At 49.6% G+C, this 60,948-nt stretch overlaps 1 protein-coding gene across 1 annotated transcript; it reads left to right on the top strand.

Annotated features, from left to right (window-relative positions):
- Positions 1–256: 256 nt before the first annotated feature.
- On the top strand, positions 257–58,040 carry LOC144259202 (alpha-2-macroglobulin-like). The gene is made up of 36 exons (XM_077807387.1): positions 257–345; positions 6,797–6,980; positions 8,036–8,192; positions 8,492–8,544; positions 13,887–13,907; positions 17,182–17,350; positions 19,604–19,688; positions 20,725–20,848; positions 21,819–21,933; positions 22,114–22,223; positions 22,699–22,860; positions 23,246–23,473; positions 23,854–23,917; positions 24,898–25,040; positions 25,521–25,670; positions 26,860–27,030; positions 27,999–28,095; positions 29,628–29,748; positions 30,432–30,660; positions 31,827–31,953; positions 32,628–32,749; positions 37,737–37,788; positions 38,389–38,472; positions 39,169–39,345; positions 41,751–41,835; positions 43,073–43,229; positions 43,556–43,630; positions 44,467–44,632; positions 48,806–49,029; positions 50,026–50,244; positions 50,548–50,675; positions 53,446–53,536; positions 55,101–55,169; positions 55,590–55,692; positions 56,612–56,653; positions 58,015–58,040. The coding sequence occupies exons 1-36, from the start codon at positions 257–259 to the stop codon at positions 58,038–58,040; spliced, it is 4,419 nt and encodes a 1,472-aa protein (XP_077663513.1).
- The last annotated feature ends 2,908 nt before the right edge of the window (positions 58,041–60,948 follow it).

The following is a 60,948-nucleotide window of genomic DNA, read 5'->3' as shown; positions in this document are numbered from 1 at the left end:
ACTGTAACCAGAGTGATCAGTTTCTCAGGGTCTGGCCAGGGATATTTTCTGTGCCATGAGTTAAGATTGGCTCTGGCTCCTCCTCACGTACCTCTCTCCATTGCCCAAATGGTCCTGGTCCCCTGCCCTTGTCTCGCCCCTCCCGGGGGCTGTTTGCAGAGAGAGGTATAAAGGGGCGGACCCAGCGGACAGCCAGGGTGCAGGGAGCCAGCGGACAAGGCTGTGTCTGCCTCACTCACCATCCTCGCTCTGCACCATGGGCAAGGACAGGCTGCCCGGAGGCCCGAACATCTTCCTCCTGCTCCTCTTCCTCCTCCCTGGAGACACGTCGCCCACCACTGAACCGTAAGCTGCACACGCAGAGGGGGCTCGTGCTGTCTTCTCTTTTCTTTCCTTCATCCCCCTCACAGCGCTGCCAATGCCACTCAGACCTGCCCTGCAGCCCCCCTGCCATTCCAGTCCTGGGCTCCCCACACAGCTCTGCCAATGCCCCTCAGTCCTGCCCTGCAGCCCCCCTGTTATTCCAGTTTCCTTGCCTGTGAGGGAGAGCTCAGAAAAGTGTTGATCTTTTCTCCTCTTCTTTTAAGCCAGTTTGCTTCCCTTGGCAGCCACAGGCTGTGCTTGTTCCCAAAGAGAGTCAGTGACCTAGATTCCTGTCTGTCAGCACAGACCCTGGCTGTGGCACATTCTGCTGGAATATCCACCTGGGGCACTGCAAACTAGCAACTTGGCTGCAACCTCGCCTCCATTGAGGGGCTGAAGAGGGCGCGTGGCCAAGCTAAGCCAGGAGCTGGGCAGACTCAGGGTATCCCTTTGGCAGTGTCGACTGGCAGAGACTTCCCCTGGAGCCCAGCATAGATTAGAACATTTGCCCTCCAGTGGGCACTGCCCTGTCCTGGGGGCAGCACCCCTCCTCGCTGGTGTACATGAGCAGGTACAATTTACAATGCCCTGATTCAGCAGGCGATGGATCTAGGGTTGATAACTTTCTATTTGCACAAAACTGAACACCCTTGCCCTGACCTCTGCCCTTCCCCCTCCTCCAAGGCCCCGACCATGTCCCGCCCCCTGCTCACTCCATCCCCCCTCCCTTTCTCGTTCGCTCTCCCCACCCTCACTCACTTGCTCATTTTCACCAGGCTGGCTCACGGGACTGGGGTGCAGGAGGGGGTGACGGCTGCAGCTGGGGGTGCAGGCTCTGGGGTGGGGCCAGAAATTAGGGGTTCAGGGTGCGGGAAGGGACTCCAGGCCTGGGTAGGGGTTGGGGTGTGGGGGGGTGAGGGCTTCGGCTGGGGGTGAGGGCTCTGATGTGGGGCTGGAGATGAGGGATTTGGGGTGCAGGAAGGGGCTCCGGGCTGAGGGGTTCAGAGTGCAGGAGGGGACTCTGGGCTGGGGTTGAGGCATGCGGGGTAAGGCTCTGGGTGGGGCTGGGCATGAGGGGTTTTGGGGTGCAGGAGGGTGCTCCGGGCTGGGACTGAGTTTTGGAGTTTGGAGAGTGGGAGGGGTTTGGAGAGCGGGAGGGCTGGGTCAGGAGTTTGGGGAATGTGGCGGGAAGTGAGGGCTTCAGCTGGGGGTGCGGACTCTGGGGTGGGGCTGAGGATGATGGGGTGGGGTGAAGGATGGTGCTCCGGGCTGGGATTGAGGGGTTCAGAGGGCAGGAGGAGGATCGAGTCTGGGGCGGGGGTTGGGAGTGCAGGCTCCGGGCAGCGCTTATCTCAAGTAGCTTCTGGAAGCAGCAGCATGTCCCCCCTCCGGCTCCTACGCAGAGGCTCGGCCAGGCAGCTCTGAGCACTACCCCATCTGCAGGCACCGCCCCTGCCGTTCCCATTGGCCATGGTTCCTGGCCCATGGAAGCTCTGGGGGCGGTGCTTGGGGCGGAGGCAGCGTGCAGAGCCCCGTGGCTGCACTTACACGTAGGAGCCGGAGGGGGGACATGCTGGCTGCTCCCTGGGAGCCGTGTGGAGTGGAGGTTAGCATGGAGCCTGCCAGCACCGCTGCGTCGCGCCGCCAACCAGACAGTCAGCAGCCCGGTCAGCAGTGCTGACCGGAGCCACCAGTATGCCTTTTCGACCGGGTGTTCCGGTCACCTGGTCACTCTAGATAGATCTAGTCCCATAACTCCAATGTCAGATCTCTTAATCCAATTCACTCCATATTGTTTTGAATTGCCACCCTGCCAGAAATTCTGACATTTCAAAAATTGGTTTCATTGCAAATTGGAACACACAGTCCAAATTTTGCATGGAATGGAAATCCCAGAAAAATTTTATTCAGAAAATCTAAACACTTACCTTTTGATAATGTCAAAACATTGTACTGTAATATAAAATGAAAAGGAGTACTTGTGGCACCTTAGAGACTTGAGCATAAGCTTTCGTGAGCTACAGCTCACAGTGAGCTGTAGCTCACGAAAGCTTATGCTCAAATAAATTGGTTAGTCTCTAAGGTGCCACAAGTCCTCCTTTTCTTTTTGCGAATACAGACTAACACGGCTGCTACTCTGAAACCTGTAATATAAAATGTTGCACATCATAATGTATTATATTTAATATTCTATAACATTCATATTATAATATAAAAGTCAAAACATTTTTACGTTATTTAAATAAGAATGTCAAAACAATTCATTTAGACATTTTCCCATTCAAAATGTTGTCAAAATTGACACGCTCCTGCAAATTGTCTCCATTATGATGAAACTGCATTTTCTGACAGAAAATGGTTCCCTCTGAATTCTTTTGCCTCGCTCTGTTCCACTCTGAGCATGTAGTTTCATCTGGTCAGACTTGTCTGCGTCTTGCACCTTTAAATGGAGAGAAGACCCCCCTCTGTGCTGCAGAAGCAGCTGCCATTTTGTGTTCAGTTGCATCCTACAGGAGAGGCCCCGCTCTTCTCTCTCCATCTGTCTTACCAAGACCTGCCTTTTGTCCTATCTCATTCTCTTAGTCTAGACGAAAATTTGTTCTTGCTGAAAGGGCAGAGGAAGAACACAACATGAGGCACTGTCACCAAGTCTATTCTGCTCTGTGTGAAGCATTTTATGCACATTTTAATGAAATAATTTGCATATTTGTGAATACTTTGCATATGAGCATAAATTTAAGCTCATGGTCGACAAACACTGCCCCAAGCAGAGGGGAGGAGGGCTGGCCAAGGAGCTCAACAACACATGGCCGCTATGGAAGGTCCGTGCTGAAAGGTCTCTGGGGGCAGAGCTGCTGGAGTGGTAAGGCTGCTGGGGCTGGAACTCCTGCAACGCATTGGGCTGTACAGATTGATGGGGGCTGAGGGGTTGTACAGGGGGGTGGTGGCGGCCAATATCAGACCCCTCACATTTAGGGTTACCATACGTCCATATTTTCCCGGATATGTCCGGCTTTTTGGTTCTTAAATCGGCATCCGGGAGGAATTTTTAAATTTTAAAAATTCCTCCTGGGAAAATATGGACCTATTTAAATATCTAAAAACATCTGGGAGGGCAGCTGCAACAGCGAAGGTTACCCCGCCACCCTGTGGACTGTCCTCTTTTTTGAATGTTCAAATATGGTAACCCTATTCACATTGTGCTTTTGCCCCAGCCGGCTTCTGCAGCCTCTGTTAGAGAGCTTATTCCTTCACTCTCCCACTTGGTCCTTCTCGCATGAACAGAGAGCAACAATACCCGAAGTCCGAAGGTGCAAACAATTCGATGTTTATTGGGGTGAACTTCCAGCAAGCTTAAATACAAGTTCCTTTTTCCTTATTTTCGAATCCCAACTTACTTCCTGTTTGCCCCTAATTTATATAGTAATATTCTTAGCTATACCTTAACCAATCATTCTACTGAAATTTAACTAACCAATCCTAACGTATTGTAACATGATTAGCTAACCAATTATATCCCACCACCTTAATTAGTTTACACCCAGCAAAATTAATTATACAGCAAACAGAAACAATCACAGAACCAGACAGAGATTATACAGACAAACAATAGCAAAGTGGGAACTATAATGACAAAACAATACAGAAACGAGGATTTCACATCCCAGCTATTGATAAGTGAGTTCTTGCCAGACAGGATGCTATCAAACTAAGTTTCCTTCTACATCTTCTAGGCACTTCCCTTTCTCTGGAGGTGATAGGAATACAATCCTGTCCTGATAGTGCCTAACAGCCCAATAGCACCTTATTTCAATGTGACTAGGTTGGAATGTGAGGATGTGACTGTTCCCTCCCTAGCTTATGGCTGCCTCTGTTGCTTAGCCAAAGGCCTTAGCCTAAGAACAGGGCCTCAAACTGTCACAGTAAGAGAAGGCCCTTACGCCAGCAGACAGTGATTTTGATTCTTTCTTTTATACCTCTAGAACTAGCCAAGTAATAAGAATACCCCTAAATTCTTAAAGTACAGGCCTTTGCAGACAGGCCTGAATATCTATATCCTAACAGCCTCTGCCATCACCTCCAGGCCGCTTGCTCTGATCCAGCAGGGAGAGAGGAGGCACCTGGCTACCTGCTCAGCAAATGCCACAGCTGCCTCTAGCAGCCATAAGGTGCAACTGCAGGAAACTGCCTGCTGCCTTCTTACGGCTCAGCCGTTGGTCTCTATTCTATGTAGGTTCTCATAGCGTGCTAATCACTGCAGTACCAGCGAGCCTGCCACTAGAGTGTTAAGCCAGACGACTGTCACATGTTGTTCCTTCTGTCATCCTCACCCCAGAGGGAGAAGTGTGTGCCATGCAGTGTCTGGCAGAGTGGGTGTCAAATGCTACCAGAGCAGAAGGGCTGATTTCAGGCCCCCTTTGCACTCACTCTGCCCCAGATGCCAGGCAGGGAAGAATCAGCTCCCAGCCTTTATTGGCTGAGATTGAAGATAGAGAGAAAATCACACAGGGCTTGATTCAAAGCCCAGTGAGGTGAATGGAAAGAGTCCTATTGACTTCCATGGGCTTTGGCTCAGGCCTAATAAAGGGCGAAGAGGAATTTAATCAGAGCCAGGTTAAGGCTACTCCTACCTGACTTTGTCATTTTGAAATCTTGGCTAAGCAAGATGAACAGCCCCCCGGCAGAAAGCTGGGTGTCCCAGGGGGCTTCATGCTGCTGCATGTCCAGCCTCCCAGCAGTGACGCTCTGCCAGCATCTCTGCTCTGAGTCAGCAGGCTGCAGCCTTCTGTAGTAGGGTTGCCAGGCATCCAGTTTTTGACCAGAATGCCTGCTTGAAAAGGGACCCTGGCGGCTCTGGTCAGCACTGCTGACTGGGCCATTAAAAGTCTGGTTGGCCACCTGCAGCAAGGCAGGCAGGGTGCCTGCCTGGCTTTGCTAAGCTCCCAGAAAGCTGCCGGCATCTCCATCTGGCTCCTAGGCTTAGAGGTGGCCAGGGGAGCTCTGCACGCTGCTTCCCTCCCTCCTCCCAGCGCTGGGTCCGCTTTGGGTCCCATTGGTCAGGAATTGCGGCCAATGGAAACTATGGAGTGGCACCTGCATGCAGGGGCAGCATGGAGACTGCAGAGCCACTTGGCTGTACCTCTGCCTAGGAGCCAGACAGGCTGGCAGCTTTCTGGGAGCCTCCTGAGGTAAGCACCGCCCAGAGCCTGCATCCCAAACCCCCTCCCACACACCAGCCCCCTGCCCCAGCCCTGAGCCCCCTCCTGCACCCCAAACCCCTCATCCCCACCCCAAAGCCCACACCCCCAGCTGGAGCCCTCACTCCCTCCCACACCCCAATCCCCTGCCCCAGCCCAGAGTCCCCTCCTGCACTCTGAACCCCTCAACTCTGTCTCCACCCCTGAGCCCACACCCCAACCACCTGCCCCAGACTGGTGAAAATGAGTGAGGGTGGGGGAGAGCAAGCAATGGAGGGAGGGGGGATGGAGTGAGCAGCGGTGGGGCCTCGGAGAAGGGGCGGGGTAGGGGGTATGGCAAGGGTGTTAGGTTTTCTGCCAAATAGAAAGTTGGCAACCCTATTCTGTAGCCCAAATTACTCTGTGGTTGTCATTGCTGGTGAGGGGCGAGCCAACCTGGGTAAAGTCCTCATTAACATTTGAACTTGTAAGCTAGCACTTTTCATCCAGAGATCTACATGTACATTAAAGGGGGGCATAAGCAGCATCTTCAGGATCCCCATATGAGAAATGGGGAAACTGAGGCACAGAGAAGTGAAGCCCAGTAGCACACAGCAGATCACTGACAGACCCAGCAATAGCAATGAGTTTTCTGGCGAAATCCCTGTACAGTAGGTCACTCTGCCCCTTTAGCAGAATGGCCATTCCCTACATTCAGATGTCATCGCACACAGCCATCCCTACATTTGTAACTCTCCATTACTGAGGGCAGCTGGTGACACCTAGATCCACAGACAGCTAGAGAGGGGGTTAGATTAAAAGCCCTGATCCACACTCCTCTGTAACTGCCTGCCAGTCTCCATGGAGGTACAACAAGCATTTCATCTGAGCTCCCTCCCCGCTGTTCAGATAATACAGCGAGGGGCTGTGGGATACACAAACATCAGTTAACAGCCTGGAACTTTTCAAGCCATCTCCACGCCCTGCTGGGAGCCTGAACAAACAGCCCTTGGACAGCAATCGCTGCTAGCACAGAATAGTTCCTTCGCTCCAGGTGGTGTCCTAGGTTCCTGGCTGACTGAGCAGACCAGCTAGTATGTTACAAAAACAAAATGAAATTCACCATCCTGTATGTACAAATTACACTGTGGATGGATGGTTGGGGATTCGGCTGTCACACTTGTCCATGCCCTTTCATCAGTACCTTCTCCATTCCCCATCCCCGCCTCTCTGACCTGTGCCCTTCCCCTTCCCAGGCAGTACATCGTGCTAGTGCCCTTTCTGATCCACACCAACGTTCCTGAAAAGGTCTGTATCCAGCTGACCCACCTGAACGAGTCTGTGACGCTGAGCACCACGCTGGAATACGCAGGGGCGAACAGGAGCCTGATCGCAGACGTGGTGTCAGAGGAGGACGTGTTCAAGTGCATCCCGTTCACGGTGAGTCTCTGACCCCCCACAGACTCCCACCTGAGTCTGTAAGATAGTGACAGCCTGGGACCAACCCCTGCAAGGCCTGACACCATCAGAAATCACAAACGGAGACAGGCTCAGGAAGGAGACATTCAAGGAAAACCACAGTTCCTGCTGGCAGTGTTGTGGGTGACTCAGAGGAGTGATTTTCAGTCGGTGCTGAGCTCAGTGCCCGGCACAATGCTGGGAGAGGTTCTGCTACAGGCTGTGGTGTGGCTGGCTTTGTTGGGTGGTTTTCTCTCTGAGTCAGTGCTAACCTTATGGCTGCAGCTGGCCTCCCATTTCTCAGGGGGCTCCACAAGCCTCTGAATGAGACTGGAAAGAAAGCCATGGAAGGAGGAGGTTACAGAACTTCCTCCAGACCATCGACGTCCTTGAGCTCATCTGGTGCCTCTCCCGGGGGCCAGTCCAGGATTTCTCCCTGCAGCTCTCAAGGCTGGCTGCGGGGACAGTAGAAGAAAATGGACCCAGCACAGAAGTAATGAATCAGATGTAGCTTCCCATTTTCCTCCATCACTGGGATCCACAGCTGGGGGGACACAATCACAGTCCATCAATCCCTTTGAGGAAGGAGCATAATGAGGGAAGAGAAATGACCCCCAATCTTGGCAAGAGGCAGCACAAGGGGTGATGGGCAGAAGGAAAAGCTGAGACTAAGACACTGGGGGAAGTTCTTAAGATATGAGCTACTGGGGTGGAGGAGTCAGAGACTCCTGGTTGGGAGGGGATGGCAGTGGGTGGCAGGCACCGTCTCCTCTGGAGGAGATGGTGGAGGCCCCATCACTGCAAAGATTCTGGCAGCATAAAGGAGACATTAGTGGGGATGGAGGAGAAGAGTCCTGCAAAACCAGGGTGAGGTGAGACTGGCAGAGCCTGGCTTTCTTTCCCCAGACCCCACAATCCCTGATTCTGGTAGGTATGTGGTGACCTTTTTGGTTGGGTTTCATGTACAACTCCAGCCTCCAAAGGCTCAGTGCAGAAGGGGGAGCCTCTAAGGCAGCGGCTCTTTTGCTGTTCTCCAGGTTCCAAAGTCCAGCAGCTCATCAGCAGCGTTTCTCACGGTGCTGGTGAAGGGGCCGACGCTGGAGTTCAGGAGCCGGAAATCGGTGCTGGTCAAGAACTCAGAGAGCCTGGTCTTTGTCCAGACGGACAAACCCATCTACAAACCGGGACAAACAGGTACAAGGAGTTGGGTGGGGAATTATATACAAGGCAGGAAATCCTCCCTGCCTCCCCAGAGACCCCACAACTCATCACCAAGTTAGTACGGCTGGCAGTAAACCTGCCTTCCCACCGCCTCCCCGCTAGTCACAGAGGGGAGTGTGGTGCATGCGTCCAACCTTGCCATGTGTCCATGGATCATTGTATCTGGGCCAGGCATGCACACAGCAGCTGCCTCAATGACTGATGGTCCCTGTGTGAGTGGCTGCAGGTGTAACAGTGAAAATCTCTTCCTCTCTCAATCATGCCCTCTGCAGTTCTGTTTCGGATCGTCTCTCTGGACGAAGACTTCCGTCCTCTGAATGTGAAGGTAGGTCAGATCACTGATCAGTTTCCATGGCTGACTTGGTGAGCGCTGATGATGACCCCGTTAAAGTCCTTTGTGAGTCCTGAGGAACTTATTTCTATAAACATCCTTCTAGAGCCGTAAAAGCAACTCGGTAAATCAAATAATCCCATCTGACTCCCCACATCTTCTATGTGGGGATCAGTTTCTGCCATGATTTACACTCCATTCTCCTTCTTTGACAGCGTGTACAGGACAGAATATGTCCCTTTATGGCACAATATGAATTATTATATTATATTACAAGACTATAAAGCTGGCTAGTGTGTAAATGCACCACTGCCCTCTACTGGTTGGAATCTGAAATGCACAATTGTGTGTCATAAGGCTACTACTTTGTTGCCACAGTGGTCACAGAAATTGTGAATTTCAATAAAATCCATGAAATCTTGGATATGGCTGTAAAAACTCATTTGATTAGCCCCCAAACCAAGTGGTGTTGTGACCTGGCACATAGGAATGCAGCCCCACTCAGGTTGGGCCCGTCTGACCCTCCTTCTCCATCTGTGGAGGCGTGGACGGGCCAAACCTGAGTGGAACTCTGACCCCATGCACCAGGTCCCAATGCCCAAAATGGGGAGTCGGGCTAAGTACTGCAGGACAGGAGCTGCCGCTGCAGGGTGAGCACAGCATGCCCCCCATCACCACCCTGGGCCTCCCCTTTCAGCACCCTCACTATACTCTTTTCATGTTGATGTAGTGCAAACTACATTATTTGGTAACCTTGCCATAACTTACTGTTTTTTCTCCCACACCGCTGTTGTGAAATTTACTAAAAATTTCTGTGCTGAAATCGTAGCCTTAGCCATAGGCCTTATGTTGCGAACAGCTAACATAGATTCTTCTTTGGATGCCATGGTTGAGGCCTGGGCAAATGGATCAGAGTTCTGTGCCTTCTGCTGTTGCCATGAGTTTTGAAAGGCCATGGTGTATGGTAGAGTGACAGTCATGACATCAGAGATGGTCACAAAGTTGCTATAATGTGGAACCCCACAATGTTTTTCCAGAGTGACTGTTCAGAGACTAAATCCCTCTGAAGTGGATTTATGGACATCTACTAAAATAGCCAGTAATCCTGGCTCCCAAATGGGATCCTCTCCACAAGCAGCCCAGCTAAAGAGGAGATTATGGGGTTGCTTCCTGTCTGCTTCCTGCCTCTTGGAAATACCCCAAGAGGAAGTAGGGTTAAAGAAATGTTTAGATGGGATGATCCTTGCTCTGAGATGCTGGGCCACATTCTGATCTCATTTGTACCACTGTCAATCTGGAACAACTCCACTGACTTCATGGGAATTGGAGTTGATGTGAGAGCCTAAATTGTGCATTATAGTGCATTAGTAATGCCTTAGACTAAGACCAGTTACTGGGAGCAAAATTTGGCCAGTGAGGCTAAGCTGATTCTGAGATTGTCTTGGCAAAGATCTTGGGGAGGATGTTCATCTTTCCCCTGGAGCAGGGAATGGAAATTGTCCTGTTAGGATCATGTTGCCAGAAGTAAGTAAATTGGAAAAAGTCCAGAGGAGAGCAAAAAATAATAAGATGTTTCAAAAACCTGATCTATAAGGAAAGGTTGAAAGAATTGGGCCTGTTTAGTGTAGAGAAGAGACAGCTGAGGGGGGACCTGACAATAATAATCAGATATGTAAAACATTGTTATAAAGGAGACAGTGATCAGTTGTTCTCCATGTCCAAGAAGTAATTGATTTTGTTGGCAACAAGAGAGATTTAGACTATAAAGTAGGAAAACCTTTCTAACTCTAAGGATAGTTATGCACTGGAACAGGTTACTAAGGGAGGTTGTGGAATCCCCATCATTGGAGGTTTGTAAGAACAGGTTGGACAAACAACTCTCAGGGATGGTCTAGGTTAACTTGGTCCTGCCACAGCGCAGGGAATGGACTAGATGATCTCTGGAGGTCCCTTCTGGCCCTACATTTCTGTGATTCTACAATTCTGTCCTACATGATAAATTGCTCACAGTTGGTGGAGCTAAGAACCTCCCTCTATCTTCTGTGTTACATCTTAAAAATCATAATCCTCTGTTTGTGGCATCCTTATGGGCCCTCTGACTATAGGGAACAGGAATTCGGGGCAGAGGGAATGAGCAGCAGGGAAGACGAATCTCCAGAGGCAAAAGATTATCATTATTCTGAAGGTGAAGGAGCATGCTAGTGTAACAAGGAGATTCTGATCACTTCATCTGATCACAAGGAAACATAAAACTCTACCGGAGAAGTTAGTTCTTTGAACAGAATTGTAAAGAATAACTGTCAAAGAAGAAACCATTGGTCTTAACATGCAGAGCAAGATTGGAATAACTGGTTTCTCCAGTGCTTAATTTGTAAAGGTGCTGGGGGCTCAAACAATTTTTTTTTTACGTGACGCGGCAAGCGTAGAGATGCCGGGGCTATTTACTGCCAAGCTAGAGGTGCGGGGCTATGAACTGCCAAGCCTGGAGATACTGGGGCTCAGCCCTGGCACAAATTAAGCACTGGGCTTCTCCATTTGATCAAATCAGAGACTTTCAGTGGTGGCTTTAGGAACATCCTAAGGGCCTGATTCCCCAGTGCCGTGCACCTTGCGGCATCATTAACACCAGAGCAAAGTGGGCATAAAACGTCAAATGAGGCTTGTTCTGTGTGCCTCACTTTGCACTGGTGTGAGTGACAGCACCAGGGGTGGGCCAGCAGTGAGTCAGGCCCTGAGGAGATCACTTCTGTCTTGTGGGAAGGCATGTGACTGGGCCTCAAGACCCCTATACCTGGCTCTGTCACACCTTTCTGCACATCGTACACTGTGACCTAGCTGACCCGCCTCCACAACCTCACTGCAAGTTTGCATGTGCAGGAGCAGGGGTCCCTCAGGAGACATCCCAGCAGCAGGCCCCGCCTGATGCTGCAGAGCAGGACACAGAGAATTGAGTTGCCACCTGAAAGCCCTGAAAACCAGCAACTTTCCAAAGGGCCTCAGTGACTAAGTTCCCTCCCCACTCTGAACTCTGGGGTACAGATGTGGGGACCCACATGAAAGACCCCCTAAATTAATATTCCACCAACTTAGATTAAAAGTTTCCCCAAGGCACAAATTCCTTGTCTTTGGACGGTATCGCTGCCACCACCAAGTGGGTTAGACAAAGTTTCAGGAAAAGGACTACTTGGAGTTCCTGTTTCCCCAAAATATCCCCCCCAAACCCCTTCACCCCCTTTCCTGGGGAGGCTTGAGAATAATATAGCAACCAAATAGGTAAACAAGGTGAACGCAGACCAGACCCTTGGGTTTTTAGGACACTAAAAACCCAATCAGATTCTTAAAAGCAGAACTTTATTATAAAGAAAAAAGTAGAAGAAGCACCTCTGTAAAATCAGGATGGAAGGTAATTTTACAGGATAATAAGATTTAAAAACACAGAGGATTCCCCTCTAGGCAAAACTTCAAAGTTACCAAAAAAAAAAAAAAAAAAAAGGAATAAACCTCTCTTAGCACAGGGAAAATTCACAAGCTAAAACAAAAGATACTCTAATACATTTCCTTGCTATTACTTACAATTTCTGTAATTTTAGATTATCATTTCAGTAGAAGCTGGATTACTTGCTTGATCTCTCTCTTTGTCTCGGAGAGAACAACAAAAAGCACAAACAACCCCCCGCCCGCAATTTGAAAGTATCTTCTTTCCCCATTGGTCCTTCTGGTCAGGTGCCAACTAGGTTAATGGAACTGATTAATCCCTTACAGGTAAAGGAGGGATTTTATGCTACCCTTAGCTGTATGTTTATGACAGGGCCAGATTGCCAAAGGGATTTAGATGCCTAAAGATGCAGATAGGCACATAGTGGATTTTCAGAAGCACGTAGGCAATTAGGAGCCTAACTCCCATTGGCTGTGGTGGGAACTAGGTACCTCAGCTCTTGGAAACTCCTCTAGGTACCTGTCTGCATTGTTAGGCACCTAAACACTTTTACAGATCTGCCCCCAAGTCTCACTGAAAGTCAGTGGCTCTTTGGCTCCTAAGCCACAGAACTTGAAAGGTACATAGGTGCCTGACTCCCATTGAAATCAACGGGAGGTAGATACACAAGTCCATTTGTGGATCTGGCCTAAAGTGCCTAAATCACTTTTGAAAAAGGCTCCTATGATAAATGAAGCGGGGGGAGGGGAGTAGCTCCCTTTTATGGACACCCAGCCAGCCAGTTAGGTACAAAATCCGTTAGTAGCTGTTCTCTACTTGCTTTACCTGTAAAGGGTTAAAAAAACCCATAAATAAAAGGAAGGGAGTGGGCACCTGAGCAAAAGAGCCAATGGGAAAGCTAGAACTTCTTAAAATTGGGAAAAAACTTTCCCTTTGTCTGTCTGTTGTTGTTCTCCGGAGAGAGCAGACACAGAGCAGCAATGCTGTAAGAAGCTTTAAACCCATTATGAAAAATCATCAAATCATACTTGAAACTACTTATCTGAAAACCCAGATATGTAAGTAGATCAGGGAATGTCTAGGATTAGGTTTATTTCTTTATGGCTTGTGGACTCCTCTGTGCTAACCCCAGGTGCTTTTGTTTTGCTTGTAACCTTTAAGCAGCACCTCAAGAAAACCAATCTTGATGCTTATTATTATATTTGCTCTTTTTAAAATCTAGCCATAGCCTATGTTCCAGATGTATTTTCTTTCTTTTCGTTTTTTAATAAAATTTACCTTTTTTAAGAACAGGATTGGGTTTTTGTGTCCTAAGAGGTTTGTGCATATATTGTTTAAATAGCTGGTGGCAACTACTGATTTCCTTTGTTTTCCTTCTCAGCTCTTCCCTGGACAGGGGCGGAGGTGAAAGGGCTTGAGGGTCCCCGATAGGGAGGAATTCCCAAGTGTGCCTTCCTGGGTTCAAAGGCATTTTTTGCATTTGGGTCATGGCAACATCTACCCATCCAAGGTCACAGAGAAGCTATAACCTTGGGAGTTTAATACCAGCCTGGAGTGGCCAGTATTAATTTTTGCAATCCTTGCAGGCCCTCACCTTCTGCACTCAAAGTGCCAGAGTGGTGAATCAACCTTGACAGCTCCTAAGTCACTTGGGTGGGTTTGACATTTTTATCCTGAATCCTCTAAATGCAAAACAAAGTGTTTAATTTCACAGCTGTGTTAAACTGACCAGTTCAGGCTCTAAAACATTAAAAGGCCCCGCTGGAGTTTCTCATTGAGTAACAGAGAGCAAGGGGCAGAGGGAAATGCAGAGACACAGAAGTCCCCTGAACAGGGTAGATGAGCTCAGTGCATGTCTGACCTGTATTTCTAACTCTGCTTTTCCCTGTTTTCCCCACAGTTTCCACTGGTCTTCATCAAGGTAAGTGGCACGTTGATTTTTACTGTCACGGCCGCTAGCTGAAACCTGGGGCTGCTGTGGGGCCGGGGAGACTCCCGTGCTCCACAGCAAAGGGGGTGTGTAGTGCGGTGTTCATTGTGAATGGGTAGTGCGGCCACTAGGGGGCTCAGAGCAAGGAAGTAAGGGTGAGTCTGTGGGAACAGGAAATAAGAGTCCTGCATTCACCCCACCCACCCTGGGTGATCATTGGATCATCTCAGCATTGGATCACCCTAGAGATTTTAGTCCTCAGCTGCAGTGCAGCATTGGAACGTGACCTGCAAAGGGGGAAAATGGGCCCGTGACCTTTTCTGCTTCTTTAGGTTGCTTAAAGGAGCCTGAAAAGGGTCTTTTGTGAAAGTGAGCCCTGGTCTGCACACAGATTTCATTCCAGTTTAACTGTGTCAGTCAGGGGTGGGATTTTATACCAAAATAGTTAAACCAGTGCAGCCACTAGCATGGGCTAAGTTATACCAACATAGAGGTGCCTTATACTGGCATAGCTCATTCCCTTTCTCATACAGAAATAAGTTATAGTGGTCAAAGGCACCTTTATCCTGGTATAACTGTGTCCACACTAGGGGATTGAACTGGTGTCATTACACCAGTATAGCTCAAGCAGTACAACTTTTATATGTAGATGGGCCCTATGTTTGTTATTTCTGCCTCTTTTTCCATTAGAAGTTCAGATCTTGTCCACCCTGGAAGTCTCTGCGGGCACAAGAGAACTAGAGAGTTGATGATATGATACGAGTCCGTGGCAGGAAAACTGAACCCCTCAGATGGGAAGGGATCTTTAGGACTCTAATATTATTTAGGGTTGTTTGTTTTGTTTTTGTGGCCAGCTGTTTAATTCCAATGATTAAAAAACTGTTGGGATAAAGGCTGTCTCTGTTGAGACAGTGTGACCTAGATTGACAACTGTGGTGGGACTCAGGAGACCTGGGTTCTATTGGTAACTCTCCCACCCTTCTACTGGTGACTTTAAGAAGTAAGCTCACTTCTCTCTACCTCAGTTTCCCCAGATGTGAAACAGGGATAATGATTCTGACCTCCTTTGTAAAGCGGGTTGAGGTCTATGGATGCAAAGTGCTAGGTATTTTTTTTATTGTTATAATTGTTTCCAACTCCCACCCCTTCAGTTAAGATGTGGCCGCTCACAATAAATACATCTGAGATCTGGTGAGAAACCAGGGGAGATCAGACGTGGCATTCCTGCTATTTCTGAAGTTAAAACAATAAGCAGGGGGGCGAAAAAACACTTTTTTTTTCATGTGGAAAAAGCTTTCAGGCCTTCTGTCTATATCCATCATAAAGATGGCAAAGGCAGCACAAGCCCAATGATAAACCTTCTTTCCCAGCCTCCTCTGAGTCACATAGTCATTTCATCTCCAGATCCGCCTCACACTGGGCTACCCGCTTTTGACTTGACTTAAGTGTGGGGCCAACTCTCAATAACTGCGACAGCACAGTGGGACTTGTCAGCTGAAGGTCCTTTCACCCACTCTGCCTTCGGTGTCACCTAGTGGGGTCTCTTGGAAACAGGGCCTGCTCTCTCCCCGTCAGCCATGAGAGGTCACTCCCCTCTGCCATGTACATTGGCCAAACTGGACAGTCTCTACGTAAAAGAATAAATTGACACAAATCAGACGTCAAGAATTATAACATTCAAAAACCAGTTGGAGAACACTTCAATCTCTCTGGTCACTCGATTACAGACCTAAAAGTGGCAATACTTCAACAAAAAAACGTCAAAACCAGACTCCAGCGAGAGACTGCTGAATTGGAATTAATTTGCAAACTGGATACAATTAACTTAGGCTTGAATAGAGACTGGGAGTGGATGGGTCATTACACAAAGTAAAACTATTTCCCCATGTTTATCCCCCCCACCCCCCACTGTTCCTCAGACGTTCTTGTCAACTGCTGGAAATGGTCCACCTTAAATATCACTGCAAAATGTTCCCCCTTCCCCGCCCCCCGCCCCCGCTCTCCTGCTGGTAATAGCTCACCTTAAGTGATCACTCTAGTTACAGTGTGTATGGTAACACCCACTGTTTCATGTTCTCTGTGTATATAAAATTCCCCACTGTATTTTCCACTACATGCATCCGATGAAGTGAGCTGTAGCTCACAAAAGCTTATGCTCAAATAAATTTTTTAGTCTCTAAGGTGCCACAAGTACTCCTTTTCTTTTCACATCCCCCGTTACTTGGCTCAGGGATAAAGTGGGAATGAAATAAATCCTCTCCAGTCAGTCAGTCACCTGGGGCTATCTGAAGTAAATAGACTTTTGATGGTAGCCAAGATACAGAGGAGAAAACAGATAGAAAATGAAAGAGTGTGAAGATTAAACATGTTCCTGAGCAGTCTGGAAAGAGCACATCAAACTATATATTGCTTTTAGTTTAATCTCTTTGATGGTTTCTACTAGAGTTGGGCCTGAGCTGCAGAATTCAGAACCAGGTTAGGATCTAGTCACGTCAGACCTGGTTTGATCCATTGCTTTGGCCTGTTAATAATCAATTTGTAATTAATAATACTCAGCTTTTACAGAGATGAAGTTTCAGATCCAGCCTCTGGACCTGCCTTCAAACTTGCCCAAAACCATACTCAGGACCTTGTCTAATTTATTCAGATTGGCTTCCCACATTCCCCACCCCCCATACATATTGTGCATTGAGTAGCAGTCCAAAACAACATATTTAAGTCCAGATTAGTATTTCCATGGCCCATTTTCTTCCACATACCTGCATGGGGAGGGTTTTCTCAGCCCCATAGGTAACCTGAATATTTCAATCCTCAGCCAGACCAGTTGCCAGTTCTCGAACTGCAAATATAACATTAAAGCTTCCAGGCTTTAGAAACTCATCACATCCTGCTGTCTGTGCACTGGTCTCTTAGCCTTGCTCTCTCCCACCCTCCTTGCCCACTCCATATGGATGTGGGCATGTTGATCAGGTGGGCAGACAATGGAATAGATTCGGTGCTGGTATCTGGCTGTTTAATTACACACTGTTTGCACAGGATTTGACTGGTTAATCCTCACAGGCTACTGGGAAAGTACAGAGCTGGCCACCAGGTGCCCTAACCTCAGCTATAGGAGAGGGAGATAATCGTATATATCCTGTATCTCTGCCAAACATTGGACTGCAACTGCCCTGCTCTGCAGCCTCATGCTGTGTAGACACCCTGCCTGTAAATGAAAGGTTAAGAGTCATCCTGTCTTATGACCTTATGCTCTTCTCACCTCTAGGACCCGCAGAGGAACCGCGTGTACCAGTGGCGAGAGGTGGAGTTAAATGGGGGCCTCACCCAGCTCTCCTTCCCCCTCACCTCCGAGCCCATTCAAGGCACCTACAACGTGGTGGTACAAAAAGAGACGGGGACCAATCTAGAACACTCCTTTACTGTGGAGGAATACGGTAAGGAAGGGTCCCACTCGTGCTGGGGCGAGGGGTGTTGGAAGCAGAAGCAACTGTCTGGGATTCATCCATTCCAGGCACAAAAATCCAGTTCAGGATTGTCTGGGGTATAGATGTGTGAAGAGTGATCTGAGGAATGGGCCAGGAAAACACTGGATACTTTAAGGGATCAGGATCTGAGCCCACATCCAGTGGTGTGTAGCTTTCTCTTCAGCACCTGAACTGTCAGGGTCACTGTTCACTGTAAGCCTGGGCGTATCTGGGTCTGAATACAAAAGCCCATCCCTTGGGCCTACTGGATTTGGGCTGTGATTCCAGTCTCAGTACAATGCAGCTTTATATTTGTGTAGGGTCTTTCCTACCAGTTGTGTGTAGTATATGGTACGGATGCAGAACAAACTATGTGAATGCTATATTACAGTAGCACAGTTTGCTTCCCCTGTGCTCTGCCAATGAAACTGGCTTAACTCACCTCTCCTTTCTCCCCTTCTCCCACTCTGGTCTTCACACCTTTGTCCTTGCAGCCCCTGGCACCCAGAACATCTTCAAACGTTCAAAATAAATAAATAAAGACACTTTGGCTGGAGATCAAGCCTGGAAAACATCAGCCTCAAAGGGCAAACTTTTGGAAGGTTTATGAGAAAAGGAAAATGAGGCCAGCAGGAGTGGTAGATTCTCAGAGAACCCATTTTGCAACCTTAAATACAGTGGTTGCCACGAATCACCCAAGGAGAGAGAGAAAGTACAGCTCTGTCTAGTCTAGGGAAATGTACCACTCCAGCCCCCACCCCAACCACTTGTGAATTGTCGCACAGAAATGCTCCAGCCACTTACATGCATTCCAAGAGCTTACTCTCAGCAAGCCTAAGAGCCAGCTCATTCTGAACGGCTTAGTAACAGTGGCTCCACAAGGCCTCTCGTTGCTGTCCAACGGGACATTCTGAAACTTCCCTGAATCCACTGCTTCTGGGGTCTGTGCTGGGAACTACAGGATAGGTACCACAGGGCGTTGCAACTGAAGGGCTTTAAAGCAGTGCTCTTATAGGCAAACCCGTAGAGCTCCGAACACCAGTCAGCATGGCAGTGCGGGCACTGTGACCAGCCTGTGCTCCAGCTGGGCCGATCTCACTGGTTCCAGTGTGACCTGGCTCTGGACAGTCTGCCACCTCCTTGCTTGGGGTGCCTCTGCGTGTGCCACTCCAAGCCAAGCTGGCTTTTGCCTGAGCCTTATACCTTCAGCAGCTCTTATTGCAGGGGTTCTCAAACTTGGGGGTCGGGACCCCTCAGGGGGTTACAAGGTTATTACATGGGGGGTCGCAAGCTGTCAGCCTCCACCCCAAACCCCACTTTGCCTCCAGCATTTATAATGGTGTTAAATATATTTCAAAGGGTTTTTAATTTATAAGGGGGGGGGGTCGCACTCAGAGGTTTGCTATGTGAAGGGTCATCAGTACAAAAGTTTGAGAACCATTGTTTTATGGAGTTTGCTCTCCACTCCCCTCCACACACCCCCAGTCAGTGTCTCTCTTCCATTATTACCCCCTCATTCAGTTAGTTCAGAACTCCTGAGAAAATTCACTTTGGGGCTGAAACTTGACATTGAAGTGCCCAGCCAGAAGGGGAATGCAGTCTGTGAACTCAGCCAGCAGGAAACAATATTTGCTTTTACCGTGTTATGAAACAGCTTTTATCCAACTCTTTTCATGCAGGGATAAGTTTAAAATGGCTGAACTTTCAGGGTCACATTCACTGGTGCAGTCCGTCTGCTTTGTACCACTCCAGCAGAGATGCAAAGTAAGCGGGCTTATGGCTGCTTTGCTTCACCGGAGCAGCACAAGAGCCAGAGCACACAGTGAATGTGGCCCTTTAAATCTGATGAGTGATGATGGTGCACTGGGGAGTCGGGCCCTCACTAGGTATCACTTGCGTTGCATAGTTTGGAATACAGTCTATGAAGCAACGACAGCCCGGCGGGCAGGGTTGGGCAAGGAGAGCGAAGGGGAGGGGAGCAGGGGTTACGGTGTCTTTCTCTTCAGTTCCACAGTCCCTGGCCAGATCCTCAGCTGGTGTAAACTGACTCAGCTGCACTGAGGGGCATGGAGCTGTGGTGATTTATAGCAGGCTGAGGATCTGGCACCATGCGTTGCGGGGGGGAGGGGGAGAGGCTGTGTCTGTCACTCAATGGGGTAGTGACAGTGATATACACGTGTTCCCTCTGCTCTGCTCAATGTCTGGCCTGTCTCTCTCCCTCAGTGCTGCCCAAGTACGAGGTATCTGTAAAGCTGCCCAAGAAAATCACCATCCAGGATGAGGAGCTGAAAGTGGCCGTCTGTGGTCTGTGAGTTTCAGGGTTTGAGTCACCGTTTTTTGTGCTCATCCACCGTTGCCTTCCTGCTGCTACCCCCAGAAACCAGAGCTGGAGAAGGCCCCTTGGGTCACTTTCTCTCCATCCCCAAGGGCTCTGGGCAGGATTGTTCCCTACTGTCTAGTCTGCATCTAGCCCAAGTTTTAAACATCCCAAGCAATGGGGCTCCTCCCCTGCCCCGGGAAACGATGTCTCAGCCCCGTATAGCTCCCTCTCAGAAAGGTTTTCTCCATTATTCAACCCAAATTTCCCCTTTCTTGACATCATTCCATCCTTCCTAATCAGACCCCCAAGTGCCTCCGTAAATTATCCCGGCCCCCCTTGGTGATGCCTCCTTCAGACACTTGTAGGTAGAAATTACGTCCCTTCTTAGACATCCCGTAACCAGACTTGCCAGATTTAACTCTTCCTTCCCTCCTCATAAATCCCTCCCTCCAGCTCCCTGCTCGTATTTCTTGCTCTTCTCTGAACTCCCTCCAATTTGTCAATGGCTTTTGGGTAAAGAGGTGTCCGGAGCTGAAAACAGTGCTCCAGAGGTGTCGTGTAGCGTTGACGGGAGATGATAATCCCTCTTTATACAGCCTTAAAGTGCGACCCCACCTGGAAGACAGTGTTCAGCTCTGGGCCCCACAGCTCTGAGGAGACTGCACCTGGAATACTGTCTGCAAGTCTGGGCTCTTCCGTACCAGAAAGGTGTGGCCAAATGGGAGGGAGCTGGGAGAAGGGAAACACAACTGATTTAAGGGGCAGAAGAGCCTGACTATCGGGCAACATTTCCTAATGGGGAGGCCTGCTGGGTAATGGAATAATCTCCCCCGGGAAATGGCTGGAACCCCGTCACCTGAGTCATTGGAAAACAGGACTAGATGAAGCTCTGGAGAATAGACATTAGGAAACCAGCAACAGAGTCCTCAGGGGTAATGGTGTAAAGGGCCCCAAAAGGCCTCTTCTGCCTGACTGTCTCCCAGTCTAAGCACCTTGTGTCTCTTTAACACCTCTCTGGTTACAGATACACCTATGGGACCCCTGTCCCCGGCCTGGTGAATGTCCGTGTGTGCCGGAGATTCTCCCAGTCCAGGTCACACTGCTATGGAAGAGAGGCGGAGGCTGTGTGTGAGGAATTCACCAGACAAGTAAGTCCAAGGCCCATCCCATAGGCAGGAGGTGACTGTCTTGAGGAGGGTGATCTGTGTCTGTCAAAGGGGATTGTTAGACCTCAGCTGGGATTCTGTGTTCTGGGTTGGGCTCTGTCTCACAGGAGGGAGGTATTGGTTAGGAGGTGAGGCCAGGGCTGGGGGATATAAATTATGAAGAAAAACCCCTCGGGTGAAATCCTGGCCCCATTGAACTCAATGGCAAAACTCCCATTGACATCTGTCAGGTCAGGATTCACCCCTGGATGGATGTTTCTTCTAACTGGGAAAGAAAAGACCCTGAGAGGTTTTTGTGTCTGTGAATGGGATTGAGATGGGGAGGGGAGCAGAGCAGAGGAGAAAGCAAGAGGGAACTTTAAGATCTGGGAGAGAGAGAGAACTCAAGAGGAAGAAGAAAGAGAGAGACAGGGCAAGGAGGTAGAGAGAATAGGGGTAGAGCAATAAAGAGAGAGAGGGAGACTATGAAGGAGAAGAAAGTAAGAGAGAGAAAATAGAAGTAGGTTAGACAGAGATAGGAGGAGGAGAAGAATGAGAGCAAGAACAAGAGAAGGAAGAAGAGAGCAAGATTGTGCATAGAGAACGAGAGAGGATTCCAAGGGTGGATAAAAGACACAAGGAGATTTATCACACTGATGGGAAGTTGCAGTTCTAGGGGGTGTGATCTGAACAATCAGGGAACCAGGCTTGTAACTAGGAGAATTTGTGGTGAAATGCATCAGAGAGGGCTGCATATTGGATAAGTCACTGAGATGAGAGACGCCTTGATTGGTTTGTTGAGGAAGAAGGGAAGAGAGGGAGTCAGGCCGGATCAAGCCAGTAAGAGGATGGGATTAAGGCAAACTAAGCAGCAGGCAAATGTCTTGGGTACTGGGGTCTCTGTTCCTGTTCCACACAGACCTGAATTGTACAGGGATTTCCATGGTAATTTCCTCTTTGGGCTTTGGCTCAGGCGGACGTTCGAGGCTGTGTCTCCAATGTGGTGAAGACTAAAATATTCCAGCTCAAGCGAAAGGGTTATGAGATGAAAATTGAGGTGCAAGGCAAGATCACGGAAGAGGGTACAGGTATGCATCATGCTGACCTGGTGGAGCTGTGGGGCCGCACTGCGATAGCAGTGGGTGTTGCAAGCCAGCACTGAAGGGCACTGGCAGAGCTGGACAACGTGGGGGGCAGCATTGGAGCATCTAGAGGAGCTGCAGGTCAGTGCATTAGTTCAAACCCCTCTTTGCCGTGTTTTTTTGCAGGGGTGGAGTTAACTGGGACAGGCTCCAGTGAGATCACAGGCACCATGAGCAAAATCAGCTTTGAGCAGGTGGACTCTCATTACATACCAGGGATCCCCTTCTCTGGGCAGGTAGGGAACCTCTGAGAGCCCAGGAAATTACCTGACACGAGTGTGCTTGTCTGTGGAGAATGAAAACGTGCAAATGGAAAAGGGAAAATGTGGGACGATCACAAACCACGGGAACAGGAGCCATCTCCCTCTGCCTCTACACATGCTGTGGTATCCTTGCCATTAGTGGGAATTGCAGCACCTTCCTCTGACCCCCTGGTGCTGTCAGAGACGGGATACAGAGGAGAAGGCCCATTGGTGTGGCTGGCACAGTCCTTCCCATGTTCCCAATCACACACTCTCGGAGGACAAGCCACCTCCTCAGGTGGTTCAGACTCACCCAGCATGTTCACATATACCTGCCCCGTGGTCAGCTCTGTAGGAAACACCCTCTGGAGCTGCCTCAGGGGAATAATGTGGGCAAAGTGTCATTAGGACTGTGGGGACTGCTTTCCCTGCCTGGTATAAGCAGCGGAGATTGGATTTGTTCCTTTAGGTGAAGCTGGTGGACGGGACCGATGCTCCAATCACCAATGAAACAATCCGGATTTCCATAAGGGGAAACAAATACAAAGCCAACTACACAACAAATGAAGAGGGCCGAATCTGGTTTTCCATAGACACTGTCAACTTCACAGACACCTCCATTCACATCACCGTGAGTAGCTGAATCCAGGGAGCTAGGGGATGGGAGGTGTCACTGGCTGAGCTCCAGAGGAGATGTCCGTGGGTTTACTGATCTCTCTGCCCATCGGGAGATAAAACAAAGAGTTTGTTGGCTGGGAATTTCAGTCTCCTCCTCTCTGTCTTGCTCTCTTTCTCTCTGTCCCTTGTTCTCTGTGTCTTTCACACACACTGTCGCTCTCCCTCTGATTCTCCATCTCTCTCTCGCCACACGAGCATGGAAAATGCAGATCAATGCACTGTGCACTGAAAAATCTGCCAAGAACATGTTTTTAAAATTACCCACTTTTTCCTTCTGAAATGCTAGTAGACTTGTTACTCACTTTTTGATCTGATATAAAAATGTTCTTCTTTATCAGGCAAACCATAAATCTGAACTGAACTGTTATGACACAGACTGGGTCACCCCTGTGTATGGTAACGTCGTTCACAGAGCAACACGCTTTTACTCCCTGAGTAAGAGCTTTCTCAAAATTGAGCCCATGTCTCAGACTTTAAGCTGTGGATCCAATGTGGTGGTCCGGGTGCACTACATCCTGAAGCCAGAGGCCGTGGGGGAGCAGAAGGAAATCGTCTTTTACTATTTGGTAAGCCCTCATGACCTCTACTTCCGTACACATGACACAGCACTGGAGGCCAGACACCCATATATGTCCCAGGCCACCAAACTGCCGCGAGGCCAGGTTCACTTGACCTTGACATTTACATGTAAAAGCCAGTGAAGGAAATGCAGAATTGGCCGGCGAGTGGATGGTTTCTGCTGGGAGAGAGAATTTCTGACTTGGTCGAGGTCCCAGTAAACTCCAGTCTGGGTCTGGGACGCTCTGTATGGCTCTGCGGGATTTTCTGCTCCTTCCCCACAGGAAGGCATCGGTATAGACACCCCCCCACCCCCAGCATTCCCCCGTGAGTATCCCGCACCTCCCACCAGGACCTCTGTAACAGGTGGGTTTCTTCTTCCTGGCAGGTGATGGCCAAGGGAGGCATTGTGAGGGCAAGCACCGAGGCGCATCCTGTGCGGGATGGAGAACGTGAGTAGAGCTGTGTGAATAACTGATTTCGCGGTTTGCTGGCCAAACCAGAAACCTCAAAAAACAATTGTTTGGGAGCAGCTGAACCATTTCACTTTTGAGCTGCTTTCATCTTTTTTAAATAGAATTGAAGGGAAATTGTAAATGAGGAGTTGTTTTGAATTGAAAAATGGAACCATTCATTGAGGAAATGTCGAAACAAAACTTTCTGATTTGTTGCCAATTTTTTTTCTGAACAAAACCATTTGGTGAATTTCACACAAATTTGTAAAATGTTTTTTGGTTTATTCAAGTCTACATTTTTCAACAACAAAAAATCATCTGAAAAATTTCGGCCCATTCTCATTGTGAGCTCTCCCCACGCCTTTCTCTGTCTGTCCTGGGAGACTGACCTGCTGTGTCTGAAGGAGGTGACGAGAACAGCACCCTTCTCTCCTCTTCACTTTCTCTCTCTCCTCCTTGTCTCACTAGTCATGGTCTCTCTCTCCCTTTGACACACACACAGTTCCCCTGACCGATTTCATTTCATTAATGGCAGTCTCAAGGGATTCCCAGTTTGACTGATTCAGGCTGGCTGGGCAAATTCCACCTTGAGGAGCAGGAGTGTGGAATCCCACCCCCTCTGCAGCCCTGTGCGCACAACCCTCCGCACAGAGCCATTGTACAACACGCACTTCTTTCCTCGCCTTCATTATTGCATGGGCAGGGGCATCCTGCACTGATGGAGGACAGTGCTAGACTCTAGCTGACATGAATTTAGAGGACATGCTGAGATCCACCAAACCCATCTCACCTGAATATCTCACACCAAGTGTCTGCAGTAAGAGTCAAAAGCCTCAACTATGTGCCAGAACTCTTACCCTTGGGTAGCGCATTTTTCAGGGTGGCTGATATTGCAGCCATCATGAGGGAGCCTAAGGAAATGTGTGGCCCTGGAGCTGCTTCTCAATAGCTTAGCCACCCCCATCTCTGTTTCCCAGTTATCCAAGTATTTGAGCTGAGGCTCCCCGTGAGGCCTGATATTGCCCCCCTGGCCCGGGTACTCGTATACACCACTTTACCCAGCGGGGAAGTTATCGCCAATTCCGAAGATTTCAAGATTGAAAACTGCTTTGCCAATAAGGTGAGCATCCGGTTTCTATAACTCGCATTCACCCCATGGACAATGGCCCACCTGTGGAACCTGGAATGGCAAATTTCAGGGGAGACTCAGGAAATGTTCAATGGCTTCATGACCCATCAGGCACTGACCATAGATCAGCAATTGAATATGAGAGAAGAGTGCACATCAGGACTAATTTGCATAGGCAGAATTATGGAGGGTAGAAACAGAACTGACATATAGGGGGCACTGCTGATCATGTTTGAATTGCACTGGTCAGGGCTGAGGGGCTTTGGCAGAGCTGTGTGGGACCCCAGCATTGTAATAGCAGGGGGGCTGCAGGGCAGGACAGAGGGGCATTGGCAAGGCTGTGGGGGGAGCTCAGGGCTGGAATAGCAGGGGGGTTGTAGGGCAGGACTGATGGGCATTGGCAGAGCTGTGGGGCAGCATGTGAAGGTATCTGGAGAAGTAGCTCCTCTAACACCTTTCCTGGGGTTGCAGGTTGACTTGCATTTCTCACTGGCTGAGGGCCTCCCCGCCTCCAACACTCACCTTCAGGTCGAAGCCTCCCCGGGCTCCCTGTGCGCCATCCGTGCTGTGGACAAGAGCGTCCTCCTCATGAAGCCTGAAGCTGAGCTCTCACCCAGCTCTGTAAGTGCCAGCCTGGCCTGGTGATGAACAGGCACAAGAGATGATCTTGTCTGGAAAGTGCAGAGAATCACTCGTGGGAGCTAGGGCAGAGCAGTCTGCCTGTTATTGTAGGGTCCCAAGTCAGCACAAGGTCTGCGCCCACTGCTTGATCTATGTAGGGCGCTATTGAAAACTGTTGCTGCACCCAGTGATTTATAGTTCTGGGGCCGCTTGTGAGGACACAACCACACATACTGATTTATTACTGGAGGGCCGCTGGTGAGTACTGGTCAGCACACACTGGGTTATTATTATTCTGCAGAAAAGGACCTAGGGGTTACAGTGGACAAGAAGCTGGATCTGAGTCAACAGTGTGCCCTTGTTGCCAAGAAGGCCAATGGCGTTTTGGGCTGTATAAGTAGGGGCATTGCCAGCAGATGGAGGGACGTGATCGTTCTCCTCTATTCGACATTGGTGAGGCCTCATCTGGAGTACTATGTCCAGTTTTGGGCCCCACACTACAAGAAGGATGTGGAAAAATTGGAAAACGTCCAGCAGAGGGCAACAAAAATTATTAGGAGACTGGAACACATGACTTATGAGGGGACGCTGAGGGAACTGGGATTGTTTAGACTGTGGAAGAGAAGAATGAGGGGGATTTGATAGCTGTTTTCAACTACCTGAAAGGGGGTTCCAAAGAGGATGGATCTAGACTGTTCTCAGCGGTAGCAGATGATAGAACAAGGAGTAATGGTCTCAAGTTGCAGTGGGGGAGGTTTAGGCTGGATATTAGGAAAAACTTTTTCACTAGGAGAGTGGTGAAACACTGGAATGCGTTACCTAGGGAGCTGGTGGAATCTCCTTCCTTCGAAGTTTTTAAGGTCAGGCTTGACAAAGCTCTGGCTGGGATGATTTAGTTGGGGATTGGTCCTGCTTTGAGCAGGGGGTTGGATTAGATGACCTCTTGAGGTCCCTTCCAACCCTGATATTCTATGATCCTATGATTATTGAAAAGTCAGTGCTGAGCCGTGGAGTCAGACATTCTGCTCTGTTACTGTAGGGTTTTGTTATTGTAGGATCACCCTTGGTCACTGGGATTGCATGCACAGATGTGTTAGCTTAAAGTTGTCTGTGATCACTAGGGTGGCACACGCTGGTTTATTATTATTGGGCCTGTGGTCACTGACATCGAGACATGTCATACCCGCAGGTGTATGATTTGCTCCCGGTGAAGGAGATCAGGGGTTATAATTACCGGGAGCACCATTTGGAGGAAGAAGACGATAACCCTTGTGTGACACTCAAGAACGTCATTTTAAATGGATTCATCTACGGACCCATTTCTCCTGACGGTGAAGGGGATGCCTACAACGTTCTCAAGGTGAGGGCCACGTCTCCCTTTAGTGTGTGAAATCACTGTTAGTTCAGAAGATTTCCCCACCGTGTTCTTGGCGGAGCAAACTCCTGTCATATCCCATAGGTGCTGTCTGAGCACACTTAGTTGGGTGCTTGTTAGCTAGCTCATTCAAGGTAATAATTAAACCTGGCCCAGAAAACCCCAGATGGGAATCCCCCAGCATTGAGGACTGAATGCCTCTCTCAACCACTGAACTCTAGAGGTTTCCCATCACTAATTTAAACATGACAAGGAGACGTCCTAATAGCTGGGGCAAAGAAATAGAGCGCAGAAATGAGCGACTCAGCCTCTGCAGCCATTTTGTCAAAGAGATCCTGTCCCACACGCTCTCTCTCCTGTCTACGTAGGTCTCTGTGAAGTGCCAGTCCCCATTTTATCCACACACGCACGCACATACACACATGTGCAGAGAGCTGCTCTGAGCCAGCACCCAGGGTAATTACCCAGCCCCAGCTGGTGAGGGTTTGGTGTCCTGCAGGATCTCAGGTTTGTTGCCAGTGGGACTCACTCCCAAATCACCCAATCCCCAGCACATCTGACAATGACTTGTTAGGCATCTCAGCAGAGAGGCAGGGGATGGACTGGGCCAGAGAGGCTGATCTCCCTCCAGGGCAGGGCTGAGGCAAGCCGGCAGGGGCTGAGTGCATGGCGGAAGCTTGCATGGCTGATGCCTCTGATGAACCTGCTCTGAGGACACACAGGACGTCCGTCTCCAGCCGCTGGTCCGGCACCTTTCACTGACATAGACCTTGCCCTTGGCTTCCCACCAGCCACACAGGCATTGACCCCTCAGGCCTTAGTATCTGCTCTTGCAATGACCCATCCCTGCACTGTGATAAGCCCGTCACATCCCGGTCTAGTCCAGATGGCACATTTATCTCCCGACTTATGGTTTACTTTACCACATGCCTGTCTGGGTTATCTTTTTACAGGAGATGGGTTTAAAAGTCTTCACCAGCACCAAGGTCCATAAGCCCAAACTCTGCATAGAGAGAATGTACGGTGCACCTGAAGCATATGGTGTTGCTGGTAAATGAGCCTGCTTTGTTTTGCCCTGCTGATACCCCCCTGTTAGGTGCTTTTCCTGCTCCCCTCCCTTTCACCCTCTCCTCTGCATGGAAACTAGACCACTAGGAACAGACTCTGTTCTCAGCTATGCTGGCCAAAATCCAAGAAAGTCAGGCCTGAAATAGGAATCTGGTCCATTTCCACCTGCTTGCTCACCAGCTAAGGAAATGTGCACTGTTGTAACTACACTGATGCAGTGGCACCTTGCACCCCCCCCCGCCAAAATGTAGATGTGCTGCACTGGCACAAACTGGCTGCTAAATCTTGTTGAATTTGGTTACAGCTCTCTCAACCTGGAACAGGATAATTTCCACTCCCTTGTTTTCACCTTTCAGCAAGTGCTAGAGAAAAAACTATGCAGAAAGAGAGCCAGGTTCAATGGGGAGGGAGTGTGAACCCATGGGGAGAGTTTAGGACTGGGAATCAGGAAATCTGTACTCCATTCTTAGCTCTCCCATCAACTTGAACTTGGGTGAATCATTTCAATTCTTTGTGCCTTAATATTCCTATCTGTAAAAGGGGATTAATTATACTTACACAGCCTTGTGAAGAGCTCTGAGATTAGATGGCTAAATATTCATGTTAATTATGCTCTCAGTTATACCAGTGGAAATGAAAAGTAACCAGATCAGATCACTGACCCTCTAATCCAATGTCCCTGTTCCTACTGTAGAACATCAGACTACTGGTCTATATATGGCATGTCCTGCCTCCTGACCATATTGGATCAACACTGTCGTCTTTTTAGTGCAGGATCCCTCTTCAGACAGTGGTCAATGGTGGCTGCCTCAGAGTAAGGTGGAAAACCTTGGTAATACACCTCACGGTGCAGTACTGTGGGGTAAATTTCTTCCTGGCCTATGGGCTTCTTATCAGCTTGTTTCCTGATGCACGAGAACTGATACCCGTGATCATTTGAATCCTAGCTGGTGTCACTAGTGTTGCTGCTACTCTTCGTCATATACAGATACAATTTTTTTCCTGTGACTCTGACTCCGCTACTGCATCTATAATGTCTTGGGGCAGTGAGTTCCACAGGATAATTCCACATTGATATGGATATAGGCAGGGCTTTAGGGGCTGCTTCAACACAGTCATTACAGCTGGGCTTCCCATACACTCTGGGATTGGAGGTGTGGGAATAAATATGTCCATCCATCCCGCCCCTGTAAGGGGTGCTGAAGTCTTTAGAAAGCAGACAGTTTGATATCACAATCGGGCAATACAGATATTTTTTCAGGGGCTTTGAAAGAGGTCTAAAAAGATGATGACGCTGGGAGAGTGGGGTGGGGAAAAGAATGACTGGTTGCAAGCAGAGATAGTCTAAGTTTGGGTCTGAACATGGCTGAAGTTTGTGAGGAAGGGTTATTAGATCTAGAGTTTAGGATCAAGCCTATCACTAACTGGAAACAAAATGCCATGGTTTAGAATAAGGTCTAACATATTATGTCCTCTCTGCCCTCGCCATACCCTGTACCCCTAATGTCTGAAAGAAGCTCTTACATCTGCGCGGATGTCTTCATCCCTTTTGGATTACATCATCGATCATGGCCCAGTGGAGACCATCCGGAAGTATTTCCCTGAGACGTGGATTTGGGATTTAGTTCCAGTGAAGTAAGTGATGTTTATGGGATGTGGTGAATGGGGTCAACTGGATTACACAGACACTCAGAAGAAGTTGCTCAGACACCATGAGATGTGCTTATATCCTTCTGTCATAGATGCAGTACCTGTTGTAGATAGACTAGAGAGAGACAAGCATGAGGGATGGATAGGCAGGTAGAGGAAAGGCAGGAAGTAAGTTAACTAGTTCTACTAAAACACCACAGCCACTCCTTCTCCTCTCAGTAACTGGGAGACAATTAATTGTGTGGATCACAATGGACAATCCCCTGTTAAGTGATCCAGCACGAGGTGACCTGCCTGGGAAGTGTGTGTGTGTGTCGGAGGGAGGTGTAATTTCTTTTTGGTCCCAGCTCTGGTGCAGAAGTCACTATTAGCTATGCATCTCATCCTTTTCTATAGCCGTGTGTCTGAGGGATTTTCTGTTCACCATGGAACCCCACCCCTTGTTTTGTTACTTGAATGATTCTTCTGTGGAGCTGGATGTAGGATGGGATGGGAGGAAGTGCTCTGCAGTGAGCCTACAATAACCAACCAGCATGCACACCCCAGTGCTCCCAAAGGACCCTGCAGTTACAAATGGGGGGTGGGGGTTCATTCAGGATGCTGTGCGGGGCACGGTTGTTTCCCGCAAAGGTAGGAAAGCTCCCCCCATCTCCTTGTTTGGTCACCAGGTCTGACGGAAGTGCTGATTTGGCTGTGACCATCCCCGACACCATCACAGAATGGAAAGCCAATGCGTTCTGCACTTCAAGTGATACTGGCTTTGGCCTGTCCCCGACCGTGTCCCTCAGAGCCTTCCAGCCCTTCTTCGTGGAGCTCACTCTGCCCTACTCTGTAGTGCGCGGCGAGGCCTTCACACTAAAGGCCACTGTCTTCAACTACCTGACCCGCTGCATCAGAGTAAGGGACATTTGCAGCTTTCCTCAGCAGGGGGCAGGGAGGAGACCACATGGGCCAGTTGCAACATGGTTTCCCATCCAGGGGAGGCAGCTGATTGGCCTCTAGCAAATTGTCTTATTACAGTGGTAAGAAATGGGTGATGGAAAGGAGGAATCTGATTGGCTCCTAGGTGTGTGTTACTACTGGGGTACAGAGTGGGCATTAGGAAAGAAGGAATCTGTTCGGCTGACAAAGGTTTGCGAGCTGCAGATATACCTGAGACCAACTTCCTGTGTGGGTGAAGGCACCTGACCTTAGACCTCCTGTGCCTATCTCATGACCCCATGGCAAGCAAGGTACCTGGGGTGACCACACACTGTGCATCACCCCTTACTCTAGCGGAGACTCCCGGCTTCCTGGAATGGACACCATCCATTATGTGCTTGGCCTTTAGCCTCATGCCACACAAGCCCCCCAGCTGCACTACAGCTGCTGGGAAACTCACTGGCCTGTTGCATCCATGGAAACGGCACTGACTCTCTAGCCCCACTGGCCTGCGGTGTATTCCTGCTCCAGCACAAGGGTCTGGAGGGGACTCAGGAAGGGAGTCCCTGCAAAATTGTGGTGACTTTTCACTCAGCTTTTATTTAAATGGGTTTCATTCTAGATAAAGTGAAGCGGGAACAAGCTCTATGGTGTTAAGAGCCCCCAAGGCACTCTCATCCTCTTCCCCATCCCTTTCCTGCCCTTCGCTACGCTCACTGATGGTCCCCAATTCTGTTCTCTCTCAGCTACTCCCAGATAGCCCCCCGCCCCCCACAGCCAGCACTTCACCTCCTCCCCTAACAAGACATCAGAGGGGTCTCAGACTCATGCCAAGGTGGTAAATTTGAGGTCACCATTTTGTCTTTATTCCCACAACTGGTCCTGAGTCCCTCAGGCCCTGCAATCTCCTGTTTCTTCAGAGCCATGCGCCCAACTCTCTGCCCCTCCTCAGTCTCCTGCACCTCCCCAAACCACGGTACCCCTCAGCTTTCCCCACCTCAATCCCTGCCCCACCAAATCCCTGTGGCCCCCAAACTCCCTGCCCCCTCTCCTCCCCTGCCTTGTCTCATCTCCATTTACCCACAACCCCCTTGAACCCTTCTCTCTCCCTGCCTGATGGCACCTTTCTGTACAATGGACAGGTCAGCATCTCACTGGTTTCATCTAATGACTTCCGGGCTACCCCTGTGGAGAAGGAAGAAGAATCTTATTGTCTCTGTGTGAACGGACGGAAAACAGTGTCTTGGGCTGTGACCCCAAAATCTCTGGGTAAGGGACCTGGCAACTTCAAAATCTCAGAATCAGGGACTAATGGATGGGTCCAAAACCTCTTTGAAAGGGACCAAATGGCACCGAAATTTCTGGATAAGATTTCTGGCGTTTCCAACCTCTCTGGAAGGGACTGATCTGCTGTGAAAGGAGGAAGGCTGGCCTTATGGCTGAGGCACCTGACTGGACTCAGGAGACCTAGACTCAGTGCCCAGCGCTTGGGAAAGTCAATGTCCCGGTGCCTCAGTTTCCCCATCTGTAAAATTGGAATAATACATTCATCCATGTATGGGAGGTGCAGTACACGACTGCGATGAGGGCCATATAAATACCTGGACTGACAGACTGGTTGGGTCTGAAATTTCTGGAAAAGAAAGATGATGGCTCTGACACCATGCAGGGGTCTGAGTGTCAGAATCTGAAGGCCTGCCCCTGCACTCCCCTCCTCTCCATCTTGCCCAGCCCCATTCAGCGTAGCTGTTGGAGCCGAGGGGTTGGAACTAAGGCTTCTGCAGAGCTGTGCTATAGTGCTAACTACATGTGACTTGAGCTCTGCCCTCTTTAGAGAGGTTTCCATGTAATCCGTGGTGCTGCAAAGCACAACATCAAGCGAATGACTCTGACACCCCTGTAGCTGCAGTGCCTGGCAGAACACTTATCCTTCTTTGTTCCAGGTACTGTGAATTTCTCAGTGAGCGCTGAGGCCCTGAAGACAGATCTGCCCTGCGGGAACGAGGTAGTGGAGTCCCTGGACAAAGGGCGGAGGGACACGGTGATCAAACAGCTGTTAGTGGAGGTAGGTGGGCTGTTTAGTCCCTGTGGAATAGAGAAGCCATGATAACTTACTGCTGTGTAGTGACAACTGATATAATGCTGCAGGTCTTCTTGGTTTTATTGGGAAATGTAAGGGGACTGTTGCCCCCTTACTAACATTCAGTGGGGGTGTTTTGGTTGGCTAGCTCCCAGTACTAAAAGGGGGAAGGGTCGATGGGGAATCAGGACCCTGATACTGACAGCCTCCAGGTACAATGGAGAGAGGCCAGTGCTCCAGGTCAGCCTGAATGACAGGGTGAGCAGGCTAATCAAAGAGTCAGGAGGCCAGGGAGGTCCCATCCTCCGTGTGAGCTGGATTTGCCTGGGTCAGACAGAGTGGGGCCAAGCTAAGGAGAAAGCAGGGGTCCAAGCTGAGCTGTGCTAGATCCAGAGAGAGCAGACCCTGTCCTGGGAGCAGAGCTGCAGCCCCAAAGCCAGAGGCACAGCCCAGAGAGAGCAGACTTGCCCTGGGAGCAGAGCTGCAGCAACCAGAGGCAGAGGGGCCAAAGAAGCAGCCCAGGGAGCTGGAGGCAGCAGCAGTGCAGAGACCGAGTGGTGCTGCTGGGGCTGGAGCAGTCCGGAGCTGGGTGCAGTGAGCAGCTGGGGAGAGCGAGGGGGACCCTGGGCAGCAGGCCCAGCACAGGGAGACGCCTCAGCCAAGGGGCTCTGCAGGCCAGGCTTGGATCGTAACCCCGACAGGGCGGGGGCGACACTGGGAAGAAGGGTCCTACCACTTAGAGCCTGAGAGTGTGTGGCCACCACCAGAGCAAGTGTCCAAACCACAGCATCCCTGCAGCACAACCAGGGCCTGAGAAGAAGGCCTGGGACTTACAAGGAACAGACTGTGAACTGTCCTGACATTCCAGAGACACTGTTTGTGATGTTCCCTGCCACAGAGCGGGTTGATGTGTTTCCTTTCACCTTTCCCATTTTCCCTTATTCTTTTTAAAATTAATTGTTGATTAAATAACTTGGATTTGCTTTAACATGTATGTAATGGTCAGTGGGTCAGAGAAGTGCCCAGTGCAGAGAGAGTACCCCGGAGTGGGGACACCCTAGCCCCTGTCCTAGGTGACCACAGCAGGGTTGGGGGTCGAGCCCCCCAGGAATCCTGGGCCCAGCCTTGTTGGGGTTACGAGGACTCTGCCAGACAGAAGAGTGGAAGGGGAGTCCTCAAGGGCAGGGAGGCCACTGGGTAAAGGAAATGGGAGCGAGGACTCAGATTCTTTTGCTAGCCCACTTCACCGGGGTAGTGCAGAAGCCAGGAAAGTTCCCCACAAGAGCGGGACTATTCCCCCGCTTACAGAAACCTTGATGACTTCATATGATCACACACTGTCTAATGCTGTAAAGGGAAGCAGCGATAAGTCACTACATTGGCCAATATAAACTGTAATACTGCATCACTTCTTACAGGAAAATACTGGTACCTTGTTGCACCGTGTGACTGAAATAATGAGCAAAGGTGATACGTTTGCCACAGCCATGTCTTTTGGGACAGAAACCATGACTTTTCGGTTTTGTCTATAACAAGTCATGGGATCAAGCCCTCAGCAGTGTAGATTGGCATAGCTCCATTCAATTCAATGCAGCTCTGCGGATTTACACCAGCTGTGAATGTGGACCGTGGTCCTTGTAAATTGAGCTGTGCGAATAACTGATTTTTTGGTTTGCTGGCCAACTGAAAAATCAAAAAAAGAATCGTTTTGGGCCAACCCAAATAGAAATGTTTCAGGGTTTTTTGGTGAACCGAAACAGTCAAAAAATGTAGTTTGAAGTCCAACAAAATGTTTGATTTGACCTGACATGAAATGCTCTTTCTTTTTCAATCTTTTTTACCATTTTAAAAAAAATAGTGTTGAACTAAAATTAAAATGAAAAAAGCAATTTTGAATTGAAAAATCAAAACATTTTATTTCGAAAATGTCCAAATAAAATGTTTTGATTTTTTTCATTGAAACAATTTGGTGAATGCAGCACAAATATGAGAAATGTTTTGGTTAACCTGAATCTTCATTTTACAGAGAAGAAAAGCTTTTCCAAAAATTTACTTCTTTTCTTGTAAACCCTGCCAGCCCATCCCCAAATAGGACACTTCCAGGACCTGTAACAAATCTTGTGCTGTATGTGACCAGTGTAGTGGAATATGGGAGAGTGACTGCATTTAGAACATTTTTGAATTATTTGTGAATTATCATTATTTATTTTAAATCATTTAGCTTCATAATTTTAAAAAAAATCTCAAGGTAATGTGAGCCAATTTTTTTTTGTATAGTTTTCTATAAATTTGTCTCTTTCAGTATTTTGTAATGAGGAACCCCTGGCTTTTCCCATTTTTTAAATAATAATTCATAATATAAACCTCCACAGCTATTCTATGTAATAGGGAAGTAGTGATAATTTGTTACATAGTCTGATCAGAGCAATATCACGTGATAGAAGGTAGCCACTCCTCTCTCCATTATAGGAAAGCACTAATCATTTTTAAATTGTTTGATGTAAGCTGTAACACATGATCTAATACTGCAGCTCCTCTCTGAGTTACAGAAATGGATCCCACCTTTTTCAGTAAGATACAATTCACATTATTGTATCAACCCAGAAAAAACAACTCTGTAAGCTTCAAGGTAGGAATGAGTCCTGTTGCCAGTTCTGGGTGCCACGCTTTAGGAAAGACATGAGTAAATTGGAGAGAGTCCAAAGGAGAGCAACAAAAATAAAAAAACCTGACGTATGAGGAAAGGTTGAAAGAATTGGGCATATTTAGTCTAGAGAAGAGATGGCTGAGGGGAGTACAAGATAACAGTCTTCAAATATGTGCTACAAAGGGAATGGTGATCAGTTGTTCTCCATGTCCACCAAGGGTAAAACAAGAAGAGATTGTCAAGAGAGGTGTGATACCAGGAATAACTTTCTAACTGTAAGGGTAGATAAGCTCTGGCACAGGTTACCTAGGAAGGCTGCGGATTCCCCATTATTGCAGGTTTAAGAACAGTTTGGACAAACACCTGTCCAGGATAGTCTAGGTGTACTTGGCTCTGCCACGTTCTGAGGGGGGTGGATTAGATGACCTCTCAAGGTCCCGTCTAGCCCTACATTTCTATGATTCTGTCCTGTTACAGTGAATCTGTTTTGGCTTTTGCTTTAAAGTTATCCTATGTGCCAAGTGAAATCTGAATTCTAACTTGGCTCCTTTTTCAATACATAGGGACACAAAGAACTGTGAAACACTTCACAAAAAAATTTGACATAAGTGATTTCTAAATGGCTTCAGCTGAAGAAGTATTCACTTTGCTTCCGTCACATTAGTGGAAATGTCCAACTTTATCTTGGGCTGATCTGACAGTTCTGTAAACACAGATTATTTTTCTCAGAATTATGAAGGAGATGAAAATTGGGCTTAAAATAATAGGAGACTAGTAGCAACTTTAGGGAGTGTACTGGGGGGAGGAATAGCTCAGTGGTTGGTGCATTGGCCTGCTAAACCCAGGGTTGTGAGTTCAACCCTTGAGGGGGCCATTTAGGGATCTGGGGTAAAAATTGGGGATTGGCCCTGCTTTGAGCAGGGGGTTCGACTAGATCCCTTCCAACCCTGAGATTCTACAGTCTTGCCCTATTATTTTAAAGAACTGACTAGAGCACCACTGCCCTCTACCTGATGGAATCAGAAATGCTCATCTGCGTTTGCTAGGCTAACAAAAAGTTAGAGCTGGTTGAAAAACAGGATTCTTTTCCCCAGTGAATCTTTCACCAGAAAAAAAAAAATCTAAAAAATATTTGATCACTGCATTTGAATTTCCTGTGAAACTCAACAGCAGATTTGTCACTGAGATTAATTTTGAAAAGACATTTTGAAACAAAACAAAAATGTTCATATTAACCTCAAATGTTGTTTTAGTGTGTGTGTGTGGGGGGGGTGTTCAACTTTTGGATTCTCCCCCTTCCCCCTGCCATACACACACACACACACACACACTTTTAAAAAGTTTTAACCTTTTTCGACTGAAGAAAGAGAGGGAAAGGTTTTTTGAAAGAGAGGAAAAGCCCCTTTTCACACTTGGCTACTGTTTTCCACCTTGCAAAAGTTGGAAAACAGTTATAAAAAGGGGGAAAACCGACTAGTCTCAGAATAAAAATTTGCGGGGGAGGGGTGTGTTCCAAAACCAAAAATTGTTTTGATTAAACCCTCTTTTTTTTCACAACATTTAGTTCATGAGTTTTAGTCAAAACTGTTCTCGTCATCTCAATAAATAACAGGGCTTCTTCCTTCGCTCAAGCCATGGGGGTCTGGGCCTTTGGAGCAAGAGGAGCTGAGTTCTATCCCTACTGTAGCCCTACAGGACTAATCGGCCACAGTGTGTAATGGTGAATTTCTAGGTGGCCCTGCAGTCATTACAATATGTCATTTCAGGGCACTGAGCGCTTTGGCCCTGACTCAGCAAAGCTTGCTTTACTTTAGGCACATGAGTTGTCCCATTGATCTCAAACAGGCTTAAAGTTAAACACTTGGCAGGATTGAGCCCCTACCTCACTTCATTAGCATCACAGCATATTATCAGCACCAGCACCTGGTGTAAAGCTGGAAGTTCTCTCTGTATCACAAGCAAAGCCCATGTTTTACAGTGTGCTAACAGCAACTAATTACAGTGTGCTAACAGCATCTAATCATGGTAGATCACTGCAATATCCTCCCCTTGGGAGTGAGGAGGTAATAACTTCTTAGTAGCTGATTTCCAACTATTATCTGCTGGCTTTATGAGAATTATTGTTACATGAGAATTTGCAAGTCTCCCTCTTTCTCTGATTCACTTCCTTTTCTTTCTTTCTTTCTTTCTTTCTTTCTTTTTCCTCCTCCCCATCTCTCTCCATCACCCCTGCTCAGATGTTTCTGAAACCAGGTGCTCAATATTTCTGCAGGTTCTCACCTTTCTGATTTTTCTTCCCCTTCCCTTTTCCTCCCCAACCGAAAGCCTGAAGGGCTTGAGAAGGAAACGACCTACAACTTCCTGCTCTGTGCAGCTGGTAAGAGCCCTACCCCTCCTGACCTGCTTCTGCAAAGGGAAGGGTGGAAACCCCGGGTGTCCGAGGGGAAGAGCTAACAAGAAGCAGTAATATGGGACTGAAGAAAGTGGGACACCTCCAGCTGGATAACGAGGAAACATTTCCTAACACTGAAGGTCTAGAATGGTACCCAAGGGAAGGGCTGGAAGCGTAGGTCTTAGGGAACGTTCCTGACCCGGGTGCTGGGAAGACGGGCTAGATGGGATTTAATGGGGCTTTCCCCTTCTCTCACTCTGTGATTCCATGGAGTGAAATTACAAACTGGAAGGTGCCAGAGAAAGAGCTGGAGACTACAGTTCCTGTGTCTCGCCAGGTGGTGACACCTCGCTCTATGTGGAGGGCTGGGGTGGCGGGAGAGGGGATCGACTCCTGAGAGGGGAGTTGGAGATGGGTTCACTATAAAGCTATGGAGGAATGGAGCTGCTAAAGGCAGGGAGCCCCTGTGCGGTGCCAGGGGAAAGACAGCAGCAGGGGCAGTGTCCTAGCTCCTGTGCTGGGGTCTGCTCACTGCTACACAGGGGGGGATTTTACTACAAGCCCATCTATGTCACTTTTCCCCAGGAAAAACAGTGCCGCAGCTAATGCCCCTGAAGCTCCCAGAGAACGTGGTGCAGGGCTCGGCCAGAGCCTATTTCTCAGTGCTGGGTAAGTGAGGCAGTCCGAGGAGCCCAGCTGGGGGTGCTGCTGCCGTTCTCTCCCCCTTCCTGATGGTTCTGGTCTCTCTACCCGTTCCACTCCTCACCCCTTTGTGCACCCATCACAGTCCCTCCACTTATCCCCCAGCTGCCCACTGCTGTAGTCTCTTGCTAGCACTTCACCCCTTTTTCTCTCTCCTTCCCCCCACCTCTGCCTCTGGGCCCACGTCTCTAGCTATTCATCCAGCCTAGTGCTCCCATCTGTCCTTCCAGCAGCACACCCTTCACTTTTCAGAGTAACAGCCGTGTTCGTCTGTCTTCGCAAAAAGAAAAGGAGTACTTGTGGCACCTTAGAGACTAACCAATTTATTTGAGCATGAGCTTTCATGAGCTACAGCTCACTTCATCGGATGATGATCACTTCCGATGAAGTGAGCTGTAGCTCACGAAAGCTCATGCTCAAATAAATTGGTTAGTCTCTAAGGTGCCCTTCACTTTGCCTTTCATGTGTCCCTTCTCTCTCAGAGCATATTTCTCTGTCTCCTCCTTTCTCTGGGTTGTGTGTGTGTCTCTCTTTCCCTCCTATTGCCTGTGATCTCACAAGCCTGTTACGGACGTCTCACATTAGCATCCTTGCTCTGCGGTGCACTCTGCCTCCGCAGGCAGGCGGCTGGGCCACACTGACTCCCTGTGTCTCCATCCCCAGGCGATATCCTGGGCACAGCCATGCAGAACCTGCAGCAGCTTCTCCAAATGCCCTTCGGCTGCGGGGAGCAGAACATGGTCCTGTTTGCCCCCAACATCTACGTCCTGGACTATCTGAATAAGACAGGGCAGCTGAGCGAGGAGACCAAATCCAAGGCTGTCGGATACTTAGTCAGCGGTGAGGAGGGACGGGGCTTTTATTTCTTCACTTACTCCCTTCCAAGGTCGTGCTGGGAGCTTTTTGTGTCCGCCTTGCTCAGATAATGCTTCCACTGGGAAGGATGGATGGACTGAGGGGACCACCTGTCTCTCGGGCGGAGCCCACTTGAACCTTCTCAGCCCTGTCATCCCATTGCTCCCCAGTGTGTAGCCCAGTGGTAATTCACTCTTACCCCAGCAAACCAGACTCGGCTTCCCAGGTGGCCTATAAGCCTTTCCTAGCCACCAGTGTATTGGCAGCACTGTCACAACTGACCCCTCATCACACACCTTTGAACCAGGGCCTCTGACACCCCCCCACCCCCCCACGCACCAGAGGAAAGCGGTTCCCTTTCCCAGGAGCTACGCTGAGTAGTTACTCCTTTAATGGTTGGTGTTACAATAGATCACTTCCCAACAGGGGGTGCCATAGCACAGTAGCATGCTTAGATCTAGGGTGACATCTAGGAATGTAGAGAACTCTACTCTCTGGAAGTGCTCGATGGGAGAAGATGGGTCCAAGTGGATGAATGACTGAATGACACAGCCTGGGTGCTGCACTGCACTGGGTGAACTGCACAGGGTGCACTGGGTGCATTTCTGCTGAGGACGTGCAAGGCAGAGAAGAAGAGCTGGGTTGGTTCTGCAGCTCTGGCAGCAGTAAATGGAGCAAAACCTGGTGTCAGGGTTCCCTCCCCACTCTGAACTCTAGGGTACAGATGTGGGGACCTGCATGAAAGACCCCCTAAGCTTATCTCTACCAGCTTAGGTTAAAAACTTCCCCAAGGCACAAATTCTTCCCGTCCTTGGATCGGTATCACTGCCACCACCAAGTGAGTTAGAAAAAGATTTAGGAAAAGGACCACTTGGACTTCCTGTTTCCCCAAAATGTCCCCCCAAGTCCCTTCACTCCCTTTCCTGGGAAGGCTTGAGCATAAACAAGGTGAGCACAGACCAGACCCTTGGGTTTTTAGGACAGATTCTTAAAAACAGAATTTTTATTATAAGGAGAAAAAGTAAAAGAAATGCCTCTGTAAAATCAGGATGGAAAATAATTTTACAGGGTAATAAGATTTAAAACACAGAGGATTCCCCTCTAGGCAAAACTTTTAAGTTATAAAAAAACAGGAAGAAACCTTCCTCTTAGCATAGAGAAAATTCACAAGCTAAAACAAAAGATACTCTAACGCATTTCCTTGCTATTACTTACAGTTTCTGTAATTTTGGAAGTATTGTTCAGTAGGAGCTGGATTACTTGCTTGATCTCTCTCTTTGTCTCCGAAGAGAACAACAAAAGCCCAAAACAAAAACCTTCCCCCTTAGAATTGAAAGTATCTTCTCCCCTTAATGGTCCTTTTGATCAGGTGCCAACCAGGTTAGCTGAGCTTCTTGACCCTTTACAGGTAAAGGAGGGATTTTATGCTGCCCTTTGCTGTATGTTTATGACACGTGGGTTTAAGCCTTGTTTTCACTAGTGGAGATTTGTCTATTTGTAACACATTTAGCTGACTTGTAGTTTTAATACATGTTGATCAAGGTAAACTCTAGGCTCCTCGCTTAGGTTAACTTGACCAGCTAATGTGTGAAACTACATGTACCTTGTCTGTGTTAGGATTTAAACACGTGTTAGCTAGCAATGTTGGTAATGCTCCTTTATTCCTAATGTGAACATGACCTTTGCCAGTAAAGCCAGTAGCCATGACTCTGAACACATGCAGGGCAGAGCTGCTGAGTGACCAGGGGCCCTTTCCACATAGTCACTTTTCACAACAGCCCCACTTTGGGTCACACCTTTGATTATTCCTCATTCTCCATTTCTGCTCCACCCTGTTTTTAATGAGGTTCAGCAATCTTTCAGAGACAGTCTTCCCATTTATTTTAGGTGCTGCAAAGGGATCCTTGAACCTGGTGGTTAGTAGATGCACATCATAACCCTGTTCCCTGTACTTTCATTTAACACCTAATAGAAGACCAAGGCCTCTCTGCTGAGAGACTGAGGCTATTTTTAGGAATGGGAGGCCTGCCTGGCTTGTGTACTCTACATCGGAGCTGCTTCTGGGTCTCAGACTTGATCTAAACCCAGCTTTGTTCCAGTGTAACTATTTCAGTTAGGAGGTAATATTTTACCAAAATAATTTAATCAGTACAACCCGTAGTGTGGATGCAGTTCTACCCCTTTCCGATCTGGGAACAAGCTGTACTGGTATTAGCATTTTTATACTATCGTAACTATATCCACAGTGGAGTATTTGCAGCATTTTAACACTACTGGTATAATTCAAGCAGAATGTTTGTGTGTAGACAGGGCTGAAAATTCTCTTTTCCTGGCTGACGTCTACAGCTGGACTTTATTGCAGTAAAACACAACTTCATTCTCCCTTTCAGGTTACCAGACACAGCTGAAGTACAAACACTTGGATGGCTCCTACAGCACATTTGGGCCACGTTATGGGCAATCAGGGAACACCTGGTAAGATTTCAGTGTTGCTGAATTCTTTCCCTCCTTTTGTTATAACCTGGAGCTTGCCCACTGTTAACAGGTGCTGATCATGAAGGTGTGGAGGAAAGGGGAGGAGCTCTAGAGCTGATGATGTGGGATAAGGCAACTATGAGAGGTGGTAGGGAAGGGAGATCTTCTTTAGTTCATATGGTAGAGGCCTTTGATTTTGGATTAATAACCATTTACAGCCTCCTCATTCCCTGCTCAGCTCAGAGCAGCCTCGGGGCTGTTCTAACTTGCTCCAGTTGGTCACAATCCCTTGAGGACCATACATGAGCTAGGTGTATCCAGAACACTGCACACTCCAGCCACTCACTTTCTGTACCAGGGGCTATAGGGAGGATGGCATAAAAGTGCCAGCCAAAGATTCCCCTGCTGGGTGACTTGTTGGTAGTTTCAGCTCCTTTTATGTTACCTGAGTAAGGTGCAGGGGTCAGAACAGGGCAGAGAATCCATCCCAAAGTCCAGACTGTGGATACTTGACCTTTCTTTAATTATGGGTTTGATCCTCAGCCAGAAAATTTGGCCACCACTGCCCTAAGGATAATGAAGAGGCTGGTAACTGAGGGTGGAGCCATCACAGCCCCTCAATGCTTAGTGCATGCCTTGCCGGGTGAACAAACAGGTTCTGCAGGGAGTGGCAGTGGGCAGCTCTGTAGGGGTTGCTCTTCCCTCTGCCACTACTGACTCTATTGCCCCAGTGTGGTGCTAGGGGGCGCTGTGCTGCAGGGAGCGGGGTGGGTGGCTCAGTAAGGGGCATTCTCCCTCTGAGTGCTGACCCCAGTCTGATGCTAGGGGGCACTGTGCTGCTGTTTTTATCATAAGAAAGTGCAGAGCCAGCGTCCTGGCCATTCCTGGTCACTGAAGATTCTGAGGTCTGTTCTCCCAAGGGTTCTGGACAACCACCCCCTAAACCCACCCCTAAACTGTGCCCCAGCCATTTGAAACCAACACAGGAAGCTAGCTCACTTCCTGTCCTAAAACGGGCAGTTTAGCTGTGCCCTGTCAGACGACTGCTGGGTCTTGCCGCCAGGCTCTGCTGCACGTCAGTAGGTGGCTGAGTGAGCTAATGGTTCCCTGACCCATGGCCACCAGCTCTCCGGCCCCTGCTGCTTCCCCTCAGGATGTCGATGCCCCAGAACCCCACCCCTCCAGCGAGCAGAGGGCATGGGAGGGAGCTCTCACTGCTGCTCACTCTCTGTCGCAGGCTGACGGCCTTCGTCCTCAAGTCCTTCGCGCAGGCCCGCTCTCACATCTTCATCGAGGAGAAGCACATCCAGGACGCCCTGGCCTGGCTCGCTGGCAAGCAGAAGGACAACGGCTGCTTCCGCAGCTCCGGGACGCTCCTGAACAACGCCATAAAGGTGACGTATCTGCCCAGCCAGCTTCCCATGGGCCTCATGGGACCCATACAGGACTCCAGTGACACAGAGAGAGCGTGCAACTCCTCATGGGAACAGCTCAGCCACTGCCGCACATGGGGTTGGGGCAGATGGGATCTACTAAAGGAGGCAAGAGCAGGGGGTACCATACTATACATGGAGCGACCATGAGCAGGGGAAGGGAGAAGAGGAGCAGATACATGGAAGCTACCATAGTGTGGGAAGAACAGGGATGTAGAACACCCCTGGGAGGAGGGGCCAGTGGGCAGGGTTTCAGGGTTAATGTCTCTCTCTGTGGTTCCCTGCAGGGCGGGGTGGACGATGAGGTCACGCTCTCTGCCTACATCACCATCGCACTGCTGGAGATTCCTCTGCCCGTCACTGTACGTACCTGTAACCCCTCAAGCCAGACATAGGCTGCCAACTTGGGGGTCCCCAGCTCCAATCTCGAGAGAGAAGCCTTTAAAAAAGGGGGAAATCCAGTCAGAAAAGACTTAAATTGAGGTCCAAATCTGGGATTGGATTTCCCTGCAGCTTCTCTTCCAGTCCAGGGCACTGGTTCTCTCTCATCTCTAATCCTTTTATATGATCTTTATTTAAAAACTTTTGAGTTGGTGTTTGCTTGATCCTCTCTTACAAGCCTACAGGTCCGAGTTTTACAGATATTTAACACTTGGGTAAATAACACTTAACCCCTTGGCACCAGCCAAATGGGTCCCCATTGAGGGCTGATTTCTGTTCTCCTTCAGTTAGGTCTGCTCCACACCCAGAAGTCACACTGCTAAAAGTTTTATCACCAGCGAGCAACCAAAAAGACTATATTGGTGCAGTGAGTTCACACTGACCACTTGTGCCAGTGTGTTGTGTTCACCTACTATCAGGCCAGATTGGCAAAAGTGTGGTGCATTGTGGGTAGGCATCCCAGTGTCCTCTGTGCCGCTTTCAGTGGCACTGCCTTGTGGGGAAATTTTGCTGCGTAGCTTTTTCTGTGCTTATGGGAAATGTTCATTCAGCATGTGGGAAAAGGTAGCAAGTAGCAGGAATAGCTGTGGCTGTGGAGAATGTGCTGACTGTGTAAAAGCCAGGCGGGCTTCCCAACATTGGGACCCTTTGTTTCAAAAGAGCTGCCAGACCGTCTCTGCTAAAGGCAATGTTGCACTGTGGGACTGCAGTGGGCGACTTCTCTCCTCCCTCAGCTCATGTCTCTCTCCCCATACAGCACTCTGTGGTCCGTAATGCTCTGTTCTGTCTGGAGACGGCTACAGAGCAGGGAGGAAACCACGTGTACACCAGGGCGCTGCTGGCCTATGCCTTTGCCCTGGCGGGGAAGGAGGAGAACCGCAGGGTACTGCTGGACTCGCTTGACAAGGAAGCTGTGAAAGAGGGTGAGAATTCCTGACAGGCCCTTCTCCTGCATCCTACTGGCCCTACATCCCCCATTTGTATGGTGACCATGTGTTGAGAATCATATACAGGTGATCAGAGGGGAAACCACAGCAGAGGAAAGTTAGGAGGGACCAGGACCAGGTAGGAGAATGTTCTTTGACATGAAGAAACAAGATTGAGAGAGAGGCACCCAGGGCCGGCCCCCAACACATTTCTACTCACAGCATGTTGTATCCCTGCCCTTTTAAACTGGGTCATTGGTTGCACCCTTCCATATCCAACCTATCTATTAGGTAAAATGTCAACATTCCCTTTGCATTTGCCGTTTTCCTTGTCCCTGCCTTCCCTCCATTTGCCCCCTTCCTCTACTCCGGAGCTTGTTAGCTTTTCCTCTGTTTGTTTCAGTCTGTTTTCCCCTTTTCTATACCGTGAAATAGCTGGTCTCTCCCTTCTTTTCCTCATGCTCTTTTCCTCCTTCCCCCAAGTCTCCAAATCTTTCTCCTGCCTCCCACACCAAAAGTTCTCACATACTCCCTACTTCCCAGCCCACAAAATCACAGGCATACTGTCCTGCTGCCTTGCACCCCCCAAATCTCTCTCCCCCCACACACACTGCAGCCTGCCCCAGGCACAAAGTAATGCACAAGCACGTGCAAGGTTGCCCCAGGATCCACTCACACACACAGGCTCCTTCTCCCCCACCCGAAAGCCATTCACACATACTCGCAAGCTGCCCACAATCCTAGTGCACATGGGACTTGTCATGCAGGGTCCCAGCACACGCACACTCCAAGTTCCCTTCCCCTCACAACAGACACTTGGGTTCTCTGTCCCCTGCCTTAGCCCCCACAAACACAGAGTCTCCCCCACAATTTTCTCCTCCCCCAGCACCACACTCATAGGCCTTATGCAGGTGAGGAAACTCACTGTGTTAGAAAATGCATTAGCTCATACACTGCTAAAGATGACTCAGTACCTAGTCTACACAGGGTCAGATGGGGTGAAAAACAGCAGCTGGTTGTGGCCAACCCAATCACATTAGCTGCCTGTGGCTCACCTGAGGGCACCCCATAGCTTAAGTTTACAAACAGCAAATGAATTTACAAGTCCAGCCATCCCTGTCTATGCTAGGTGCCAAGTCATGTTTACCAGTGTGCTGCTTAATGCATTTTCTTTTCTAACACAGAGCATTTCTCCAGGGTAGATGGAGCTTCAGGCCTTGTCTACGCACATGTCTTACTGCTGTATCTGTACTGGTATAGTTAAAGCGGTGTGACTCCCCCAGTGTGGACACAGTTATAGCAGTGTGAAGGTGTTTATACTGATAGAACTGTTCCTGTTGAGATCTATCCTGCTTTGAGCAGAGGGTTGGACTAGACGACCTCCTGAGGTCTCTTCCAACCCTAATTTTCTATGATTCTATCAGTATAAGTGAGCCGTAGCTCATGAAAGCTTATGCTCAAATAAATTGGTTAGTCTCTAAGGTGCCACAAGTACTCCTTTTCTTTTATCAGTATAAGTGTAACCCTTCTGCCCATCAGACTTGGCAGCAACAAGGGCCAGGTTCAATATCTAGAGGTTCCTTTTCAATAACACAGTGCAAAACTGGCTCGAGCCCCTACCCAGTGACCTGGGACAATTACATACCACCCCCCTGGGCTCCTCTAAGAGGCAATACTTCCCCTCTCGCAAGCACAGAGTCTGAGTGTAGCAAAAGCCTTTTAATAAAGGAGGGAAACAATGCGGCATGAAACAGGATTCATAACAAACCATGAGCAAAAGATCCACCCCCCAGGTAAGTTTTGGTAGTGCCCTTTTGGCAACCCAAAAGTCATCCCACTCACAGTTTCTGTCCTTAGTCACTGCAGCCCCCAGAGTTCAGAAGTTCATCTGCAGAGTTTACCTCCCAGCCTGGGTGGAAGGGAGGATAGGTATGGAGGAACCTTACATGCTCTGCTGCTTGGTTGATGGCCAACTGCCACACCTCTGTGGGGTTCTGTTGCAGTCTTCACAACCAGCCATCTGCTGACCAATATGTCTTTAGGCCCCCTTACATAACACAGCTCTCAGTGATTTTACTGTTGGTAGAGGATCCTCATTGCTGGTGTACTCAGAACCACTAGCCCAAAGTAAGTCTAATGCTTAGACCTAGGTGTCATCAATTGCAGTATGTAACAAAACTCCTAATAGAGTCAAAATTAGCTCTGTTATTACACAGTGGAGAGAAGAATGATCAAAATGGTCTTTGGGGCCCTTAAACAGGGCCTACACTGCCAGGCACAAATTCCTGTCCCCAATCTCTATCCATGTACTGGGCTTTGGAACCCATGTCCCTTGCCTAGCAAGTGCTCCTTAGTTGAGGGCTCATCCCTCCATCCTAAAATGCCAAGTACAGTTCTACTGTCCTTGATTTACATAACCAGGATAACAACACTTTATTATTTCTGCCCCAATTACAAAGAGACTGGGGCCACAGCAGCCAAAGTGACCCACAGCACCCACAGCAGCCAAAGTGACCATTTGGGCAAGCAGTCCATCATGCTAGGCGGGGTGGGTGTGCCCATGCAAATGAGATCAGCCCCTGAAGTCGTTTTCCACAGCTCACCACCAGATGTCAGGGTAGAGCTCATTCTGACTTTGCTTACAAAAGGAACCTTTATGCTGGTATAACCGTGCCCAGACTAGAGGTACTAGTAGAAAAGTCACAGCCCTAGCCAAAATAGTTGTCGTGGCACAGAATCTGGCCAGGTCTTAGAGGCGTCTTCTCTCCCTTCCACCCTCCTTGAATGTCTCTCCCTCCCTTTCCTGCCCTCCTCCCTAGGATCTCTCATCCAAGGTTTTTCTTTCCTTCTCCCCTGGTTTCTCCTTCCCTCTCCCTCTCCCCACTCCTTTGGGTCCAGGCTGTCTCTACCCTCCTCTCCCCCTTTGCCTCAGGAGGATTCCTGTTCCGCTTCCCCCCGCCCCCGCCACCGGACTGTTGCCCATTTTGAGGAGGGAGTCTGTTGCAGGGGGAGGAAGCATCTCAGTGGCATCTAGCTTCCTCCACCCCCCGCAGGCTCTGCTGTCTACAGTAGCCCAGGAGCGGGCCAGCACCGAGAGCAGCTCAGGGGGCAGTAGGTGAGGCAGAGGATGGTTTGGTCCAAGGGGCATTACGTGGTGAGAAGCATCAAGGGGCACATTTTAGGATACTAGCAGATGCCTTAGAGCTCCCCAGACAGAGGGGGCATCACCAGGGCACAGCGAGTTGGGGCTGAGTCCCCTTTCCCTAGGGCTAGTTCCTGGGGACGGTTTGATGGTGGCTTTTTTTAAAAAAAAGGCGCTGAAATATTCATGTAAAGACAAAGGAAACTTTTAAAAAACATGAGTTGGGGCCAGGGCTGCCGGTGCCTGACTTTGCAGTGACACAGGTGTATCTGGGGGGTCCCCCGACACCTCAGTGCTGTGAGTGAGCATATCCTGAACCCCTGAATAAATGGTACCATTCCCACTGAGCAATAGCACAGCTCTGCCAGTGTCTTCGCTGGCTCCGCTCCACTCCTCACTCCAAGCGCTGCTCCTCGCTCTGGACACTCGTTCCATGGGAGCGATGGCCCCTGGTCCGCACAGAGTGACATCTGCTCCCTACAGCAAGAGACAAACGAAGAGGAGAAGCCTGATGTTTGGACTGATCAAATGAAAAAAATACATCATTCCGGGGGGGCCCAAAAAAGGGTCCTGGTGTCCCAGGAAATCCCAGGAAGAACTGGGACTGTGCTGGTAAGAGAAGGATTTATGGGCTCTTCACGCCGCTGGAGTGGGGTGTGACCGTCACTGCTGTAACCCTTTGGCCTTGAGCGCCTGGGGCCACTTAGTGACCTCACATTTTTTGGATCAAAAAGCCCAATAAAGGCTGCTACTGTCCATTCCTGGGATGTCCCTTTATAAGATAAAGGGGATGTAGGCACAGAGGTGGCAGCCTGATTAGTTGCTGAGTGTTCATACCACAAGATTTGTATAAATGCACTAGACCAGCAAGTGAGGGACTATTTAATCCTTTCACGTCTCATACCAATATGCCAGACTAGCACGGGGGGCTCTGTTCTCCCACCCGCAGCAGCAGCAGGTCAATAACCCCCTTAGAAATGGCATGTACTAAGCATCTGTATTTCCTTCTCTCCCTTCTCCCATTGCAGATGGCTCCATTCACTGGCAGAGGCCCGGGAAGGAGCCGGAGGCAGATCTCCCCTTCTATCACCCCCGTGCTCCTTCTGCTGAGGTGGAGATGACGTCCTATGTGCTCCTCGCTTACCTCACCACGCAGCCGGCACCATCCCAAGGAGATGTGTCATTAGCAGCTCAAATTGTAAAGTGGATCAGCAAACAGCAGAATCCCAATGGGGGCTTCTCCTCCACCCAGGTGAGCTGTTCCCATCCCCAGCCTGAGACACCCAGGGCAGGAGGGACAGGCAGACAGGAGAGGGCAGGAGACAGATAAGCTACCCGGGAGACGTGGGAGGCTGCCCTGAGGAGCGGGCAGTCCCCTCACTGTACAGTTTAGATCATGGGTTAGGCACAGCATGGAGCATAGTTACATCCGATCCCCACAGGTTCCGGCAGGCTAATGATGCTGGAGACTGGACAAATGATGCTCCTGTGTACGGAAAGCAGAAGATTCGCCCTGAGCACCTACGCGTGCAGTGCCATCCCCAGCACTGACCCCATCCAGCCAGGTCAATTCAGCTTGAGAGCTGAGGCCTCTCCAGAGAAGCAGTAGCAGCCAGTCACTTCCGGACACACCCGGGCGGAAGCACCATCCTGAGTGACAACCAAACAGGAGGCGCCACCTCCTGCTTTGAGCAGGTGCAGGCCACGCTGGTGCTTGGAGGCTGGGACCTCTCGGAGTGACCTCTCTGACCAGTCATTGGCCCCATGTTCCACCATTTCCCTGGTTGGCTTGATACCCACAGGGCTTTCTCATACTCCATTACTGAGCCTCCTGGCTGCCTCGCCATGGTCCTCTCTGAGCCATTTCACTTGGTCTGTCTGTCGTGAGCTGCCTCTTCAGGCAGGGTGTCTTCAGGGGAGAGTGGGTGATATCTTCCCCCAGCTCCTTTCAGTGGAGTATCAGAGATACCAGATCCCCAAGGTTCCCAGGTTAGACACCTGGCTGCTTTCAATGGGAGATAGGTGCCTAAATACCTTGGAGGATCTGAGCCCAAGGGAATAGGGAGCATGGCACGTGCTGGTGATGGGGAGAGAATGGGTGGAAATGGGAAAAGCCGACCTTTCTGTCTCCCTTCTCCACCTGAGCAGGGCATTAGTGTGTTGGAGGAGCTGGCGGGATGGGACTCCAGGCCCATGGAAACGGCTAACTTATCCCCTTGGGTGCCTGGGCCCATCTCTTGTCTGGCAGGACACAGTGGTGGCGCTCCAGGCCCTGTCCCTATACGGAGCGTCTACCTATGCCAAGAGCGGAGGAGCGTCCACAGTGACCCTGCAGTCCACAGGGAATTTCCAGGCCCAGTTCCAGGTGGATCACACGAACCGTCTGCTGCTCCAGCGTATGGCACTGCCAGAGGTGCCAGGGGATTACAGCACAGTGGTGACAGGAGAAGGATGTGTCTATGTGCAGGTGAGGGCCTTGGGGCAGAGAGAGAGGGAGACGCTGCTGCTGCGGGGATCCTGTCTCATTCCCATGGAGATGGCACGGTGCGTGGGCTGGGGAGGGAAGGAGGGAAGGAAAAGAGAGGAAGAGATGGGGGAGAGGAGGAGGAAATAGGAAAGAGGTGTGAGGAGGAGAGAGAGTTGACAGAGAGAGTTGGGGAATGGGGAGAGAGAGAAAAGAGATAAAGAAAAGAATGAAACTGAGCAGAGGGAAGGAGACAGAGGAAATGGACAGATGGACAGACACAGAGAACTGTGTATTCTCTTCCAGACCAGCCTGAGGTACAATGTGCTCCCCAAGCCGGGTGAGGCGCCATTCGCGCTGGAGGTGCACACGGTCCCTGAGACGTGTGACAGCACCAGGGCTCAGAGGACCTTTGACATCGCCATAAGCATCAGGTAACTCCCCTCACAGGGCCAGGCCTTCCTGAGCAGCCTTAGGGCTGGGGACAAGTCACTCCAAGAGCTCCCAAAGGGGAGGGGAAACCCCAGAAAAGTAGATACAAATCAATATGTTTCCAAAAATTAAAAATGTATTTTTACATTAAATCATGGTATTTTCTTAATTGCAATTGCTCTTTTCAATGTCAATCAGATTTTGTACTTCTGTATTGCCAGCTCTCCCCCCGTAAATTGTTACAGTGATTGTTTTGTGCTTGTTTCTTTAAGAGTATGTCTACACTACGAAATTAGGTCGAATTTATAGAAGTCGGTTTTTTAGCAATCGGTTTTATATATTCGAGTGTGTGTCCCCACAGAAAATGCTCTAAGTGCATTAACTCGGCGGAGTGCTTCCACAGTACCGAGGCTAGAGTCGACTTCCGGAGCGTTGCACTGTGGGTAGCTATCCCACAGTTCCCGCAGTCTCCGCTGCCCGTTGGAATTCTGGGTTGAGATCCCAATGTCTGATGAGGCTAAAACATTGTCGCGGGTGGTTCTGGGTACATATCGTCAGGCCCCCACTCCCTCCCTCCCTCCGTGAAAGCAAGGGCAGACAATCGTTTCGCGCCTTTTTTCCTGAGTTACCTGTGCAGACGCCATGCCACGGCAAGCATGGAGCCCGCTCAGCTCACTGTCACCATATGTCTCCTGCGTGCTGGCAGACGTGGTACTGCATTGCTACACAGCAGCAGCAACCCATTGCCTTGTGGCAGCAGACAGTGCAATAGGACTGGTAGCCGTCATCGTCATGTCCGAGGTGCTCCTGGTTGCCTGTGTGAGATCGATCAGGAGCGCCTGGGCAGACACGGGCGCAGGGACTAAATTTGGAGTGACTTGATCAAGTCATTCTCTTTAGTCCTGCAGTCAGTCCTATTGAACTATCTTATGGTGAGCAGGCAGGTGATACGGATTGCTAGCAGTCCTATTGCATCATCCTCCGCTGGGCAGGCAAGAGATGAGGATGGCTAGCAGACCTATTGTACCATCTTCTGCCGAGCAGCCATGAGATGTGGATGGCATGCAGTCCTTCTGCACCGTCTGCTGCCAGCCAAAGCTGTAAAAGATAGATGGAGTGGATCAAAACAAGAAATAGACCAGATTTGTTTTGTACTCATTTGCAAACCCCCCGCCCCCCGTCTAGGGGACTCATTCCTCTAGGTCACACTGCAGTCACTCACAGAGAAGGTGCAGCGAGGTAAATCTAGCCATGTTATCAATCAGAGGCCAGACTAACCTCCTTGTTCCAATAAGAACAATAACTTAGGTGCACCATTTCCTATTGGAACCCTCCGTGAAGTCCTGCCTGAAATACTGCTTGATGTAAAGCCACCCCCTTTGTTGATTTTAGCTCCCTGTAAGCCAACCCTGTAAGCCGTGTCGTCAGTCGCCCCTCCCTGCGTCAGAGCAACGGCAAACAATCGTGTACCTGAGTTGAGAGTGCTGTCCAGAGCAGTCACAATAGAGCACTCTGGGATAGCTCCCGGAGGCCAATACCGTCGAATTGTGTCCACAGTACCCCAAATTCGACCCAGCAAGGCCGATTTAAGCGCTAATCCACTTGTCAGGGGTGGAGTAAGGAAATCGATTTTAAGAGCCCTTTAAGTCGAAAAAAAGGGCTTCATCGAGTGGACGGGTGCAGGTTTACATTGATTTAACGCTGCTAAATTCGACCTAAAGTCCTAGTGTAGACCAGGGCTAAGAACTTCAGTAACATCCTTAGTATGAGAGAAACACAAACTCAGACACAAAACTGCCCGGCCAGTAGCCCTTTCTGTATCTGCAACCACCACTACCCTCCCATTGAGTGAACTGCCCCCAGTCACAGGAGCTGAATGCTTTGACCTGGCCATTCTTCTTCAGCGGGATTTGCAGTCTGAGTTCAATCAGACTTGTGCTCCTAAATCACTTTGGTGCTTTTACAAAGCCCACCCTTAGATGCCAAAATATGGGCTTAGGAGTGTATATAAAGAAGCTCACAGTTGCTTTGTATTGAAATAACTTCCCAGGGCTAACACTAAACCAGTTTGGATCTGAAGTGACAGAAATTCTATCCCAATAAAACCAATGTTTTTAATAATAATAATAATTAATACAGTTTTAGCCCCTGATGCTGCAAACATTTCTGCACATGCTCCAGTTTCCTCACCTGTGCCTCTGTTCATGTGACTGGAACTAGGTACCTGCTAAAAAGTTTGTAGGAACAGCACCTTCACTTCCAATATTTTGGTTTTTGTGTGCAGAATTTTTGTAAAATTCAAATAGGATCCCCTAGCAGTAGCAGCATTTAGAAACACCAGCTTTATAAGTTAGTTCAGCACACACTGTAATCTAAAGTTTTAATTGCGCAAACCTTTACACTGATTTTTCAAAACCTGACTCACTTATAAATCAATTATATTTTTAAAAAATCAAGTTATTTAAATTGCTCCCTCTTCCTGCCCCCACCAATGATGGGCGTATTTTAACTAAACCCCTTATTGGATGGGAAGCCTTGTGCTTGAGGGACTTTCAGCAAACTTACATGCTCCAGGGCAGAACTGAGGGACATTGGCAGAGCTGTGTGGGGAAACCAGGACTGGAATAGCAGGGGGCTGCAGGGCAGCGATGAAAGGTAGTGGCAGGACAGGGGGCCAGTGAGGGTGTGAGGTGCTGCAGCTCAGGGTTGAGGTGCATCAGCTCTGTGCTGAGATGTATTAAACTTTGTTTCATTTCCCGCTTGGTCTCCCAGATACACAGGGAAACGCCCTGTCTCCAACATGGTCATCATTGACGTTAAGATGCTCTCAGGATTCATCCCTGTGAAGACATCAGTGAGGAAGGTAACGGCCCATTCTGTGTATGGGCCACAGCCAAGGGTATCTGCCCCACACCCAAGTGGAATCCAGCTCCCCACAACCCCAACCAGTGGGCATCCAGGGCATTTTGCCTCCAACCCCACTTGAGGGGTATCTGGCCCCAGGTCAACTCCAAACCCCAACCCCTCATTTGCAGCCTGGCCACTCCCTAGTCCCTTCTCCAGCATCAGGCTCCCCCCCCCCTCGGCCCTTGTCTCCGTCTCTCTGACCCCATCTCTTCTTTCTGACCCTCCCCTGATCCCCCACTCCTTCCCCATCCTGTCCCATCCCCCTGAGCTCCCACTCAGTGATTCCCTGGTAAACTGTTACGCACAGGGGGAGCAGGCTCGGCTGGAGGCACCTCACAGTCTCCCCTGGAGGGGGCAGCGTTCCTGTAAGGGGAAGTCAGGCTGGGCTTGCAGGGTGCTTGGGAGAGAGAGTGAGGAGCCTCCATCTCCCTGTGCCCCTCTCTGCTCCCCCAATTCTAACACCCCCACCCCCCCCACACACACACTGAAACTCCTGAGCCCACCCCAGGCCCTACATCTCCTCAGGGAGACCCAGATGGTGGGAGGTGCCCCTTCAGGGGCCCTGAGGTGAGATCTCACCATCTTAATGAAGCCTGTGAGAACAGGGAAGGCAGTGCTCACAGCCACAACCCTCCACTCTGGGGACAGGTCAGACACTGAGCTGATGCTGCACTTGATAGAGACTCAGGGTGACTTAGGGTTGCCAGATATTTCAAAATGACAAGCCCAAATGAGTCTCAAAACAAGCTCCAAATGCACCACTCCTTGAACAACCAACCATAAGCACTGAGGATGTATTTCTCCTACCTTCCCCCACATAACATCCCCACACACACACACTGCAACACCCTCCACACTCTTAGCCAAACCGGATGATCCCCGGTGGAAGGTAGCCCAGTCGGGACCTGCCCACCATGGGGCTGACTCATTAGAAGAGCCGTGCACCCACCCATGGGGATGGACTGCCTGGTCAGGACATTGGCCCCAGGTCCAGCCATACAGCTGCCAGCACCTCTAAGCAAGAACCTCCTAACACAAACCCCTGTGCCCAGTCATTGTAGGAGGACTCTGGCATGGATAAGGGTGACTCCAAGTGCCAGTGAGGCACGGAGGGAGCCTGGTTTTTGCTGGCTGGGGTCCTGAGTCTTACCTGGAATATCAGAGTTCTGGGAGTCCAGGCTACTGCTCCTCTAAGTCCTCTCTGTCTGCTGAGCTGTCTCCCAATCCATCCTGGCTTTCTGCCATGGTCACAGTCTTTTTGCTGCCACTGGCCAGCCGCAGGCAGGGTGCCACATGGTGGGCAGCATGGTGGATGGTGGCAGCATGGTCCCTGGGTCAGGTTTTGGAAATCAGATGCTCTCAATCTGAGGCACTTTACACCTCAGTCCACTAGGTGGGTAGGGCCACACTAGAGACTCCACTCATTCCTTTAATGCACCAGCATCCCATTCCTTAGGACTCTGGGGTAGTTTGAAGAGGGGCCCAGTAACATCCTGCTTCTCTCCCTTGGCTGCTGGCAGCTGGAAGGACATCACCACATCCACCGCACAGAACTGAGCACCAACCACGTGCTGCTCTACATGGAGCAGGTAAGCGGCCACATGGGGCCAGGATGGGCCAAGGAGAGAGTCACCCGCAACATACCCGCGATAGAGGCACTGAATGGAGGAAATCTCCCAGGCCAGGGCAAGGAAAGACAAACCCATGTATCCCCCGCCAGCTGCTGCTGCTCCTCAGTATTTCCCTTCAGCACTTTCTGCTCCCCCAACATACAGAGCCTACGGGTACCAGGGAGAGCGGCACGTACCCGGGGGTTGGGGGGCAGGGCTTCTCCCTCCTCCCCCAGGGCCTGATCCCTGCCAGGCCCTGCAGCCAAGGGGGGCAGATGCTGGACCTGCAAGATCATGGGTGGGGGAGCAATGGGGGTACATAGGAGAGATAGGGAAGGAGGGGGTGAAGTGGCTCAGAGCATCCTCCTGAATCTCGTCTGTTTCCCCCCCACACCTCAGGTGAGCAATGTGACTCAGAGTTTCTCCTTCACGGTGGAGCAGGACTTCCCCGTGCAGAGCCTGAAGCCGGCGCTGGTGAAAGTCTATGATTACTACGAGACGGGTGTGTGTGGGGGCAGGGCTGGGGGGACGTTAGCCACCATGGGCCTGTCATAGGGAGGGGAGAGGCCACAGTCACAGCCACAGGGGGACCCGCTGGGCTCAGGGTTGTGTTTGGCCTCGTTCTCTTGATGATCCACCTCCCCACCCCTGGGCTGCCTCCTGAGGGTGGGGACAGGCCTGGGGCTGAGCTGAGAACCTCACGCCAGCGGTGCCTGCTCAGCGACTGCCCGGGCAGGTTCAAGGGCAAACCCCATTCCCTTCTCCTCCTGCTTCCAACCTGAACGGCCCTGCCGCCACCATCCCTGACACTGGTTTGCCCCACGCAGACAGCGTCCCCCTCTCATCTCTGGACACAACAGGCCCATCTCAGCAGCGTCTCCCCTCTCCCAGATGAGAATGTGGGGCACACAGGGATTATGGGCGAGGGATCATATTCCACTGGCCTCGTGCTCGCACCATGAGCCCAGACCCCTCCCGCACTGTAGAGGGAAGGTGCCAACCCAGGGATCTGGGAGGGTCTTGGGTTCAGATCCTGCCCTGAGATCGCAGCTCTGGGGGTGACCTGGGGGAGGCACATTCGCTCCTCCGCTCCCAGCTAGGACATTGGGTGACAAAACCGCCGTTGGGTTGCCGTTGGGCTGTGGTCGTGAGTCAGGCAAGGTGCAAACGGACATAGGACACCTGACACAGACCCTCTGGAGATGCCTGTTGCGCTGTAGCCTTGGGGTAACCGTTGCCATCCTCCCATGGAGCCCAGCTGAGGTTCCCCCAGTGCCCCTGGAGAGAGGGCTCCCTCCCCTCCTCCCTGAGATCTCTGGTGCGGTGCCAGCTCTCTGCCGCAGGGCCTGGTGGAAGTGTGAGGAGTCCTGGTTGGGTCTCACACAGCCCTGATCACATCTCCCTTCCCTTGTGTCTTCCAGATGAATTTGCCATCGCTGAGTACAGTGCCCCCTGCAGCAAAGGTAGCGTATGAAGAGTCATTACCTCCCCTCGTCCTGTTCACAGCACCCCCAGATCTACTCCCCGCTGCGAGAGCTCAGCTCCAGGCAGTGCATCCCCCGTGCACTCAGAGCTGGTGGCTTTTTTCCCCTGCACAGGGGTTTGTTGCCTGCACTGATGGCGTCTTTGCTTATTCCGGGGGATAGATGCTCCATTCACCCCGCAGCCTCTGCCTCATGAGCCCTATGGAAATTGGGCCATTGCAATGGTTTGTGAGAGGCTCTTCCTGGGGCGGGGCGAGGGCTCCAGCCCAATCAGAGCCAACAAGTCCCTGCCATCTCACTGGGCAGCTTGTTTCTGTGAAGCTTTCAGAGATGGGCTGTCTGGGCTCGGATCAAATAAGAACTTGAGGCCTCTCAGCCTGTCCTGTAAGCTCAGATTCTTTACCCCTCTCCCCAGCAGTTGGGTCTGAGCTTCCTGCTTCTGGCTAGGATCAGAGGAGCCAAAATATCTGTGACAGGGAGGATCAGAGAGTGAATGAAAGAACCAAAGCACAGGAGAGCCAGGCAGACAGAGGAAGGGAGGGTCTCCCAGCAGCAGGACTCAGCAGAAGCCTCCTTCTCCCAGCCCTTGTTCTGCAGGACTGAGAGGCCCAGGGAAGGATCTCAGCATCCAAGGGCTTCTCTGGACTTCATGCCCCTGGTGCTGATCCACAGGCAGGTGCTCAGTCCCAATGCAGGGAGCTCCCTTCCCTCCCGTGGGCACTGATGGCTCTGGTGTAAATGGATTCACTCCATTCTGTGCTGGGTCCCATAGGAACAAAGGGGCAGGGAGAGGACGTGCTCCCCAGATCAGCACCTCGCCGCTGTTCCCTCTAAGCTGTGTGTGTGCACCCACAGATCCTAAACCCCACGCACATGGCAAAACACCGTGCGCACAGATTTGCGCAGAAGAAATTTTTTGTGCACACGGCCTGTCAAAAATTAGAGGGAACATTGCACCTCGCTCCTAAAGCAAATGTCCGAGCTGAGCCTATGCATCCTGTGGCCCCAGGTCCATCCCTGCTCTGCAGTGTCAGACATGGCAGAGATGCTTCCAGGCAAACCCTAGGCTGACACAGCCTGCGCTGGATCCTGTGCTGCAACTCCCCAGCGCTATGAGACGCTCCGTGTGGAGGCAGATGAGGCAAGGCCCTGTCCCTGGTAGGGAGAGATCAGGGCCGTGGAATCTCCCGCCTGGGGCCCTGGCAGGGCTCTGCTCCCTGCGGCAGAGCAGTTGTGCCCAGCCCTGGATGTGTGTTGCTGGCTCTGTGCCCAAGCCCAGGGGAGGCCTGGGCAGTCTCTTCTCTAAATCCCTCCTGTTCCCGCTCCTTTCCCCCTCACAGTGGGAGCCGAGCAGAGCAATGTGTGAGGGATGGAGTCGTGTTCTGAGCCTCCTACGTCCCACCCGCTTAGCCTCTGCGCAGGCTGAGGTGGTTGGAGGGAGCGACAGAGAGAAAACAGCCGCAACAAGAGGGAAACAAACATTACAAATAAATGAATTCACCACCCTGACCAATGGCTCCTGGCCTCTCTGTTCCCAACCCCCTTATCCCTGCTCAGCCCCAGGACTTCTCAGGCCAACATGTGTCCCATCCAGCTAGGGCTCTGCCCTGCACAGCCAGCCAGGGGGAAAGGGTCTGTGGAAAAAGATCTGCTAAGCACCATTGTGTCCAGTAGCCCTCACCTTTTCCAGTTAGCGACTAGTACGGGATTGTTCCTTACTTGTAAACATGAACTGTGAGACTGTAGATGCTCTCTGCCCACTATGGGATGGAAACAGAAATACTCAGCTGTGTGCCAGGGCCTGATACAGCTAACATGTAACGGGGTCTCCTTTGGATGAAGTAGTCAAGGCCTGGGGGTTTGGAACACCAGCCTGTAAGTTCCATCCCTGCTGCTCCCATGAAGTGCCACCGGCCACAGCATGTAGCATTGTGACAAGTGGTTTGTCCTAGAATTGAATGGCATGTTCCAGGGATTTATATAATACTAGTTGTAAGTGCCTCAGCTAATGGGACTTCTGACCCCCTTCCCTTTGGGAAAGTACTCCACAGTCTGGGAGCCCCTTCACAGAAAAAGTTTCCTGAAATGCTCCCCTTTTCTTGGTTTCAGCCCATTTACACCTAATTTTATCTGTTCAAGTCTCCTAAATAATGTCCCCTCTTCTTTTGGTATTTACCCTTTTTAAATGCATGTAGTGAATTATTATGCCTTCTAGTTATTCATTATTTATCCAAACTATGCATATTTAATTCTTTCAAAGTCCCTTTGTAAATTGCTTTATTCAGCCCTCTCTCAGCATGTCTGTCCTAGGAGTAAAAAGAAAAGGAGTACTTGTGGCACCTTAGAGACTAACCAATTTATTTGAGCATGAGCTTTCGTGAGCTACAGCTCACTTCATCGGATGCATACCATGGAAACTGCAGCAGTTTATATACACACAGAGAATATGAAACAATACCTCCTCCCACCCCACTGTCCTGCTGGTAATAGCTTATCTAAAGTGATCATCAAGTTAGGAGTGTTCTCTCTGAACAAAGAAAACCCTGCATCCGATTCTCTGGCTTTTCACCTTTTTTCACGTGTCCTTGACTAGGTCTACTCCCCTCGTGCTGTAGTTATACTGACCTAACCTGCAGTGTAGACAGCTCTATGTTGACAAGGGAGCTTCTCCTGTTGACATAGCTAATGCCTCTTGGGGAGGTGGATTAACCACATGACAGGAGAAGTTCTCTCTTTGGCATAGTAGTGTCTTTACTAAAGTGCTACATTTGCACTGCTGCAGTGCTTTACATGAAGATAAGTGCTTTGTCTCCTACTGTGATTCCCCATTATCACTGACTAACGGTCCCATCTGCACTTTGCTTTTAAAAAGACCTTGTCTATAAAATGAACTGGGTTTAAATGAGAGCTGAGAGAAAATGAAATGAACATTAGAAATAACATTTTTTGCAGAATAAAAAGTTGCTAAAAAACAATTGATTCAGAAATGACAAAATATTTTGTTTCAATCTTTTCTAGTGAAATGGAATGTTTCCATATTCTCAAAACAACACATTTTGTGCTTGGTTGTTGAACTGAATCTAAATGTCTAGCTTTGAATCAGTCCCCTTTTGAACTACATCTGCGTAAGGTCCATGGTGCCTCAAGAGATGCAATTTGGGTTGCATATGCCCCCATTCTCCCCACCCCAGGTCAGGCTTCCGGCAGGACTACATATCTCATAATGCACCTGCAGTCATATGACTCTAATGATGCATCACATGGCTCAGTAAGATGGTCATCATGATGCATTATGGAAGATATAATCTGGTCAAGGGTTCTTGCCCCATAGGGAGAATGGGGGCATATGGAGCCTGAACAACAATTCCTATGAACCTCTATGCAGCCTTGTCATAAATATAAAGGGAAGGGTAAACACCTTTAAAATCCCTCCTGGCTAGAGAAAAAACCCATTTCACCTGTAAAGGGTTAAGAAGCTAAGATAACCTCGCTGGCACCTGACCAAAATGACCAATGAGGAGACAAGATACTTTCAAAAGCTGGGGGGAGGGAGAAACAGAGCCTCTCTCTCTGTCTGTGTGATGCTTGTGCCGGGGACAGAACAGGAATAGAGTCTTAGAATTTAGTAAGTAATCTAGCTAGATTCTGATTTCTTTAAATGGCTGAGAAAATAAGCTGTGCTGAATAGAATGAATATTCCTATCTGTGTGTCTTTTTTGTAACTTAAGGTTTTGCCTAGAGGGATTCTCTATGTTTTGAATCTGATTACCCTGTAAGGTATTTACCATCCTGATTTCACAGAGGTGATTCTTTTACTTTTTCTTCTATTAAAATTATTCGTTTAAGAATCTGAATGCTTTTTCATTGTTCTTAAGATCCAAGGGTTTGAGTCTGTACTCACCTATGCAAATTGGTGAGGATTTTTAATCAAACCTTCCCCAGAAAAGGGGGTGTAGGGTTTGGGAGGATTTTGGGGTGAAAGACGTTTCCAAATGGGCTCTTTCCCAGTTATATACCTGTTAGATGTTTGGTGGTGGCAGCGATAAAGTCCAAGGGCAAAGGGTAAAATAGTTTGTACCTTGGGGACGTTTTAGCCTAAGCTGGAAAAAGTAAGCTTAGGAGGTTTTCATGCAGGTCCCCACATCTGTACCCTAGAATTCAGAGTGGGGAAGGAACCTTGACATGTTTTCTTTAGCAAGGGCCAGAGAGGTTCGGAGGGTGTTTTGTAGGTTGTCCCTCCAACATCCTCACAGATGCAGGAACTAATTTTCTGG

This window comes from Eretmochelys imbricata, chromosome 1, assembly GCF_965152235.1.
Source record: "Eretmochelys imbricata isolate rEreImb1 chromosome 1, rEreImb1.hap1, whole genome shotgun sequence".
Lineage (NCBI taxonomy): Eukaryota > Metazoa > Chordata > Testudines > Cheloniidae > Eretmochelys > Eretmochelys imbricata.
Note: the sequence above shows the minus strand (reverse complement) of the source record. Positions and strands in the feature narration are given on the sequence as shown.

Coding starts and splice junctions, on each gene's coding strand:
- LOC144259202 (XM_077807387.1), top strand. CDS start 257: ATGGGCAAGGACAGGCTGCCCGGAGGCCCGAACATCTTCCTCCTGCTC. Junction 6,981..8,035: donor TCAAGTGCATCCCGTTCACG/GTGAGTCTCTGA, acceptor GCTGTTCTCCAG/GTTCCAAAGTCCAGCAGCTC. Junction 28,096..29,627: donor TGAAGCATATGGTGTTGCTG/GTAAATGAGCCT, acceptor AATGTCTGAAAG/AAGCTCTTACATCTGCGCGG.